Source organism: Zea mays, chromosome 8, assembly GCF_902167145.1.
Source record: "Zea mays cultivar B73 chromosome 8, Zm-B73-REFERENCE-NAM-5.0, whole genome shotgun sequence".
NCBI lineage: Eukaryota > Viridiplantae > Streptophyta > Magnoliopsida > Poales > Poaceae > Zea > Zea mays.
The window spans coordinates 90,417,771-90,489,580 of NC_050103.1; the positions used below are offsets into that span (position 1 = coordinate 90,417,771).

General features: G+C 47.6%; 3 protein-coding genes and 1 long non-coding RNA gene across 6 annotated transcripts; 1 reads left to right on the forward strand and 3 right to left on the reverse strand.

Moving 5' to 3' along the window:
* Positions 1-26,267: 26,267 nt before the first annotated feature.
* Positions 26,268-27,126, forward strand: LOC103635538 (endoplasmin homolog). 2 transcript variants are annotated; one of them, XM_008657968.1, is made up of 5 exons: positions 26,268-26,422; positions 26,503-26,583; positions 26,671-26,782; positions 26,853-26,891; positions 27,097-27,126. In XM_008657968.1, the coding sequence occupies exons 1-4, from the start codon at positions 26,348-26,350 to the stop codon at positions 26,885-26,887; spliced, it is 303 nt and encodes a 100-aa protein (XP_008656190.1). In that variant the 5' UTR covers positions 26,268-26,347; the 3' UTR covers positions 26,888-26,891; positions 27,097-27,126. The 2 variants fall into 2 exon arrangements, with proteins under 2 accessions (XP_008656190.1, XP_020398133.1); XM_020542544.1 differs by having other exon boundaries at positions 27,092-27,121.
* Positions 27,127-31,012: 3,886 nt separating this feature from the next.
* On the reverse strand, positions 31,013-32,113 carry LOC100286240 (plasma membrane associated protein). Its single transcript, NM_001159128.1, is given in 4 exon segments — positions 31,013-31,415; positions 31,562-31,827; positions 31,909-32,035; positions 32,038-32,113. Coding segments are annotated over 3 exon segments (510 nt in total). The 5' UTR covers positions 32,038-32,113; the 3' UTR covers positions 31,013-31,298.
* A 1,166-nt stretch (positions 32,114-33,279) lies between these two features.
* LOC103635539 (uncharacterized) lies at positions 33,280-37,919 on the reverse strand. Its single transcript, XR_557429.4, has 2 exons — positions 33,598-37,919; positions 33,280-33,517 (listed from the first exon to the last, which is right to left on the reverse strand). It is a non-coding gene; the product is annotated as an uncharacterized lncRNA (long non-coding RNA).
* Positions 37,920-46,324: 8,405 nt separating this feature from the next.
* On the reverse strand, positions 46,325-50,930 carry LOC103635540 (uncharacterized). Of its 2 annotated transcripts, none has more exons than XR_004851992.1 (3): positions 50,124-50,287; positions 49,424-49,914; positions 46,325-46,481 (listed from the first exon to the last, which is right to left on the reverse strand). XR_004851992.1 is itself a non-coding variant. In XM_008657969.3 (3 exons), exons 1-2 carry the CDS (start codon positions 50,300-50,302, stop codon positions 49,563-49,565), a joined length of 534 nt encoding a protein of 177 aa, XP_008656191.1. In that variant the 5' UTR covers positions 50,303-50,930; the 3' UTR covers positions 46,325-46,481; positions 49,424-49,562. The 2 variants fall into 2 exon arrangements, 1 of the variants encoding a protein (XP_008656191.1); XM_008657969.3 differs by having other exon boundaries at positions 49,424-49,917; positions 50,124-50,930.
* Between the last annotated feature and the right edge of the window lie 20,880 nt (positions 50,931-71,810).

Genomic DNA, 71,810 nt, shown 5'->3' on the forward strand with positions numbered 1-71,810 from the left:
ATGGTAACCGGAGAAGCAGTCGAGGAGTGACATGACTTCGCACCCGGCCACGCTATCGACTATTTTGTCGATCCGAGGCAGCGGGAAGTTGTCCTTTGGGCAGGCCTTGTTGAGACTGGTGAAGTCGATGCACATTCGCCACTTGCCGCTCTTTTTCTGCACCATCACAACGTTGGAGAGCCAAGTGGGGTAAGCCACTGGCTCGATAAATTTGGCTTCCAGGAGGCGATGTACCTCGGCCTTGGCGGCTTCTGTCTTCTCGTCGGACATTTTACGGAGCCGCTGTTTTTTCGGTCTCACCGAAGGGTCGATTCCCAAGCTGTGCTCAATTATGGATCGGCTGACCCCGACCAGGTTGAGGGCGGACCAGGCGAAGACGTCTTTGTTCTTGGACAAGCAGCAGAGGAGTTTCTCCTCGTCATGCGAAGTGAGGTCTTCGCTGATGGTGACTGTTTGCTTGGGCGTGGCCTGGTCGAGGGGAACAGTCTTGGTTCCGTCGTTGCTCTGCAGCTGTGCCTTGTCGTGCTCTTTATCGGTTGGGCTGGCGGATGCAGGGACCTCGCGCTGGGCCGTGAGGCAGTGCACATTTCTTTGCCCGGGGACGAAGTCCCGCTCTATGTTGCGCGCAGTCTGCTGATTGCCGTAGACCGTGATGGCGCCTAACGGACCTGGTATCTTCATGCACAGGTACAGTCCGTGAATGGCTGCCTCAAACTTGTTGATGGAGCCCCGACCCATGATGGCATTGTACGGATACACCATATCAACGATATCAAAGGTTATTTGCTCACTTCGGGCATTGGGTGCTACACCGAAGGAGAGAGGCAGTTCTATTTTGCCGACAGGAAAGGTGCCCTTGCCACCGAAACCATACAACGGGTTGTCCGAAAGCTTGAGCAGGCTATGGCTTATGCCCATGCGGTCGAAGGCATGGAGGAAAATGATGTCTGCTTGACTGCCATTGTCGACTAGGACTTTGTGCAGGTCCCAACCTGCCACGCTGCAGTTGATAACCATGGCGTCGATGTGGGGGGCGCTGCGCTGGTCGACGTCTCGGGCGTCGAAGGTTAGCGGTACGTGGGACCACTTCGTCTGCACGACTGGGCCGGCAATGGCGACGTGGTTGATGCTGCGGTAATGGTCCCGCTTCTGCCGCTTTGTGTCGAAGTCGGTGCTGGACCCCCCAGTGATCATATGAATGACTCCGCGATACGGCTGATCGACGAAGTCTTCTTGTTTTGGGGCGTGGGGGTGGGGGATGTTTTGTTGTTGCTGGTGTGGAGGTGGTGGTGGGGGAGGTACGATTTGTACTTCCTGGTGGTGTTGGTATGCGTGGTGCGGTGGATGCGGGGCGGGGGCGTGGATGTATGGTGGAGGGGGTTGCTGATAAGTGTGCGCGACAACTCTAGGGTTGTCGGCTGGCTGCGCCCGTTCCATCCTGTCTTTGGTGGCCTTCGTCTCTCGGCAGTCTCTGGTTTGGTGGGCGCAGTCTTCGCCGTGAAAAAGACAGTAGAATCGGCGCGGCGGCTGCGCACGTCCCCGACCCCTACCGCGAGTTCCATTTCCGTGGCCCTGGGGGGATATTCCTGACGGCGAGGGGCGTCACCAGCGGGGTGCTGGTTGGCGATGTTGTGCACCTGCTGCTGATTGCGGCCGTCTCGACCGGAGTCTGGCTGCGGAGTTCTCGTCCACGTGCGACTGGACTGTGGAGCATCTTTGGGTTTCTTCTGAGACTCTACCTTGCGCTGGTGGAGCTCTTCGGATTTGGTGTATTTTTCAAATAGCTGATATAATTCCTGGAGGTTCCTAGGCGGATCTCTGATGCAGTGGCTGTAAAGGACGCCGGCGCGAAGGCCACTGATGGCGTAGTGGATGGCGATCTGGTCATCGACTGAGGGCAGCTGTGACTTGAGTGTTAGAAACTTGCGGTAATACTCCCGCAGAGTCTCTTTTTCCAGCTGCTTGCAGAGTGAGAGTTCGGCCAAGGTGTCGGTGTCTGGGCGGTACCCTTGGAAGTTGAGCAGGAATTTGTCCCGGAGGCTTCTCCAGGAGTCAATGGACAGCGGGGGCAACCTGGTGAACCAGGTGAGAGCTGGGCCCTCGAGGGCGATGATGAAAGACTTGGCCATCGTGGCGTCGTCCCCTCCGGAAGATGCAACGGCGACCTGATAACTCATGATGTACTGTGCTGGGTCAGTGCTGCCATTGTACTTAGGATAGGTCCCTGCTCGGAAGTTGGCAGGCCAGGGTGTCACTTGCAGGTGTGGCGCCAGGGACTTCGCTCGTCGAGGTAGTTGACCCCTTGGAATGGCGCGACGTGTGGGAAGGCGTGGTCGCGCTGGGGGAAGTGTGGGTCTTCCATTTGCGCGCGTTGTTGCAGGGGTGGCCCGTGCTGCAGGCCGAGGTGGCCTTCGCGTATGTCCTCCAGTTGTGCACGCTGTTGCAGGGGTGGCCCGTGCTGTAGGCCGAGGTGGCCATCGCGCTGCATCAGCGCGATCTCCTGCTCGAGGTCCTGGGCCTTCTGCTCTTCGTCGCGTATCATTTGCCGCACCTTGGCTAGTGCAGACACACGTTGGTGCTTGGCCTCCAGTATCTCTTTTTGCCTCTGGAGATTGCGGTTCTTGATGCGCAAGGCGCGCAGCTGTAGATGTTCTTCCGCTGAGACGCCGAGGACTTCGCCGTCCTTGGTGAGGTCCGCGCCCTCCGGTGGGGCGAAGCCTGGGGGAGGTTGCGGTTGTCCTTCAGGGCCGCAGGTGCGGAGGGCGTCGTCTTCGCAGGTGCGGAGAACGTCGTCTTCAGTAGCCTCTTGGTGGGTGGAGTGGGTAAGGGCGAGTGCCTTGCCCTTTTTTGCGGCCAGCAGTGCTGCCTTCGCAGCCTCGTCAGCCTTCGAGCTAGCTTTCTTGGGTGCCATCGCGGGTGGTTGTTTCGTAGCACGAACGGTGGGCGCCAAATGTTGGAACTTGCTCTCGGGTGCAAGGTGATCCAACGGGGGTGTGAAGTGACGTAAACATGGTTTTCGCACGAGATGGCAATAGCTCTGTTAATCTAGCCTCTCAAGGGCACTTTGCGGGGGTATTTATAGGTATCCGGGTGCCCAGCGTCCCGTGTTAAGGACGCATGTGCCCTCAGACACCTAGGTTATCCCCGGAATATTCCCATAAAGCGGGGTTACAGACCGTAATTACAGGGAGGCCTTTACAAATTAGGCCCGTAACACGCAATGGCCACGCAGGGCCTGTTACAATGGGCCGGATCACACGCGGGCCTCCATTCTGGATGAGGTCGCAGGATGAGACGACCTCGTCGCGGGTCTTCGTCCGGCGGCGTATGAGACGAAGGGTAAGTCTGCCCGTTGTCTTGTCACCAAGGGTGCAGCGAGTACGGCGAAGGCCTCGAGCGAAGGGTAGCGTCTCCGCCTTCGCCCCAACATAGTCTCAAAGGTAAATTGAAAGGGAAAGGTGAACTTGGACCATGCAAAGACTTCCACTGCACTCCAGTATTAGTGTACTCGCCTCCAAGTTCATTCTTATGATCTTATTGCCTTTTTGACCTTAATTGACGATTTTGGTGAGGCAATGGGGTTAGTGGGCCAAAAATGATCCCGTTTTGGTGCTTAATGCCAAAGGGGGAGAAATTAAGGCCAAAGCAAATGGATCAGCTACCACTTGAGAATTTTGAAAAGATTAGAGTTAGAACTTTTGATTTGTCAAAATACTCTCATTGCAAAATTTGGTATCTTGTGGAGAGATTTTATGATTATGGGAAAAGGGGGGAGTTTTTGGTACCTCATCAAATTTTCCATAAGAATATCTCTCCTTGTGCCTAAACAAGTGTGTTTGACTTAGAGATAGGAAAATTAATTTGATTTTCAAAAACAAACCAAGTGGTGGCAAAGAATGATCAAAATATGCCAAATTTGAGTTAAAAACAATTTGGTCTTCAATTTGAATCGATGTTGCATGTTTTGCATTGCTTTTTGATGTGTTGGCATAAATCACCAAAAAGGGAGAGATTGAAAGGGAAATGTGCCCTTGGGCCATTTCTAGTATATTTTGGTGATTAAGTGTCCAACACATACTAAGTGAGTTGAGTATGTGCCATATGAAAAGAGAAGTGCAAATCATGTAACAAGGTACGTTTCTAGACTTAGTACATTGTTTTGAGTACTAACATGTTTTGTCTAAGTGTTAGAAACAGGAGAAAATAGATTGGAAAAGAGTTGGCTGTGTACAGCCAACTGCTGCTCGGTCTGGGTGCACCGGACAGTGTCCGGTGCGCAAGACGAGTCCAAGGTGAACCGGCCGCTCTCGGGACTCGACGGTGGCATACAACTATAATTCACCGGACTGTCCAGTGAGCCAATGGCCGCCAGCACAACGGTCGGCCGCGCAATCCGCGGGCGACGCGTGGCCAGCGCCAACGGTCGGCTGGGGGCACCAGACTGTCCGGTGTGCACCGGACAGTGTCCGGTGCGCCAACTAGCCCGAAGTTGCACCGGTCGGCTATGCCAAATTAGGAAGGAGATCCGCACCGGACATGCTACAGTGACTATACGGTGGTGCACCGGACTGTCTGGTGCACCACCCGACAGAAGGAAACTTTGGCCTTCCTTGTTGGCCTCTAACGGCTCCTAGCTGTCTTGGGGCTATAAAAGGGACCCCTAGGCACATGGATGAGCTACCCAAGCATTCACTAAGCAATCTAATACTCCCACACTCCGTCTCCGCGCACTTGATCGATCGTGTTAGTGATTTGAGCTCCGTTCTAGTTGTGAACTCTCTGCTCAAGTCTTGGCTTGTGTGTGTGCGTGTGCTGTGGATTTGTGTGTGTTGCTCCCCAACCTTACTCCGTGCTTTCTTTGTGATCAATCTTGTAAGGGCGAGAGGCTCCAACTTGTAGAGATTCATCGCAAACGGGAAAAGATATAAGGAAGAATACCGTGGTATTCAAGTTGATCATTGGATCACTTGAAAGGGGTTGACACTACTAGAGATATGCTTATTTAAGACGCACATTTTAAGACAGATATCAATGTATTTTGTAGAAGCGCCTTTTTATCATATGGTGATGAGTAAGATAAGACGATTTATTGGAGATCCGTCTTTAATAAAGAAGTGTCTTGAGACAGTTACATCGTAAGAAATGTGTAACACCCCAGGTGTTACCTTGGCTAGAGCCACTTTGGCACTAGAAGCTGTGTTCACAAGGGTGAAGACTTAGGGCACCACATAAGAACTTTGGAGCTCATGTGCTAATCAAGTTGCCAATGACATAAGAAGCATTACTCTAATCCTTGCACACTTACTACCTTGGATAATAGGGGAGAAGAACCCTAGACCTCTCCTAAACCCTATCTTCCAAAACCCTAGGTAAGAGGGGAAAGAGAGTGAACAAGGGTGCAAAGTGTGTGTAACTTTTGCCCAAACCCTAAGCAACATTATAACCATCAATTAAGGGAGGGAAATATTGCAAAAAGACCCCTGGAGAAACCCCAATTCAAATCTTAAAGTGGAGAGAGAGAGCTAGAGCTCTCTATTTCCCTCTAAGTCACATTTTAGCCCTAATCCAAAGACCAGCCGTGTTCACTTTGAAGATGGCGCCAAAACCACTTGGGTTCTATACCAAAAATGTGGTATACCACTTGAGGCACCCCCTGGAAAAATTGGAGGCCAAGACTCAGACGTTTGACAGCACTTGACATCATTTTTGTCGCTGAGTGGGCAGAGAGACAAGCCAGATTTGGCACCCGTCTATCTCCCGATCTAGGGCGTATCATCCCTTGGAACTCACACATGTGAGATAGCCCTAGGTGCCAGGAGGAGGTCTGCGCCGGATTCATGGCGAGATTCGCACGTTTGCGATCTCTGGAGACGTTTGAACACTGGAAGAAACTCACCTCCACGTGTTCGACGCCTTCTGCCCGCGCCAGAGCACGCCCGCGCGCGTCCCCGCATGCCCCGCGCCGCGCCTGAGCCAAACCCGCGCCGTGGCCCGCGCCCGAGCTTATAAAGCCCTCCCAGGCTTCGACTACACCCTTCCGCGCACCCTCCACACCTCATCGGAGTTAGCTCGTCGCCGTTTGCCCGTGTGCAGCGAGTCCACGGCCGCCCAACCCCTCTGCCACCATAGACCGTCCATTTGAGCCATTCCCAACCCCGTCCAGCCCTCGGAGAAGACTGTGCACACCTCCGTGAGGCTCCCCGAGCAAGGAATCGGAGAGTACTTCGCCGGAGAAGCCAGTCCACGCTCGCCGGAGCTCTCGCCCCCGCCGGAGTACGTGGACCGGGTAAACCACTCCACCATCCTTCGATTCCTTGTGCACACAGTCGCTGCGTGACCCCATGAAGCTCACCGTGCCCTCGGATTGAACCAGTTCGCCGTGGTTTGGCCGGTATACTCGCCGCCGACGAGGACACCCGCCTGCACGCGTGGATCGGGCGATTCCGGCCATCTCCGACGTCGAGCCGTACCTCGACGTGACCGCCAGAGTCTCCCCGAGCCAACCCCACCCTTCGCCGGACCTCCCTCGCCGCCGGTAAGCCGCGCCGCCCTTTTCTTTCCCGCGGTTACTATTTCAGTGAGGGGAAGGACTGCAGGTGAGAGGGAAAGAAGGTCAGGGGGTTTTGTGAAATGTCAGAGACACAGGGGAATAGTGGCGTGGGGGTAGATTTGTGAAGGTGGATTTAGTTTAAACCCAGGGACCTCGGTGTAAACTGTTTTTTCCAGGAAACTCTTTTTAAATTCTATTTTAAATTGAACAGAGGCTTTAAAAATTCATAACTTATGATTAGTTCATCCAAATTTGGTCAAACAAATTTTGTCAGACTCCAATTAATGTAACCTATTTAAGAAAAATATAAAACCCCTTGGTGCTGTAGAAAACTTAAAAGTTCTGATTTAATGTTAGTTTTGGCCAAAAGCTAAATAATAGTAAGAAAAATAGTTAGGCTATTTGACTAGGGGTAGGAAAATTTGAGGAAGTTTATATTTACCTGCTAACCTGTTTAAAAATATTGAACCTCTCTGTCCACCCCATTTAAGTTAGTTTTACCCCTTATTCTATAATATGCTTAAGGATAAGGAAAATAGAAAATGTAATTTAATTAATGAACCAGAGAGTACCTCTATTTTTGTTAGGTTACTTATTCAATATAGTTCACTGGAAAAATATATCATGCCCTGTTTTAGTGTAAAATAAGTAAGATCCCTTTTGTTTTAATAAAACAAGTGAAACTTAGAAAAACTCTACAAAAATAACCCCAAGGTAAAAACACCCCCCACCCTTGGGATAACTATTGTTTTATTAGAGAGAACTTAGGAAAAATATGAAATCTGCTGTTTGACATTTTTCAAATAATAATGTAGTAGAAAGTGCCTTTTGACATTAAACTTAAGAAAATCATAACTAAATAACCACCCCTTAGTTTTCTGTGATTTTTAGCACAAAGACCTATTATTACTATGGGATGTCAGCAAAAATAACCTTGAGGACAGAACCTACCCCTAACTAAGAGGTGTAGTGTAAAGGGGCCCATTTTGCATAACTCTTGTCATTTTTGTTTAAAGCCTAACTTTTATACTTTAAGCCTCAAATTCTTAAAACAAGCTAGAATAGCCAGTGACAACCCACTGTAATTTTTACAGAATTTTTAGAAACTATTAAAACCCTGTTGTAGTTCAAACCTACACTAAAAACCCTAAATGGAAATTAAGGAAAGAAAAATGAAAGATGTGAATTAATATTATCCTAAACCTTTGTAATCTGTCCACTAAAATGTATCAAGGCAATACCAATCCACTATGATATTCTAAAAGAAAACCTAAGCTTAAAAGGTAATAAGTCTATATCTATGTATACCACTAGAAGCCCCACAGAACCAGGAAACCCTAAGTTAATTCTTGACTTAGTTTCTTTTAGCTTAATGTTCTTAAATCTTGCATAATCATGACATACATGTTCATTGCATTTCGATAGACTGTAATCTTGCTGACGGAGAGTACATCCTCGTGCCGGAGCAAGGAGCTGCTCAGGAGGTAGCCCCAGATCCAGCACCCGAGCCTGCACCAGAGGACCTGCCTGCCACTGCTTTGGAAGGCAAGCCCCGGTTTTATGCATAACCTGTTATTTATGCTATTTTACTTCACTTAATGATTGTAGGATTGATTGTGCACTTAAGTGTAGGAATTGCTTGAAACCCTAGTTGCATGATCTCAGGAATCCTATTGAGATGAATACTAGTATGCTAAGTCGAGTAGCTGCTATATTAAGTAGGATCTCGGTAGAAGACGAGTGATTTTTCTAGCACTCGCGCGAGGTCAGGACATTGATTGTACCCACTTTCATATCGTACTGATGTTGGTTGTGGGCAACAATCCATGGGGATTAGTTGTCTACGAGATGAAATTTGAATAAGGATTAAGGTGTGGTACCATGAGTCAAGCGTTTGAACGTACTAAACACATACCGAGAAATATGGTAAATCGGTAAGCCTAGTACCTGAGTGAACCTGCCCGCAGATTGCCCTCCTCACGCGACCTGAGACGAGGTCTCCCATTCCGGTTATGGTGGGTACAAGTGCGGTCACTGCACGACGGCCAGTCGGGGTCAGTGAGGCATTGTATGCCAAGGCGGTGAGCCCCTTTCTGTTGCCAGGGAATCGATGGGGACGGTTGATGTGTGTGGGGACGGAGTGCCCCTACATGTCGTGTGTTTAGGTTTACCTTGCAAGGATAAAAACTCGATTCGAATCGTCTGCTTCTCGCAGCTAATGAGACTGCTTGATCCATGCTGCTACATTGAGTAACAAGTGGAATGATGCGGAGATGATATAAGATGTTGATTGCTAAAATGATTGCTACTTTGTATGAATAGATAGTACATTTTTAACCTTAAGATTGTCACACTTAACTTTGACTAAGTTAAAATCTTGATTTAGAAACTCAGCTAGTGCTTTTGGCAACCAAACCCCACAGCCAAACAGCTGCATGTCTAGAGGTAGAGGAGTAGACTCCTCACACCGGGTAAGTCTAGCTGAGTATTAGTATACTCAGCCTTGCTTGTGGCATAATTTACAGGTTCTCTGGAGGAGATGGTTGCTGGGATAACTTGGCCGTCCACCTTGCCACCGGGTTGGACTGTTGAGTGGGACCCTGCCTCGGCTGAGGAGGAGCATGAGGAGTGATGGGACAGGCTTCCCCATCTCTCTGTTTAATTACCGTTAGTTTTATTCCGCTGCACTTAGAACAGTGATGGTTACTTTTGCAAAAACTCCGATGATGATGATGGTGATGTAATAATTTAACATTGTGACATGTATGGTTTTATGCTTTATTGTATTTGCTCTGTGACTCACCTTCGAGTGAGATTGTGGTACTTGATCCTGTCAGTGGCCGTGTCGGACTAGATCCGAGGGATTGACGGGTTATTCCCATTTAAGTGTGGTCTAGCCTCTAAGGCGGGACTTGGGCACTTAAGTTGGAATAATTCGGGCAGTTCCGCCACAGCTGGTATCGGAGCTTGTACCACCACAGAGGAATCAATAAAATGTAAATACCATCAATTTTCTAAATAAAACTTGATAGAAACAAGGTTGGATAGATAGTAGGACGAGCAGGATAGACCTAGGACGTGAAGCCTTAGGATAATAGAAGGGTAGCTAGGTGGCTAAGAAACTAGGCCCTACAGGCCACTTTTACAGGATGGGAGTTCCTCCCTATTCCTTTTTATCTTGTTGTGAGGTCGTTCAGGACGAGCATGCATGCATTCATAATTAAGCAATGGATAACTGAGTAAAGGATTTAAAACAAGATAACAACCAACTAGGTCCCTAGTGCCTTTCTACTTAACTAGAGAAAGGCTGAGTTTTACTTTTCCTTGTTCTTTTTATAATTCTTTTTCTTTTTACTTACGCTTAACCGTACACAGATGACTTCCCACGGATCCTCCGATGACGGAAATGCACTGACCCACACTGACGGACTTGCACGAGAGGGCTTTCCCCGCATTTTGTGGGAGGTGCTTCAGGGGGCTGGATACACGACACCCCCTCAGTACGTGGTGCAGCAGTTCGAGAAGCACCGAGTGCCTCGCTGTCGGGTGAGGATGACCTTGGAGCCTCATCCCCTGCAGCCAGGATGGCGCTCCTTGGACTCCGAGTCTTTCGGGTACCGGGCAGAGGACACGATCGAGGCGATCGCTCTGCATGGATTGACTACCTTCTGCGGATTCCATCCCTTGGAGCTGGCTACCCACCCCATTGGCTTGTTCCCCGCTGAGAAGGAGGACGACCCAATGTGGAAGGATCGGGTGGAGCATGCCAAGGACATATGGGCCATCTACCTAGGGCAGACCGCGCACTTGACCGTACGGTGCATGAATGCCCTGTACCGTCTGTAGGTGATGCGCGGTGAGGCAATGTCCCATCTGATGGCACTGCTGGAGGCAACAAAGATCACGCTGGATAACAGAGAGGAGCTCGTGGTTGATTTATCTCAAGAAATGGTGGAGAAGGACTTGCAGGTGGAGCAGCTATCCACTGATATTCAGGAGTTGGAGGAGCTAGTGGGCACCAGGGAGAACACCATCGAGGTCCTGGAGGATCAGCTCATTAACACTCAGCAGCAGCTTGCTGAGGCTAACGAGCACCTGGACATGCATCACCAGGAGATCCAGGACCAGGAGGCCAACGAGGACGTCGACATTGAGGGAGGAGATGAGCCTGCCTCCAGTGTGGACACTGCTGGCTCGGGAAGACCACCTTCCCCCGAGTCGAGTGTTGCTTCATTCGCTCACTAGGTGTCCAGGGTAGGCTTAGAAGTTGGATAGTCGGACTCCTCGCAGCTAGCTTAGCTTTTGCACCCTTGGGGTACTAGGCTAGATAGAGTTGAGTCATTTTGGAACAATTTGATGTAATCGTGTTAAACTCTCTTGGGAGCTTGTTTGATGGATGCTATTATCAGTTTAATTTTGGAAGGAAGAATTTATGCCTCTTAAAAATCCCTTTTGTTGAAGTCGGAGTCTATCATGCTGTTTTAACTTTTTCCCCGTGATAAAATCTTGAAATTGGAACTGTGGTGTTAAGTAAGTATGTGGTTTTTCAGATGGCCGGGAGGCAGCGTCGTGGCCAGAACGAGCACGTTCCTCCACCGCCGCCACCACCTCCCACTCTGCAGGAGCTCATGGCTCAGCAGAATGAGATCCTGAGGCAGCTGGCTCAACGTCAGCCACCACCCCAGCATTATGGTGGTGGAGACCACCAGCGTCACCCCGCGGCGGCCACCTATCAGGAATTCCTCAGCACCCAGCCTCCATTGTTCACAAGGGCGGAGGACCCACTTGACGCAGATGTATGGCTGCGAGTGGTGGAATCCAAATTCCCACTACTCCATGGGGCTTGCTCAGAGGTCACCAAAGTCAGGTTCGCCACCCAGCAGCTTCGCGGACCCGCAAGGACTTGGTGGGATCATTTTCTTGCTATGTAGCCAGAGGACCGAGAGGTGGAGTGGAGGGAGTTCAAGGCAGCTTTTAGAGGACACCATATACCCGCCGGGATCATGGACAGGAAACTCAATGAGTTCTTGGCACTCACTCAGGGCAACAGGACAGTGTTGCAGTATGCCCAGGCCTTTAATGACTTGTGCCAGTACGCGGGATATCATGCGGATACAGATGAGAAGAAGAGGGACAGATTCAGAAGGGGGCTCAGCACTAAGCTCCGGGATCGTCTCAACACCGTCAGGGCCAACAGCTACAATGAGTTGGTAAATATGGCTATCTCCCAAGAGGACTGCATTACAGCTAGGCAGGCAGAGAAGAAGAGGAAGACCCCTATGGCAGGACCCTCAGCTCAGCCACAGCGCTTCAGGATTGTGTCCGACACCCAGGGCAGGGGGCCCCAGCAGCAGCAAGGGCGATGGGTAATCCGACCTCAGCAGCAGCAGCAGCAGGCACCCAACCGCAACCAGTTTCCAGCTCAGAGGAATAACCAGCAGCAGCAGTACCGCCAGGCAAATGACAACAGGTGCTTCACTTGTGGCAACACTGGGCATTATGCCAAGAATTGCCCCAGGAACCAGCAGAGGCAGGGGCAGAATGCAAATCAGAACCAAGGCAAGAGACAGAAGGTGCAAGTGAGGCAGGGCAGGCTGAACTTCACCACCATGGCTGATATTCCAGAGGGAGCACCCGTCATGACTGGTATCTTTACAGTTTTAAATTATCCTGCTATTGTTCTTTTTGATTCCGGTGCTTCGCATAGTTTTATCAGTGCCAAGTTTAGTGCCAAATGCCAGTTGCCCTTTCACCATACCGATGGGGGCATTACAATTTCAACACCAGGAGGCAGAGTTGCCACTTATCAAATCAACAGGCAAGTGCCTATAAAATTTGGTAGTCTGGTGATTAGAACCACCCTTCTCATCTTAGGATTGGATAGCGTGGATATTATTTTGGGAGCTGACTGGTTGACCAGGCATCAGGCAGTATTGGACATTGCAGTCAGAGCCATTGAAATCCATTCCCCTGCTTATGGCGAGACTGTTTTGTATTTACCCAACCAGGGTTGTACCCGATCTTGTGCCTTTATTATGTTAGAGTCCCCAGTGAAAGAGATCCCAGTAGTCTGTGACTACCCGGATGTGTTTCCGGAAGAATTACCAGGGATGCCACCTGACCGAGACATTGAGTTCGCAATTGAGTTGCAACCCGGGACTGCTCCTATCTCCAAGAGACCCTATAGGATGCCTCCCGCGGAATTGGCAGAATTGAAGAAACAATTGCAAGAATTGTTGGACAAGGGGTTTATTCGCCCAAGCACTTCACCATGGGGATGTCCAGCTTTATTTGTGAAGAAAAAAGATGAGAGTTTGAGGATGTGTGTTGACTACCGCCCTCTCAATGCGGTGACTATCAAGAACAAATACCCACTGCCCCGCATTGATATTCTGTTTGATCAGTTGGTAGGAGCCAAGGTATTCTCCAAGATAGACCTTCGCTCAGGATACCATCAAATAAAGATCCGTGCCAGCGATATTCCCAAGACGGCTTTCTCTACCAGATATGGACTGTATGAGTTTCTGGTGATGTCTTTTGGGCTGACCAATGCCCTGGCTTATTTCATGTACCTGATGAACTCAGTGTTTATGCCAGAATTGGATAAGTTCGTGGTCGTCTTCATTGATGATATACTGGTTTATTCCAAGAATGAAGCCGAGCACACCAAACACTTGCATACTGTACTTCAGAGACTGCGTGATCATCAGTTGTATGCTAAGCTGAGTAAGTGTGAGTTCTGGCTGAAGGAAATCAAATTCTTGGGTCACACAATTTCTCAGGATGGGATATCAGTTGATCCTGAGAAGGTGCAGGAGGTAATGGATTGGAAACCCCCGACTACAGTTAAGCAGATTCGGAGTTTTCTGGGATTGGCAGGGTATTATCGACGATTTATTCCAGATTTCTCCAGAATTGCCAAGCCAATGACTGAACTGTTAAAGAAGGGAGTCAAATTTGAGTGGAGCCGAAAGTGTGAGGATGCCTTTCATACCTTGAGGCAGCATCTAACAACAGCCCCAGTGCTGGCCCAACCTGACAACACCAAGCCATTTGAAGTTTATTGTGATGCTTCTGGTACTGGTTTGGGATGTGTCTTGATGCAAGAGAGCAGAGTGATTGCTTATGCTTCCCGGGCACTCAGGCCCCATGAGCAGAACTACCCTACACATGATCTAGAATTGGCAGCTGTAGTTCATGCTCTTAAGATATGGAGACACTACTTGATGGGAGCTCACTGTAACATCTATACTGATCACAAGAGTCTCAAATACATCTTCACTCAGGCAGATCTGAACATGAGGCAAAGGAGATGGTTAGAGTTGATCAAGGACTATGACCTGGAGGTGCATTACCACCCTGGTAAGGCCAATGTTGTGGCAGATGCCTTGAGCAGAAAGGCCCAGTGCAATTGTGTGAGCATGGATGTGGGAGTTACCACCCTGTGTGATGAGTTGTACAAGCTGAACCTGGAAGTTGTTTCTTCGGGTAACCTAAGCTATATCTCGGTGGAGCCCACATTGCAAGAGCAGATAGTCAGGGCACAGGTCGAGGATAAGGGTGTTCAGGTTATCAAAGATATGATCAAGCAAAAGGCAGAAAAATACAAGTGTTTCCGACAGGACAGCAAGGGAATTCTATGGTTTGGAGATCGATTGGTTGTTCCTAAGGACCCTGAGCTCAGAAAGAAGATACTGGATGAAGCTCACCTTTCCAAATTCTCCATGCACCCTGGTAGCAACAAGATGTACCATGATCTCAGATCTCTATATTGGTGGACTAGAATGAAAAGGGAAATTGCCAAGTACATATCCGAATGTGACACCTGCTAGAGAATTAAAGCTAGTCACTTGAAGACAGCGGGCCCTTTGCAACCCCTTCCCATACCATCTTGGAAATGGGAGGACATTTGTATGGACTTCATAGTGGGATTACCCAATACCTCCAGGCACCATGATTCAATTTGGGTTATCGTGGACAGGTTGACCAAGACTGCTCATTTCTTGCCAGTGCATACCACCCACAGGGCAGAGAAGTACGCTGAAATTTATGTTGATCAGATAGTAAGGTTGCATGGTATTCCCAAAACCATTATATCTGACAGAGGAGCACCATTTGTGGCACGATTTTGGGAGCAATTGCAAGAGTCACTTGGGACCCATGTCATCCGAAGCTCAGCATACCACCCCCAAACAGATGGCCAGACAGAAAGGGTGAATCAAATTTTGGAAGACATGTTGCGAGCATGTGCACTACATTATGGAAAGGATTGGGACAAGTGTCTGTCTTTGGCGGAGTTTTCTTACAATAACAGCTATCAGTCCAGTTTGAAGATGGCACCTTTTGAGGCATTGTATGGGAGAAGGTGTAGGACCCCACTAAATTGGTCTCAAGCAGGAGAAAGGGAAATTTTTGGGCCAGATTTAGTACTCGAGGCAGAAGCAAAGGTCAGGGTTATTACCAAGAACTTAGAAGCTGCTCAGGCCAGGCAAAGGAGCTATCATGATAAGAGGCGGAAGCCCCTACAATTTGAGGTGGGAGATCATGTCTATCTTAAGGTATCACCCACCAAGGGTGTCTAGAGATTCGGGATCAAGGGCAAGTTAGCTCCTCGCTACATTGGACCCTATAAGATCGAGGCAAGCTGTGGACCCGTAGCCTACCAATTGGAATTACCACCTCACATGTCAGCAGTTCATAATGTGTTCCATGTGTCTCAGCTGCGGAAATGCATTCGTCTACCCACTGAAGTGCTACCGGAACTAGACATTGAGATAGAACCAGACTTGTCCTACCAAGAGTACCCCGTCAAGGTATTAGATCAAAAGGAGAGATCAACTCGGGCAAGGTCGGTCAGAATGTACAAGGTTCAGTGGAGTCACCATTCAGCCGAAGAAGCTACATGGGAGACGGAGGAATTTCTACGCTCTCGCTTCCCCGACTTTCTGCCCAAAGGAGTCGGTATGTAACCCCCAAAAACCCCACCCCCACCTGCCCTTTGAATTCAATTATAAGAAAAACTTAGATAACGAGGATAGTCTAAGTTGTGGAATTAACTTAAGAAGGGCTTCCTTCTGAAGTTGCAAAGAGGATGACATTCGAAGAGCAGTTAACAAGAGAAACTTAAGTGTAAAAGGAAAAACAACACCGGCACCTTCAAGCATCCTCCAAGGGACTCTACCTAAATCTCGGGACGAGATTCCTTTAAGGGGGGAGGGTTGTAACACCCCAGGTGTTACCTTGGCTAGAGCCACTTTGGCACTAGAAGCTGTGTTCACAAGGGTGAAGACTTAGGGCACCACATAAGAACTTTGGAGCTCATGTGCTAATCAAGTTGCCAATGACATAAGAAGCATTACTCTAATCCTTGCACACTTACTACCTTGGATAATAGGGGAGAAGAACCCTAGACCTCTCCTAAACCCTATCTTCCAAAACCCTAGGTAAGAGGGGAAAGAGAGTGAACAAGGGTGCAAAGTGTGTGTAACTTTTGCCCAAACCCTAAGCAACATTATAACCATCAATTAAGGGAGGCAAATATTGCAAAAAGACCCCTGGAGAAACCCCAATTCAAATCTCCAAGTGGAGAGAGAGAGAGCTAGAGCTCTCTATTTCCCTCTAAGTCACATTTTAGCCCTAATCCAAAGACTAGCCGTGTTCACTTTGAAGATGGCGCCAAAACCACTTGGGTTCTATACCAAAAATGTGGTATACTACTTGAGGCACCCCCTGGAAAAATTGGAGGCCGAGACTCAGACGTTTGACAGCACTTGACATCATTTTTGTCGCTGAGTGGGCAGAGAGACAAGCCAGATTTGGCGCCCGTCTATCTCCCGATCTAGGGCGTATCATCCCTTGGAACTCACACATGTGAGATAGCCCTAGGTGCCAGGAGGAGGTCTGCGCCGGATTCATGGCGAGATTCGCACGTTTGCGATCTCTGGAGACGTTTGAACACTGGAAGAAACTCACCTCCACGTGTTCGACGCCTTCTGCCTGTGCCAGAGCACGCCCGCGCGCGTCCTCGCATGCCCCGCGCCGCGCCCGAGCCAAACCCGCGCCGTGGCCCGCGCCCGAGCTTATAAAGCCCTCCCAGGCTTCGACTACACCCTTCCGCGCACCCTCCACACCTCACCGGAGTTAGCTCGTCGCCGTTTGCCCGTGCGCAGCGAGTCCGCGGCCGCCCAACCCCTCTGCCACCATAGACCGGCCATTTGAGCCATTCCCAACCCCGTCCAGCCCTCGGAGAAGACTGTGCACACCTCCGTGAGGCTCCCCGAGCAAGGAATCGGAGAGTACTTCGCCGGAGAAGCCAGTCCACGCTCGCCGGAGCTCTCGCCCCCGCCGGAGTATGTGGACCGGATAAACCACTCCACCATCCTTCGATTCCTTGTGCACACAGTCGCTGCGTGACCCCGTGAAGCTCACCGTGCCCTCGGATTGAACCAGTTCGCCGTGGTTTGGCCGGTATACTCGCCGCCGACGAGGACACCCGCCTGCACGCGTGGACCGGGCGATTCCGGCCATCTCCGACGTCGAGCCGTACCTCGACGTGACCGCCAGAGTCTCCCCGAGCCAACCCCACCCTTCGCCGGACCTCCCTCGCCGCCGGTAAGCCGCGCCGCCCTTTTCTTTCCCGCGGTTACTGTTTCAGTGAGGGGAAGGACTGCGGGTGAGAGGGAAAGAAGGTCAGGGGGTTTTGTGAAATGTCAGAGACACAGGGGAATAGTGGCGTGGGGGTAGATTTGTGAAGGTGGATTTAGTTTAAACCCAGGGACCTCGGTGTAAACTGTTTTTTCCAGGAAACTCTTTTTAAAATCTATTTTAAATTGAACAGAGGCTTTAAAAATTCATAACTTATGATTAGTTCATCCAAATTTGGTCAAACGAATTTTGTCAGACTCCAATTAATGTAGCCTATTTAAGAAAAATATAAAACCCCTTGGTGCTGTAGAAAACTTAAAAGTTCTGATTTAATGTTAGTTTTGGCCAAAAGCTAAATAATAGTAAGAAAAATAGTTAGGCTATTTGACTAGGGGTAGGAAAATTTGAGGAAGTTTATATTTACCTGCTAACCTGTTTAAAAATGTTGAACCTCTCTGTCCACCCCATTTAAGTTAGTTTTACCCCTTATTCTATAATATGCTTAAGGATAAGGAAAATAGAAAATGTAATTTAATTAATGAACCAGAGAGTACCTCTATTTTTGTTAGGTTACTTATTCAATATAGTTCACTGGAAAAATATATCATGCCCTGTTTTAGTGTAAAATAAGTAAGATCCCTTTTGTTTTAATAAAACAAGTGAAACTTAGAAAAACTCTACAAAAATAACCCCAAGGTAAAAACACCCCCCACCCTTGGGATAACTATTGTTTTATTAGAGAGAACTTAGGAAAAATATAAAATCTGCTGTTTGACATTTTTCAAATAATAATGTAGTAGAAAGTGCCTTTTTGACATTAAACTTAAGAAAATCATAACTAAATAACCACCCCTTAGTTTTCTGTGATTTTTAGCACAAAGACCTATTATTACTATGGGATGTCAGCAAAAATAACCTTGAGGACAGAACCTACCCCTAACTAAGAGGTGTAGTGTAAAGGGGCCCATTTTGCATAACTCTTGTCATTTTTGTTTAAAGCCTAACTTTTATACTTTAAGCCTCAAATTCTTAAAACAAGCTAGAATAGCCAGTGACAACCCACTGTAATTTTTACAGAATTTTTAGAAACTATTAAAACCCTGTTGTAGTTCAAACCTACACTAAAAACCCTAAATGGAAATTAAGGAAAGAAAAATGAAAGATGTGAATTAATATTATCCTAAACCTTTGTAATCTGTCCACTAAAATGTATCAAGGCAATACCAATCCACTATGATATTCTAAAAGAAAACCTAAGCTTAAAAGGTAATAAGTCTATATCTATGTATACCACTAGAAGCCCCACAGAACCAGGAAACCCTAAGTTAATTCTTGACTTAGTTTCGTTTAGCTTAATGTTCTTAAATCTTGCATAATCATGACATACATGTTCATTGCATTTCGATAGACTGTAATCTTGCTGACGGAGAGTACATCCTCGTGCCGGAGCAAGGAGCTGCTCAGGAGGTAGCCCCAGATCCAGCACCCGAGCCTGCACCAGAGGACCTGCCTGCCACTGCTTTGGAAGGCAAGCCCCGGTTTTATGCATAACCTGTTATTTATGCTATTTTACTTCACTTAATGATTGTAGGATTGATTGTGCACTTAAGTGTAGGAATTGCTTGAAACCCTAGTTGCATGATCTCAGGAATCCTATTGAGATGAATACTAGTATGCTAAGTCGAGTAGCTGCTATATTAAGTAGGATCTCGGTAGAAGACGAGTGATTTTTCTAGCACTCGCGCGAGGTCAGGACATTGATTGTACCCACTTTCATATCGTACTGATGTTGGTTGTGGGCAACAATCCATGGGGATTAGTTGTCTACGAGATGAAATTTGAATAAGGATTAAGGTGTGGTACCATGAGTCAAGCGTTTGAACGTACTAAACACATACCGAGAAATATGGTAAATCGGTAAGCCTAGTACCTGAGTGAACCTGCCCGCAGATTGCCCTCCTCACGCGACCTGAGACGAGGTCTCCCATTCCGGTTATGGTGGGTACAAGTGCGGTCACTGCACGACGGCCAGTCGGGGTCAGTGAGGCATTGTATGCCAAGGCGGTGAGCCCCTTTCTGTTGCCAGGGAATCGATGGGGACGGTTGATGTGTGTGGGGACGGAGTGCCCCTACATGTCGTGTGTTTAGGTTTACCTTGCAAGGATAAAAACTCGATTCGAATCGTCTACTTCTCGCAGCTAATGAGACTGCTTGATCCATGCTGCTACATTGAGTAACAAGTGGAATGATGCGGAGATGATATAAGATGTTGATTGCTAAAATGATTGCTACTTTGTATGAATAGATAGTACATTTTTAACCTTAAGAGAGTCACACTTAACTTTGACTAAGTTAAAATCTTGATTTAGAAACTCAGCTAGTGCTTTTGGCAACCAAACCCCACAGCCAAACAGCTGCATGTCTAGAGGTAGAGGAGTAGACTCCTCACACCGGGTAAGTCTAGCTGAGTATTAGTATACTCAGCCTTGCTTGTGGCATAATTTACAGGTTCTCTGGAGGAGATGGTTGCTGGGATAACTTGGCCGTCCACCTTGCCACCGGGTTGGACTGTTGAGTGGGACCCTGCCTCGGCTGAGGAGGAGCATGAGGAGTGATGGGACAGGCTTCCCCATCTCTCTGTTTAATTACCGTTAGTTTTATTCCGCTGCACTTAGAACAGTGATGGTTACTTTTGCAAAAACTCCGATGATGATGATGGTGATGTAATAATTTAACATTGTGACATGTATGGTTTTATGCTTTATTGTATTTGCTCTGTGACTCACCTTCGAGTGAGATTGTGGTACTTGATCCTGTCAGTGGCCGTGTCGGACTAGATCCGAGGGATTGACGGGTTATTCCCATTTAAGTGTGGTCTAGCCTCTAAGGCGGGACTTGGGCACTTAAGTTGGAATAATTCGGGCAGTTCCGCCACAAAATGTCTCTTATTGATTTAAGATGGATTGTTATTGAAAACCGCCTCAAATGAATATACCTTTTGAGTCATTAAGATTGCAAGAATTGTCTTAGATTTTGGTTAGTATATTAGACACTTATGTATATGAAACCATCTCAAATAAAGATATTATTAGTCGTCTAGACTATATGGATTATTTTAAATGTTAGTGAGTATACTAGACACTTCTAAATATGAAACCATCCTCGTATCATATTTCAGAAAGACGTATTGTGAAAAATGTACTAAATAGTAAATTCAACTTAGTTTCATGATATATATAAAATGTAAAACTTATCTCTGTAACTTGATACAAATGGTAAAATAGACTCACATGCGATTCGATCATTAATGTCACACAACATATATTTTGCTTTAATTCCTATCATTCACGCATCAAGGGGTTTAGTAAGCTATAACTATCCTATGTTGAATATATCAGTACTTTTACATTTACATTGTCAGACTTTAAAAACTCGGTAACTTCAAACTGTCTCCCACAGGTAGTGTAAAATAGAGGACATGAGACTGTTGATAATATTGTTTGACACTGTTTCTAAAGTGAATTTGAAATAGATGATGAGATATGAGATCGGTTGGAGATAATCTCAGATATTTGGACTCAAAAAAGGAAACTCAACATCTAAATTGCAGTCATCACCTGAACCCTAACCAGATTCGGCCTCGCGGTCCCCCAACCCAAACCCTTGGAATATCGCCGCCTCTGCCTCCTTCTGTTCGCCACCGCTACCACAACGAGGATGGCGACAAGCACGGGCCCCTCCACCGCCTATGCCTCGCTGCGTGCGGCCTCTACGCCGCCCCAATGTCGTCCCCTCCATCCTCCCCCTCGCCCCCTGACGCGCCACCGTCGCGGCAGGCTCGGCCTCCTCTAGAAGCTCCCCTCCACCCGTACGTGCGCCGTCCTGCTCGACACCGATGAACACGGCCCCGCCTCTGGAGCCCCATCTCTCTCATGCCCCGTCACAATCGCCCCACCCTCACTGTCCAGGAGGCAGGTATGGCATGCATCTGCGTTGAGCTTCATCTAGGCGCCGCTCACCACCCTGCTCGAGTACTCTGACATCCTCTACCTCATTCTAGGTGGAGGAGCCCAACAGCCAGTGACCGGCGATGGGCTAAGCTAGGTGTCGATCCGTATTGTGGCGCTCAATGAGGTGGCGATGTCGTCTGAGAGGGCCGATGAGGTGATCTTCGAGGAGGAGGAAGATGATGGACAGGCAACGTGCCCTGAGGAGCCCTCACCTGTCGCTGGCGGCATGGAGGGCGGCAGGGAATCCTCATCGTTGTACTGACGGTACGACATACAACAGGTATGTACTGTCTTTGATTGTGCTTCTGTTTACAGGTAGTTTTGTCAGTTCACAGTACCCTGCTCCACTCTGATGAAAATTGTATTACTCTTCTTTAAAATATGGTGTTTGCTTTGCTCAAGACCATATCCTAGAAGTACACATTTGCTTATGCTTTAGAAAATCAATCAGTGCTTCATGTATTTGATTGTGCTAGTACTTGGCATAAAAGGATAGTGCTATTTGTAAGCTAATCTCAAAGGAGTATCAAAAAACAAGTGATTAAACAGCAAAAACAATATAGTAATATAAGCACAACCTGGCATTCCTCTTTCATAGAAGTTCTTATTTTCATGTGTAAGTTTTGTATCATTGTCGTGCGTTATAAACCATGCTTTTCCAAACTCAGTCCTATGGCTTTCTGAGAACTATCATGTCCTTGAATTGTTGATCAGAGAGGGTAGCTTGATAGTACCAATGTCTTATCACCGTTAAACTATTGTTATATAGAATACAAATAACAATTTTCTTCTACATTATGTACAACTAACTACTTTCTTTAGATACTACTAACACATATAGTTTGAATTATTTATTCCACTATTATGGTCTCTTTTTTTGTAGAAAACTGGTAGAGATGAGAAAGAAGTCCTTAAAGCTATTGAGTATGTGCATGAATTGCTAGACAAAGAAGTAGCCGCAGAAATGAGTCCGACAGACATATTGGTTTCTGGGATGAGCCAAGGAGGTAAATCACTGAGCTTAATTTGAGTTTAGTATTCAAGGTCATAAGATGATAACAATACAACTTGTGTCCCCATTTTTACAGGTGCTCTGGCGAAAGAGAGTGTTCTACTCTACCCAAAAACTTTAGGTAGTTGTGCTGTCTTTAGTGTTTCAGTTCCTCTAAGTAAATCATTCGCTCAAAAGGTGTCATCTGAAGCTAGAAAAGTGACAACCCAAAGATATATGTGCTTATGTTTAGAACTTGTTCTTCTTACTCTTATATAACCTAAGTATGAACTCTTATTTTAGACCGGTATTATGGTTTCATAATGGATTAATTCATTTCGAAATCATGCATATTGTGTCCTTAACAGTCTTACTGTTTTCATTCAAATGCAAAATAAAAAAGGAAAGAAAGAAAATATAACTTGACGAGTCTTCCTAGCTATATCGTTTGCTTCCACACCTTTAGTTTTCTGTTGACTAATAACAGTGAACTTTCTTGTAGGCAGTTGAGCTGAAGGCTTTCAGTAAGTGTGATAACACATCTGATGCTCTATCTAAAACAACCCTTATTGTTGATAGCAAACCTTTGATGGCTCGCGCTAGGTTCTATCTCTTCATCCATACAATTTTATATCATCGTATTTAATGCCTATAGTACTCTATAAAACCTCTATTGAGACTATCCTTGAAGCTGGGCAAACATCGAACTGTCAATAGTCAATCCAGTTTGTCTAGTCATTCTCACATGTTATAAAATACAAATATGGCCATCCACTCATCTTTCTCCAAATCAAAAGTAATTTGAGCTTTTCTAACACATACTATATATAGAACAATTTGAATTAGGTCGTGTTAGAGTCTGGAGTCCAAACAAATGCCTCAATTTGTCCATATACAAAATTTGGCTCGGCTTCCATCAATGTCCATAAATTAGATTTGCTCTATTTTTTATATTGACATGGAGAATTGCATAAAGCTGCTGTCAGTTAGGGACTTATGGTGTTTAATGTTTTAATCAGCAATAGAAAGTAGGTAAGGTTAGTCTTAGTCTGACTTGAGATCAACAAAATTGTGTATTGGTTTCATCCAACCTAAGTTTCCTCTACAAAACACAGTAGTTGAGCATCATTCTATTTTTACTGCTTCCTTCAGTATGTGGTTAAATTCAGCGAGATTATATTCCCTACCGATTTCATTGTTGGTGCTGCTGATCTAAGTTGGATCTTGAAATACTGGCGCATATTTAATACTACTAGGAGGTTACTCGTGTTTATAATGCTTATCATCATTTTTTGTGATTATTGCAAGTCATAGCGTTAGCCCAAGATATTTTGACAATTGCAAAGCAAACCGAGAGTGCCCAGAATGTTGTAGGTCTATCACCACTAGGTTATTCAGCTAGAGTCCAGTCTGAGGTAGCTTTATTCTTCGGTACTCGTTAGATGGGTTCTTTTCTTAGCTGGAATACTGAATAAGTGATAAATACATGGCAATTGTTCCATTGATAAAAGGGATCGTCCTGACTAATTACAATTTACATTGCTTATATTAAGACATAATGGCTTGCTTTCCTACTCTACTCTGACAGTCTTGTGGCAGGGAGTGGATGATCTTTCACATTCCCATAGGTTTGTCGTTGGTACTAGAGTTCAAGCTGGGTGGAGTGAAGATGGAGAATGTGTGAGCTTCTCTTTGATATACCTATCATTGTTTGTGTCTAGATAATCTTATCTTTAATATTTTTCACTTCATTTCATTACAACATGTTTGATTGGCTAAAATGCTAGGTATAAAGCAACAGTTGGAGCTATAGCACAAAATGGATACTATGTAGCCTATGATGGCTGGGGAAACAGGGAAGAGGTATGCTCCTTTTTTCTATGAGTAATAGTTTTTCTTTTAAAAGTAGAGTTGGTATATTCATACATGAGCATGGAGAAGACAATTACTTCAGGCGCGCACAATACAGAATTGTTTCTCATATCATGTGATGGACCTGCAAATTCAGTGTGCGGCAGTGCGTGGGTGCGCAGGCGAGCGAATGCATGGTGCTGCAGGAGTTGAAGTTGCAGTCCTTCATCAGATAGATTTCTTGCACAGTGAGAGATCTGCAGCATGCTGGTGGATTTCAGAGAGACCGGAGAAAGCTTCATGTCGCTTCTAGACGAATGATGGAATGAGCAGCGAAGGTACCTATCTTTTGCCTGCTCCATTTTATTTTTGGGCTCAAATAAATGCACATAGTATTTTGCTATTTTATTTATTTCCAGACATGATTGTGTGGCCTGCTGAACTTGACAGAATGAGCAGCAGATGTGTTAGAACTTGTAGGTTATATGTTCAGGGTTGGATGGTGAAACCATTAGGGCGATATAGCTCGACTTTGAAGTTGCAAGGTAGAGTGACGTGGCTGACCCTACCTTGGATTGGGAGTTTGGGACAGAAGGCCTTTGTCGTCGTTGGAGATGCAAAACACAAACATTTTGCAATGCACATATTTAAGTTTGGCACACTTCTATGGCTACTAAGATAGTGTTTGTTGATGTAGTTAGTTATACTTTTGTTTTTGTAAAATACAAATTAATTGTGAATAGCCAACCTTTCTTAAAACATGTAGTTGTTGCCATAGCTTTGTATGGCTGTGCCCCTTTCTTTTCTGTCATACATCCGGTGCTTTCGTTTAAAAGGTAGTTTTGTCAGTTCACATTACCCTGCAACTTGTTAATTACTATATCTGTTGAAAGGAGCTGTCTATTATCTGCAACTTCACACAGCAGGTCAATACAGACGAGACAAAAAAAACTAAACAAAGCATTGGCAATGGTGACCTACCACAAAAATATATTCTTAACAGACAATAAGATTATTTCAGGCTCTGTTCATCCTACTAACATTTTATTTAGACATATACCGCTACGCTTGTAATTACTACTAGTTTCCTTGTACTGATGGCAAGTTGCTGAAGTCTTATGCTATTATTATCTGTATCGATGTGTTACTGCAACACTATGAAATATGGTATGCATCGTTGAGCTAATCAAGTTGCCTGTGGAGGCGATCGTTTTAGTTGTCTCGAATGTTGTTCGTCTTGTTTTGAAATTGGTGACACAGGAGTCTTCAGTCTATTCCGTTTCAGTTTGTCGTGCTGATAGTGGAGTGCAATTGTAAATTGTGATAAGTAGGCTGAGCAAATTGTACTGCTAGTGTAGTTTGTTTTGTTTGATTTGTGTGGGCACACTTGAAATTGGCGTGAGTCTAGTAACATAAGTTGTGTCATTTTGCTCAGAAGCCTTACATATGAGTTCTTTCTGGTTCATCTGATGTCCACACTGAGTTTATCTGATGTCCACACTCTAAGTTTATCTGATGTCCACACACTGAGTTTTGGCAATTAATTTGCCTGTTTAGAAGCAGAGTTCTAGAACCTGAACTATCTGTCTGAAGCAGAGCTCTAGAACCTAAATTGTCTGTCCGATTGGTTGCTGCTTACTTTGTGCTGCACTGAAATTGGTAGTGGTGTCTGTCTAGCCCATTGGAAGTTTTCTTCTCATCTCTGTTTCGTTACTGCACAGGGGAACTTGGTACAACCATCCATGGTATCAGAATATGACCTGGGAGGAGAAGGGGACCTGTTCAAAGCTCCACCTACCTGGATCTTAGTAAATTCGAGGACTCACTGCACATGTCCCTATCATACTACTCTTGTTGAATTAAAAGGACCTTGTAGTCTAGTGGCAGCTCTGATTTCATTTCCATTTACTGTGCTGTACCTACACACCAAAACTCTACATATTACTGCAAGTTCAATCTTCTAATCCTTATGGAATTTCAATCTTGTTCTGACCCTGCCTATACTGCAGCTAATAAGCTACAAGTGAATGCCGAGGAGAGCAGCGATGACTTGGCTAACCCACCGAAGGTAGAGGAGAAGCTTGGTGCTGTCCCTCATGGCCTGTCCACCGACTCTGAGGTTGCCCAGAGGTGCGCATAGCCTTCTGCCAATCAGTGTTGGTTGTTACTGTCTTGTCATATTATCGATACTTTTATGAACAATATGATTTTGTTGCGTGCAGTGAAGCCGAGTCTATCTCTAGGAAGACTCTCAGGAGCTCAGCCGAGAAGTTTGAGTTCCAAGCTGAGGTTTCCAGACTCATGGACATCATCATCAACTCACTCTACAACAACAAGGATATCTTCCCGAGGGAGCTCATATCTAATGCCTCTGATGTATGTATTACATACTGACCCCTGTGTTTGTTCTACATTGTGGATGCTCGAAATTAACTGGGTGTTCTGCATGTCTGTAGGCGTTGGATAAGATTAGGTTCCTTTCCCTTACTGATAAGGAAGTTTTGGGTGAAAGGGACACTGCAAAGCTTGAGATTCAGGTAGATTTCAATGTTCAGAGCTGTTTTTTTTCTGTTGGGCAACGCTTTAGAATCAGACCTCAAGGCATCTGGTCTATGCTTATGCAGATTAAGTTGGACAAAGAGAAGAAAATCCTCTCCATTTGGGATAGGGGTATTGGTATGACCAAGGAAGATCTTATTAAGAACCTTGGAACGATTGCTAAATCTGGCACTTCAGGTACTTCAGGTACTGCCTTTTCATCTTTCTAGCTGATTACTACACTCATAATATTTGTTTATGAGTGCAGGAACAGGAGCTGCTCGAGTCTCTTGTCGAAGCTGATACGGTGAGTTCTCTGTGATGATTGGTCTCAGTATTGTACTGGGTTTCAGTGTGTCTGCTCAGAGTCTTAGCCCGTTGAATCCATAGTTTGTCTATTTTCCACCAGGGACTGTATAGGATGTTCTCTAACCAATGGTCAGGCCAATGCTCGTTGTGGTTTGAAACCTTCGTTCGATATATAGTCTGAACTCTGAATTGATGCAGAGAAGGCAGGAAAGAGCTAAAAAGATGGAAGAAAAGAAAGTGTATCTGCAACTGTACGAAGCAATGGAGGCGCTGGTCAAGATCGATCTGGAGACCAACAAGATCATGGACTTCATCAAGTTTGACGTCGGCAACATGGTCATGGTGACTGGCGGGAGGAACACCGGGCGTGTAGGAGTCATCAAGAACAGGGAGAAGCACAAGGGCAGCTTTGAGACCATCCACGTGCTGCTTGGAGCTTTTTGCTATGTCTAGTTTTCTCGTATTTGTTGTATAGGAAAACATAGAATAGAATTCAAATTTGGTGGTCGCAAAAGTGTGAATACTTTAATTCATATAAAGTTAGGCTTAACATTAGTGCAAACAGTTGTATTTTAGTTTAGATTTAGAGTACACTTATGTATGCGTTGTTTGACAATGTTTATTTATGATATATTGAATGGTACTTATTTATATTATATTAATTATAATATTGTTCAATATATGTGTATGTATATTTCTCTTTCAAATTATTATAACATGATATCTGAAAAAATGATTATAAATTGAAGAATGTACCGCCGTGTAAGTCATTTCATTTAAATCTTAATAAGACGGTTACCAAAATGTCTAATATCAGTCTCTTAAATAAGACGGTTTCTAAAACGTCCATTATTAGTCACCTAAATAAGATGGTTTTCATATTGTAATCGTCTATTATTGTAGGATATTCGAGACGGTTTGATAAATACTTTATGACTTTTAATGTTTGTATTCTCTACGATTCTTTAGAAGCAGTGTCTTAAAAAAACCTAATTCAAGACGGTTTATCGGACGAAATGACTTAAACAAATACCTTTTCAGACGGTTTATCCGACAAAATGACTTAAACAAATACCTTTTTCAGACGGTTATAAATTAAAAACTGTCTTATATAATATCTTTTAAGACGGTTTATAACCATCTTAAATGTGGGACATCTTTTGCGACTCCATCAAAATTGGACACTTCATAAGCGTCTTAATAACTGAAAATTAACCGTCTCATATAGCATGATCTGTAGTAGTGTGAGTGCAACCCTCGTCCATTGGGACGCCACAACGTGGAGGTAGGCAAGTGTTATACTTGGCCGAACCACGGGATAAACAACTGTGTCTCTTGTGTTGTCTTTATTTGTGATTATTGTGATTCGCAAGAGCTCACTCTATAGCCACTTGGTTCTATTGCACTAACATCTTTATAACCAAGTTTTGTGGCTATTAGTTGTTGATTTTTACAGGATCACCTATTCACCCCCCTCTAGGTGCTCTCAAAATACTTGTATGGATTTTGGTTACAACTACATAAAGATACTGGACTTGGGTGGAATGCAACTTTGGGAACATATTCTGCATCTGATGAGTATCGGAATAGGTTGACAAAGGTATGCACCATTTTCTTGCTTCTTTTCAAAGGTTTCTTGTTGAGTTTAGTTTAACTAACCATTCTTTTACATGCATGCAGGGCCATTCAAACTGGAAACAATAAAAAAAGGTCCACCAGAGCATTAAGTGTTGTTACATGAAATGTCTGGTGGCATTTTTGTGGATGGATCTAGTGCATGTGCACCCGTGAAGTGTTTGGAGGGAATGATGAAGAAGAGGTTGTTGTTGATGGATGTTATGGTGGAGATGACTGTGATACATTTGCATGACCTGCTACTAGTTCCTATGCTCCAAAAGGAAGCTTCCCCCGAAACTAAGCAACTACTAGTATTGCAAGTCAATTGAAGCCCAAGAACCAAATGGTCAAAGTGATGCAGAATATTCATGCCACTCTAAAGGAAAATTGTAAAATTGCAAACAAAGCCATGCTATGTGAGCATCTTGATGAAGTTATCAAGGAAGTTCAGTCTATGGCAGTTCAATGTGGGGCAAAGGAAGGATCAACTGAACACTTCATGGCAACCAACTTTTTAAGAAAGCTGAGAATCGATCCTCCTTTAAGGTATTTGAGACAGACGAAGGAACACTTCTTTGGTTGAAGCGATACTGTGCACGCGCAGGACTCATGTAGAAGAGCTTACTATGCTAGTTATAATTGTTGTGAACCATATTACGACCAGCTGAACATTAGCATGCTACTTCTTGCTTAATGAACTTCTTATTTGTTGCTTAAGAAGTCCTTTATGTTGAATTGAACCCTATTACACATAGTGTCATTTATGTTGTGCAATGGTTCCTTATAGATGGATATTTGTTCAAGTGATGATGAGGATGATATGTCGATGACTGTTGATCTCAACCGAGTTGAGACTTTGAGGAATTTTGAAGCAGTTGTTGTTGTTGGAATTGGTATGCTCTATACTGAAATTTACTTGAACAAAGCTGCTAGAAGATAACCTGTTGTGTGTGGCTTTGATTGGGTTATGAGAACACTAAGCGATCCAAACGAATGCTATGAGATGCTTAGGATGACACTACTACAGATCATGCTATATGAGACGGTTAATTTTCAGTTATTAAGACGCTTATGAAGTGTCCAATTTTGATGGAGTTGCAAAAGATGTCCCACATTTAAGATGGTTATAAACCGTCTTAAAAGATATTATATAAGCCAATTTTCAATTTATAACCGTCAGTAGACCATTATTTGTTAGATTACATGACTTGTTATTGTCATCTTATGGCTTGGCATCTAGTAGTAAAATGACATCTATTTAAGCCTTGGCAATGTTTCTATAGACTGTTGGCGCACCTCAATCATTTGTTCAAGTGAAGAATCAGTTTCAAAGGTCAAAAGAAACCATCAGTAGGAAAGTCAGTTAAGTGTTTGATTGTGTATACTGAATGGCCAAAGATATTGTGAAACCTATTGATCCAAACTTCACAACAAGGCATCAAAAGTTGCTAATTGATCGGTTTGTGCCTCATTTTAACAATTGTATAGGGGCGATAGACGACACTCACATTCCAGTTGTTGTACCCGCATCAAAACTTGTTCAACATGTGGGTCGTCATGGATACCCGACTCAAAATGTTTTAGCCATATGTGATTTCGATATTAGGTTCACCTTTATTGTTGCGAGATGGTCTCGATCGGTGCATGATATGAGAGTATTCAATGATGCTTTGCGCAAGTACGACACTATATCCCCTCATCCTCCACCCGGTACGATTATTTTAGCGCAACTTAATTTTTTTGTTGTCCGCACTTCAAAACTGTGTTTCTCATAATTTGTTTGGAAATTTGCAGGAAAATTTTACCTTGTGGACTTAGGGTATCCAAACCAAAAGGGCTATCTTGCTCCATACAAAGGAGTGAAGTACCATTTGCCGGAGTTCAGAGCAGGACCACGCGCAACTGGGAAAAAGGAGGTATTCAACCAATTGTACACTCATCTCTTCGTGATCACATTGATTGAGCGTTCTTTTGGTGTCTTGAAGATGAAGTGAAGAATTTCGTTGGACTTGCCAAGTTATCCGATGCTGAAGCAATCAAAATGAATACGTACATGTGTGGCTCTACGTAATTTTTATTCGAGACAGCAAAATGGCTGACGACGAGTTTGATCGTTGTGATCAAGACGAGAACTACATGCATGCCCGTTCCTTCGAGTCACCACGCGATGTTGAAGGCCAATTGGAAGATGACGGGGGAGACATGGATAACTTCCGAGACCAAAATTGCCAATATATGCACTATTTGCTAGAAGGATGTAGTTTTGTATTGAGTGTTTTGGTTTGGACAAAACGTGTATGAACAATTGTTGGACAAAACGTGTATGGAACAATGTGTGAACCTATTTGGACGAAACGCGTGTATAAACTGCTGCAATGCATTGAAGCTACGTACCAAACAGCAACAGACCACGGTGCAAGTTGTTATGGCATGCGCCCAGGGCCATCCTGCGTACTGAGTCGTCTAAATAATCTCAGGTTCCAAGCAGCAGCGGCCAGCTTATTTATTCTAGCTAGAGTAAATAATCAAGATTATTTAATACAAACATGCACTTAGTATATATATATAGTGGAACTGTGCAAAGCGCAATAATTTTGTCTTGCAGTAGTATGGGAAGAATCGCCGATAGTTCACCACCACTTATGAGTCCACGCCTTTTTTTTTACAAATGAATGAGGCTCACACGAATTTTAGGTACCCAGAAAGCACACACACGGCACCTGTAAAGCGACACAACACCGATCACTCTGCCAAGATGGCGCATGCTAGCTGTCATCGCGCACCTCAGCTAGACTCTGCCGCCGATAGGCGTCTCCAGGATGACCGCGTGCGCGCCGGCGTGGAGCGACACGGCGCAGAGCAGCTGCGTGGCGGTCAGGATGATGGTGAACGCCTCCAAGGTGCGCTGCAGCACGTGCGACGGAGAACACAGACAGTGTATGTGTTATTATAAGAGAGCGCACGCACGAGCGCGAATGCATGGAAAGACATGTCACGCAGGGAAAGGAAAAAATGCAGCAATATAATGGACCAATGCAATCCTTAGCTTACCAGGCTCCCGGGCCTCACGCTGAGGCTGATCTCCTTGCACGCTAGCCCCATGGCGAGGACGGTGAGGGTCCAGGTGACAAGGGCGGACGCGGCGGCGGACATCATGCTGGCCGGGTACCCCTGGCTGACCTCGTGCAGGCCGGCGAGCGAGGTGGAGATGCCGACGACGCCCGTGACGAGCGCGAAGATGACGAAGAACCCCGTCGCCAGGTTGCCGATGGGGAAGTAGATCGGGAACAGGCGCACCGGCGGCGTCGCGCCCTTCACTGCAGGAACGAAGAACACGACGAACACTTAATTTCCTGCTGCCTCTGCGCGCGACGTCGACGTACGTCCAGCACACTTACGCGAGTTCCTGCTCTCGTCGATGCTGTAGTTGATTGCCCAGCCAGCGATGACCGCGACGACGACGTACATGATGAGGTTGAGGGACAGGAGGGCAGACCCCATGGACCGGTGGGCGGCGGACGCCATATGCTGCGGCCGGCCTCTCTCGCTCGCGGGAACGGACGGATGGCACAGATCAGTCTCAGCTCTCAACCTTGTGGGTGCGTGAATGCATCAGCGCGTCCCGGCCGTATATATGCAGAGATGCCGCAGAAAGGATACGAGGCTACTAGCAGCATTTCTTGGGTTGAAAGGTAAGATCGGTGGCAAAGCAAGGCAGAGACGTACGTACGATTTCTTGCTTTGCGAGGAAGCCAGGTGCCATTCCTTGCTGCCGATTGGAGAGTACGTTGGAGGCTGGATGGGGTCCGTTGCTTTTGCTGTGTGCAAGGAACGGATCTCATCTCCCGGCTCCCGCTGCAGCAAGGGGGTGCATCCAATCCGCAGAAACAGGCCGGGGTTATGCACGCACAGCAGGTGAAAAGGTGAGGAGGTCTTATGTTTGACAACATATCTGGTACACATGGAACATTGGTGCACATGGTGCACATATTAAATCATCACCACTCATTTTAGATCTAACGTCTCTAGTTGTTTGGTACATTTTACTAAGGACACCCTTCAACGTGGTGGTGTGTAGTGGTGGAAGGTGTTATTTGTAAATTGAATAATCAACTAGAGACGTTAGATCTAAAATGAGTGATGGTGATTTAATATGTGCATCATGTGCACCAGTCTTCTATGTGCACCAGATATGTCCCCCTTATGTTTCGCCCTATCTTGTTCTCTCGTACAGCCGTATGATAAGGTAGCAGCCTAGCTAGCCCAATGCCTCCATGGCTCCAGTTCATGAGACCATGACACATGCTCTCTCGGGGCAGTGGGGCATCATCAATGCTTAGCCGCTTAATTTATTGTTGTACATCACAAGTGTCAAGTGGCTGTGCAGTCCGGTCACTACGAGAGCTACCGTGATTTTCGGCGGCCAGGAACCGCCGAAAATAAGGCTTTTGCCGCAAAAAATAAGCTATTTTCGGCGGCCTTAAGCTTATTTTCGGCGGTTCCTGACCGCCAGAAAAAATTAGCCGAAAACAAGACCATATTTTCGGCGGTCAGGGTCTAGCCACCGAAAATAGGTTATTTTCGGCGGCCACCAGCCAGCCGCCAAAAATTAACTGTTATTTTCGGCGGCCCTTTGGCAGTCGCTGAAAATTAGCAGATGCCGAAAATAGTATTTACTATTTGCGGCCAGGGAGGCCGCCGAAAATTAACAATTTCAGAGCAAATTTTTTTTGAAAAAAATGCAAAAATAACAGAAAATTCATACAATATCCACAATACAGAAACATTAAATACACAATTCACAAATAGTCCACAACATAAAATTGGCGTCCATACAAACATAAAGTCCACAAATAGTCCATACAAACATAAAGTCCACTATTAGTCCATTACAACGCACAATTCGGCACAAAGCTAACTCCATCATATATCAGGATCGTTGGAGTTGTGTCCACTACCTCCAGAAGCGAAAAACTCGTTGATGAAGTTGTGTAACATGTTTGAATTCTAAAGAAAAAAGAAGACATTAATAACGGCATTTGTTACATGTATGACCACTATTCAAACAAATTGTTTCTCAAACTAACCTCTCCTGGAGTAGCTCCCTCCCCTGCATAAGCTCCTCCTGGTGCTGGTATGACCGGTGGTGGCGTGTTGTGGCCCATGACCCCAGATCCCTACAAAATCAAGTTTAGTAAAGATTTGAAATTAGGTTGATACAAACGACAAGTCTTAACTAAATTGAAACTGAGGGAAAACAAATGGTTGCTGTTGTGCCTGCTGTGGAAACCAAGACTGTTGCAAATATAATATATTAGTTATAGAACCAATATCGAGCGTGTTGAGAATAAATAAGACACTCACTGTCGGGGACCATAATTAGGGGTACCACCAAGACTCCTAATCTCAGCTGGTAACCCCCATCAGCACAAAGCTGCAAAGGCCTGATGGGCGCGATTCCGGTCAAGGCTCCGTCCACACGAGGGACACGATCTCGTCTCGCCCGAGCCCAGCCTCGGGCAGGAACAGTAGACCAAGGCAGATTCACGCCTCGCCCGAGGGTCTCCTCAAGCAACGGACGCACCTTCGACTCGCCCGAAGCCCAGCTCGGGCAGGCTTCGCGGAGAAGCAACCTTGGCCGGATCGCTACGCCAACCGACCGTATCGCAGGAGCATTCAATGCGAGGATCGCCTGACACCTTATCCTAACGTGCGCTCTTCAGTCGACAGAGCCGAAGTGACCGCAGTCACTTCGCCGCTCCACTGGCCGACCTGACAGGAAAACAGCGCCGCCTGCGCTGCTCCGACTGCTGTGCCACTCGTCAGGGTGAGGCTGACAGCCGCCAAGATCGTCCTCAGGCGCCATAGGAAGCTCCACCTCGCCCGACCCCAGGGCTCGGACTCAGCCTCGACCTCGGAAGACGGACTCCGCCTCGCCCGACCCCAGGGCTCGGACTCAGCCTCGACCTCGGAAGACGGACTCCGCCTCGCCCGACCCCCGGGGCTCGGACTCTACCTCGACCTCGGACGACGGTCTCCGCCTCGCCCGACCCCCGGGGCTCGGACTCAACCTTGACCTCGGACGACAGTCTCCGCCTCGCCCGACCCCTGGGGCTCGGACTCAACCTCGACCTCGGACGACAGTCTCCGCCTCGCCCGACCCCTGGGGCTCGGACTCAACCTCGACCTCGGAGGAGCCTCCGCCTCGCCCGACCTCGGGCTCGGACCGACCACGTCACAAGGGGCGCCATCATTACCCTACCCCTAGCTAGCTCAGGCTACGGGGAACAAGACCGGCGTCCCATCTGGCTCGCCCCGGTAAACAAGTGATGATGGCACCCCGCGTGCTCCATGACGACGGCGGCTCTCAGCCCCTTACGGAAGCAAGGAGACGTCAGCAAGGATCCGACAGCCCCGATAGCTGTACTTCCACAGGGCTCAAGCGCTCCTCCGGCGGCCACGACACCACATGAACAGGGCACCAAAACCTCTCCGACAGCCACGACGGCATGTACATAGGGCTCTGGCTCGCCTTTGCTAGACACGTTAGCACATTGCTACACCCCCCGTTGTACACCTGGGCCCTCTCCTTACATATATAAAAGGAAGGTCCAGGGCTCTCGTATGAGAAGGTGGTCGCGCGGGAGAACGGGCTGGCGCACAAGGCCCTCGCTCTCTCTCTCTCTCCCACGCGAACGCTTGTAACCCCCTACTGCTAGCGCATCCGCCCTGGGCGCAGGACAACACGAAGGCCGCGGTTTCCCCTTACTGTTTTCCCCCCTTGTGTTCCGTCTCGCGCCGACCCATCTGGGCTGGGACACGCAACGACAATTTACTCGTCGGTCCAGGGACCCCCCGGGGTCGAAACGCCGACAGTTGGCGCGCCAGGTAGGGGCCTGCTGCGTGTTGACGAACATCTTCCCGTCAAGCTCCAGATGGGTAGTCTCCAACAACCTCTCCAACCCGGGACGGTGCTCCATTTCGGGAGTCTTGAGTTCATGTCCCTCGACGGCAGCTACGACATGATACTCCTTCATCCGCCGCGCGACAACGACAATGGCGGCCGTCAGCCCGCCCGTCGGCGGCGGAATCAACGACGTCTTCCCCACGTGGCGGAAGAGCGACATCCGGGTCTGTCCCGTCACCTTCCCCGCTGACGGAGGAGGAGGCAGGGCAACCATGGCCATGCAGGAGGTGGCACCTCGTCGGCTGTCGAGCGAGTCGACGGCGCCGACGCCCCAACGGGGGACACGTCGGGCGTTGACCTCGCGTCTGAGACGAAGACGAGCGTCGTTTCCCCGCAACACGCCAACCCCAAGCAGACGGATGGCGCCAGCACGCTCGCGAAGGACTTGCTGGGCGTTAGTCTCGTACCCGAGATAACGGTGCAGTCCGTCCCCGACGCGACTTCGTCACCATCCGTCGATCAAGAGGTACCGTCCGTTTCCCGTCCTATGCCTTTTAGATTCAGCCTCGACCCACCAAGCGACCCCGCTTTGGTGGATGCTTTCATAAAGGCATATCCAAACCCTCCGGGGTATCATATGCGGTCAACCTGGGACCGACTGACGACTGTCTCAACCTACGGGCCCCCGGGTTCCAAGGAAGATGACGAGCCCGACTCTGGTTGGGATTTCTCCGGGCTCGATAACCCCAGTGCCATGCGGGACTTCATGACCGCATGTGACTACTGCCTCTCTGATTGCTCCGATAGTAGCCACAGCCTCGGCGACGAGGACTGTGGCCCAAGTCGCGAATGTTTCCACGTCGATCTAGGGGGTCTCGACGAAGGCAACCATCTTGGTATGCCGGAGGACGGCGATCCCCTAGGCCTGCGCCTCGCGTTGACATCCTTCGGGAGCTAGCTGTGGTCCCAGTCCCTGCGGGGGGTCAGGACGCACAGCTCGAGCAAATCCGCGAGATGCAGGCCAGGCTCGACGAGGAAGCAGGACAACTTGTGCAGCTTCGGCAAAATATCGGGCAGGAGTGGGCAGGCCGAGCACCGGCCGGAGAAGCGTGTCATCTGGCCCAAGACGTCTAGCACCGCATCGCCGACGATGCCAGGGCAAGACTGCCCCCAGCTTCCAGTGGGGTCAGCCAGAACCTGGCTGCAGCAGCAATACTACTCCGAGCGATGCCGGAACCATCCACCACCGAGGGGCGGCGAATCCAGGGAGAGCTCAAGAATCTCCTGGAGGATGCCGCGGTCCGACGGGCCGAAAGCTCTGCCTCCCGAAGGCAAGGGTACCCCCCGGAGCGTCCCACCACGACTTCCCGATTCATGCGGGAAGCCTCGGTCCACACCGGGCGCACGCGGGACACAGCGCCTGTGGCCCCGGGACGCCTCGGCAACGAGCACCACCGCCACGACCGTCGAGCCCACCTCAACAAAAAGGTGCGCCGAGGCTACCACCCCAGGCGTGGGGGACGCTACGACAGCGGGGAGGATCGGAGCCCCTCGCCCAAACCACCGGTCCGCAAGCTTTCAGCCGGGCCATACGACGGGCGCCGTTCCCGACCCGGTTCTGAACCCCGACTACCATTACCAAGTACTCGGGGGAGACAAGGCTGGAACTGTGGCTCGCGGACTACCGGCTGGCCTGCCAGCTGGGTGGAATGGACGATGACAACCTCATCATTCGCAACCTCCCTCTATTCCTCTCCGACGCCGCCTGAGCCTGGCTGGAGCATCTGCCTCCTGTGCAGATCTCGAACTGGGACGACCTGGTCAAAGCTTTCGCCGGCAACTTCCAGGGCACATACGTACACCCTGGGAACTCCTGGGATCTCCGAAGCTGCCGCCAGCAGCCGGGAGAATCCCTCCGGGACTACATCCGGCGATTTTCGAAGCAGCGCACCGAGCTGCCCAACATCACCGACTCAGATGTCATCGGCGTGTTCCTCGCCGGCACCACTTGCCGTGACCTGGTGAGCAAGCTGGGTTGCAAGACTCCCACCAGGGCGAGCGAGCTGATGGACATCGCCACCAAGTTCGCCTCTTGCCAGGAGGCGGTCGAGGCCATCTTCCGGAAGGGCAAGCAGCCTCAGGGGCGCCAACCGGAAGAAGTCCCCGAGGCGTCCGCTCAGCACGGCACCAAGAAGAAGGGCAAGAAGAAGTCGCAAGCGAAACGTGACGCCGCCGACGCAGATCTTGTCGCCCCCGCCGAGCACAGGAACCCTCAGAAGCCCTCTGGAGGCGCCAACCTGTTCGACAAGATGCTCAAGGAGTCGTGCCCCTATCATCAGGGTCCCATCAAGCACACCCTTGAGGAGTGCGTCATGCTTCGGCGCTACTTCCACAAGGCCGGGCCACTGGCGGAAGAAGGCAGAGCCCCCAACAACGACAAGAAGGAGGGCCACAAGGCAGAGGAGTTCCCCGAGGTCCATGACTACTTCATGATCTACGGTGGGCAAGTGGCGAACGCCTCGGCTCGACACCGCAAGCAAGAGCGCTGGGAGGTCTGCTCGGTGAAGGTGGCGGCGCCAGTCTACCTAGACTGGTCCGACAAGCCCATCACTTTCGACCAAGGCGACCATCTCGACCGCGTGCCGAGCCTGGGAAAGTACCCGCTCGTTGTCGATCCCGTCATCGGCAACGTCAGGCTTACCAAGGTCCTCATGGACGGAGGCAGCAGCCTCAACATCATCTATGCCAAGACCCTCGGGCTCCTGCAGATCGATATGTCCTCGATCCGGGTCGGCGCGGCGCCTTTCCACGGGATCATCCCCGGGAAACGCGTCCAACCCCTTGGGCAACTCGATCTCCCCATCTGCTTCGGGACTCCCTCCAACTTCCGAAAGGAAACCCTCACATTCGAGGTGGTCGGGTTCCGAGGAACCTATCACGCAGTGCTGGGGAGACCATGCTATGCCAAGTTCATGGCTGTCCCCAACTACACCTACCTAAAGCTCAAGATGCCGGGCCCCAACAGGGTCATCACCGTCGGCTCCACGTACCGACACGCGTACGAATGCGACGTGGAGTGCGTGGAGTACGTCGATGCCCTCGCCGAATCTGAGGCCCTCATCGCCGACCTGGAAAGCCTCTCCATGGAGGCACCGGATGCGAAGCGCCACGCCGGCAACTTCGAGCCAGCAGAGGCGGTTAAGTCCGTCCCTCTCGACCCCAGCAACGACACCTCCAAGCAAGTCCGGATCGGCTCCGAGCTCGATCCCAAATAGGAAGCAGTGCTCGTCGACTTTCTCCGCGCGAACGCCGAGGTTTTTGCGTGGAGTCCCTCGGACATGCCTGGCATACCGAGGGATGTCGCCGAGCACTCGCTGGATATCCGAGCTGGAGCCCGACCCATGAAGCAGCCTCTGCACTGATTCGACGAAGAAAAGCGCAGAGCCATAGGCGAGGAGATCCACAAGCTGATGGCTGCAGGGTTCATCAAAGAGGTATTCCATCCCGAATGGCTAGCCAACCCTGTGCTTGTGAGAAAGAAAGGCAGGAAATGGCGGATGTGTGTAGACTACACTGGTCTAAACAAAGCTTGTCCGAAGGTTCCCTACCCGCTGCCTCGCATCGATCAAATCGTGGATTCCACTGCTGGGTGCGAAACCCTATCGTTCCTCGATGCCTACTCAGGGTATCACCAAATCAGGATGAAAGAGTCCGACCAGCTCGCGACTTCTTTCATCACACCCTTTGGCATGTACTGCTACGTTACTATGCCATTCGGTTTGAGGAATGCGGGTGCGACATACCAAAGGTGCATGAACCACGTGTTCGGAGAGCATATTGGTCGAACGGTCGAGGCTTACGTCGATGACATCATAGTCAAGACAAGGAAAGCCTCCGACCTCCTCTCCGACCTTGAAACGACATTCAAGTGTCTCAAGGCGAAAGGCGTAAAACTCAATCCCGAGAAGTGTGTCTTCGGAGTCCCCCGAGGCATGCTCCTGGGGTTCATCGTCTCCGAGCGGGGCATCGAGGCCAATCCGGAGAAAATCGCGGCCATCACCAACATGGGGCCTATCAAGGACTTGAAAGGCATACAGAGGGTCATGGGATGCCTTGCGGCTCTAAGCCGTTTCATCTCGCGCCTCGGCGAAAGAGGCCTACCTCTGTACCGCCTCTTAAGGAAGACCGAGCACTTCACTTGGACCCCCGAGGCCGAGGAAGCCCACGGGAACCTAAAGGCGCTCCTTACAAGCGCGCCCATCTTGGTGCCCCCCGCTGCCGGAGAAGCCCTCTTGATCTACGTCGCCGCTACCACTCAGGTGGTCAGCGCCGCGATCGTGGTCGAGAGACGAGAAGAAGGGCACGCATTGCCCGTCTAGAGGCCGGTCTACTTCATCAGTGAGGTACTGTCCGAGACCAAAATCCGCTACCTGCAAATTCAGAAGCTACTGTGCGCAGTAATTCTGACGTGGCGAAGGTTGCGACACTACTTCGGGTCTCATCCGGTGACTGTGGTGTCATCCTTCCCCCTGGGGGAGATCATCCAGTGCCGAGAGGCCTCGGGTAGGATTGCAAAGTGGGCGGTGGAGATCATGGGCGAGACAATCTCGTTCGCCCCTCGGAAGGCGATCAAGTCCCAAGTCCTTGCAGACTTTGTGGCTGAATGGGTCGACACCCAGCTTCCAGCAGCTCCGATCCAACCGGAACTCTGGACCATGTTTTTCGACGGGTCGTTGATGAAAACAGGAGCGGGCGCGGGCCTGCTCTTCATCTCACCCCTCGGGAAGCACCTCCGCTATGTGCTGCGCCTTCATTTCCCGGCGTCCAACAACGTGGCCGAGTATGAGGCTCTGGTTAACGGGTTGCGCATCGCCATCGAGCTAGGGGTCCGACGCCTCGACGCTCGTGGCGACTCGCAGCTTGTCATCGACCAAGTCATGAAGAACTCCCATTGCCGCGACCCAAAGATGGAAGCCTACTGCGATGAGGTTCGGCGCCTGGAGGACAAGTTCTATGGGCTCGAGCTCAACCACATCGCCCGACAATACAACGAGACTGCGGACGAGCTGACTAAGATAGCCTCGGGGCGAACAACGGTTCCCGCGGACGTCTTCTCCCGAGACCTACATCAACCCTCAGTCAAGACCGACGACACGCCCGAGCACGAGAAGGCCTCAGCTCAGCCCGAGGCGCCCTCGGCTCGGCCTGAGGCACCCTCGGCCCCCGAGGGTGAGGCACTGCGCGTCGAGGAAGAGCGGAATGGGGTCACGCCTAATCGAAACTGGCAGACCCCGTACCTGCAATATCTCCACCGAGGAGAGCTACCCCTCGACAGAACCGAAGCTCGGCGACTGGCGCGGCGCGCCAAGTCGTTCGTCTTGCTGGGTGACGGAAAGGAGCTCTACCACCGCAGCACCTCAGGCATCCTCCAGCGATGCATATCCATCGCCGAAGGTCAGGAACTATTGCAAGAAATACACTCAGGGCTTGCGGTCATCACGCAGCACCTCGGGCCCTCGTTGGAAACGCCTTCCGACAGGGTTTCTACTGGCCAACCGCGGTGGCCGACGCCACTAGGATTGTACGCACCTTCCAAGGGTGTCAATTCTACGCAAAGCAGACTCACCTGCCCGCTCAGGCTCTACAAACAATACCCATCACCTGGCCGTTTGCTGTATGGGGTCTGGACCTCGTCGGTCCCTTGCAGAAAGCACCCGGGGGCTACACGCACCTGCTGGTCGCCATCGACAAGTTCTCCAAGTGGATTGAGGTCCGACCCCTAAACAGCATCAGGTCCGATCAGGCGGTGGCGTTCTTCACCAACATCATCCATCGCTTCGGGGTCCCGAACTCCATCATCACCGACAACGGCACCCAGTTCACTGGCAGAAAGTTCCTGGACTTCTGTGAGGACCACCACATCCGGGTGGACTGGGCCGCCGTAGCTCACCCCATGACGAATGGGCAGGTAGAGCGTGCCAACGACATGATTCTGCAAGGACTCAAGCCACGGATCTACAACGACCTCAACAAATTCGGCAGGCAATGGATGAAGGAACTCCCCACGGTGGTCTGGAGTCTAAGAACGACGCCAAGCCGAGCCACGGGTTTCACGCCGTTTTTTCTAGTCTATGGGGTCGAGGCTATCTTGCCCACTGACTTATAACACGGATCCCCGAGGACGAGGGCGTACAACGACCGAGGCAACTGGACCAACCGAGAAGACTCACTGGACCAGCTGAAGAGGCTCGGGACATGGCCTTACTACACTCGGCAAGGTATCAGCAGTCCCTACGACGCTACCACGCCCGAGGGGTTCGGTCCCGAGACCTCCAAGTGGGGGACTTGGTGCTTCGGCTATGACAAGACGCCCGAGGACGCCACAAGCTCACGCCTCCCTAGGAAGGGCCATTCATCATTGCCAAGATTTTGAAGCCCGGAACATATAAGCTGGCCAACAGTCAAGGCGAGGTCTACGACAACACTTGGAACATCCGACAGCTACGTCGCTTCTACCCTTAAGATGTTTTCAAGTCGTTCATATACCTCGTTTATATACGCAAATAAAGTCTAACCATCAAGGAAGGGTCAGCCTTGACTCAGCAAAGCCCGACCCTCCCTCGGGGGCTAGAAGGGGGGAACCCCCTCCGCGTCAAAATTTTCCTCGGAAAAAGTCTTTCTGCCATAACATCTTTCGTGCTTTTTCGACTGCTTCGATAGTGGGATCCTGAAAACGACAGAGTACACGTAAGCGGCAAGGCCGACCGAGCCGAGGGACTCCTACGCCTCCGGGATACGGATACCTCACTCATCACCTTCTGCGATAAGTAACTCACGCTCGGATAAGCGATTCCGCTGGCCGAACAAGTCTTAACGCTCGAAAGCTTTTCTGCCGAAACGATTTTTCGTGCCTTCTCGACTATATCGATAACAGAATCTAACGAACGAGTAAGAGTACACGTAAGCGGCAAGGCCGACCGAGCCGAGGAACTCCCACGCCTCCGGGATACGGATACCTCACTCATCACCTTCCGTGAAAAGTAACTCTCGCTCGGACAAACGATTCTGTTACCGACAAATAAGTCCTGATACTCGAAACAAAGGGAAAAGAAACACAGCTTTACAACACGACGACGGTATGTTTGGGCCTCGACGGCCGCAAAAAACATACGCACACTACAGATAAGCTGTTCCTGCAGGTTCATACATCGGTAGGGGGAGCAGCAGCACCCTCGACGTCGACTCCACCTTCGGCGGAATCCGACCCAGCCTCGGATGGCAACACGGTCGAAGGATCTCCGCCTCGAAGGAAGACGTCGGCACCGCGCCTAGGCCATCGCCGCTAGGGCCTCCTCCAGGAACCCAGCCCGAGCAGATGGCCGGATCAGCCGCTCCGTAGCCTCAGCCAGCTGTCCCCCGAGGACATCAGCCCGGCTCATGGCCTCGGCAACCCGACTCCAGCGTTGGTCTCGCCAGTGGACGGCCCGGCCAGGCTCCGGTCGACGAAGCTTCTTTTCGAGCCAACTCCGCCTTCGTCCATGCTGATACCACTGCCTCCGGCTCTGGCTCATCGCAGAGCGGCCGAGGGTTCCTTTAACTAAGTAAGAGAAGCCTCGGGCGGCAAGGCCGACCGAGCCGAGGGACTCCTATGCCTCCGGGATACGGATACCTCACTCGTCACCTTCCGCACAGGGCAACTCACACTTGGTTAAGCGATTCAGCTAGCCGACATGCGAGTCCTAGTGCTCGAAATGAGGAAAAACACGGCTTTACGCCAAGATACATTGATGTTCAGGCCCCGACAGCCACAATGAACAAACACCGGCACTCAAGGTGCCATTACAGATGGAACTCCGGTTCCACCCCCGCAGGTACGAACAACCCCCCACATTGGAGGGCCTGCGGGACGACAAAATCCCAGGTGGCTCGCCGCCGCCCACTCCGGCTCAGCTCGCCCTCCGCCCCAGCAAGGATGATGAAGATCCTTGAAGCTGTGGGCGGGGCAGAGGCCGCAGCTCGGCTTGCTTCTCCCCACTATCAAACTGGTGGTCACCGTCTTGGGTGACCACATGTAAGGGGATGCAGCCAGGCTGCCTGATGAAAATCCTTGAAGCCGAGCGATGGCTGAAAGGTACCAACTTCCGCGAAGTTGTGTTCCTCCAACGACAGCAAGACGAAAACGACGTGGGCGCTCCCCATCTGGGGGCTCGGAAGGTGGAAGGACGCGATGCATGAGGGGAGTGCGAAGGCATGGCTGCCATCCAAGGGGGTCGCCCTCTTTTTAAAGGCGACTCTCCCCGCTAGCGTCCTCAGGCATCGCGGACTGAGCCTTCACCAACACGCTCCAAGGTCTTCCCCCTACGACACGGGGGCTGGGTCCCACGTGTCATGCAAACTGGCCCAGGACAGAAGAGGCCAAACTGCCGCGCCCGGTGCGCGTAACTGCCCAGCGGTTACAAGCACTCCTCCACTTTCGCCCAGACCAGCGGTGAAAGGGCGGATCGCCATGCAGGCGGCATGCAACTGCACCAAGGGGGCGCACACTTTCGACTCCGACACGTCCAGCATGGAGGCCCAGGCCCACACGTCATGTAACCGGCGCGCCGGTTACTACGTGCGAGAAACTGCACCGCCACTTGCGCCAGTACCACGCCTTCTCGACTGTGGAACCGGTGCCGCGACTCGAGGCAACCCTGCGCATGGCGCAACAGTGCCAACCGAGCACATCGGTCACGGGTCAGTCAGCCGCGAGAGAAGGCGTGACGGTCGATATGGCCAAAAGTGGACCGGCAGTAATGGCGGCGGCAGGCGGACGGAAGCAGCAGTCAAATCGTCTGCAAGCTCACGTCCCCTCCTGGAGCAGCAGGAGAGCCCTCTCCCACGGCGTGAAGACGACGCGCTCGTGTTCCGTTCCTCGAACGGCCCGCGCACGCACAACGGCTGCCCCGTGAACCACTCGTCCCGTCGCATTAACTCTGCAGCAGGGCAGGCGACACCTTTGGCAGGTAAAGAGGGCGACGCTTCACATCCGCCATAATGACCGCGTCAAAAAAGGTGCGCCACGTCGTTCAATTTCGTATCCTTTTCCTCTTCCCCTTTCTCTCTCTTGCTACAGGGACTAGGAAAGGGGATACTCCGAAAGGGATCCTTCTCCGTGAAGGAAGCGGGCCCCTCGGAAGGGTTCGACAGCCGCCTCAGAGCACTCGGGCTCCGCTCCCACTACTGGTCAGAGGTTTGAAGGCTGGCCCCTCAGAAGGGTTCGACAGCCGCCTCAGGCCACTCGGGCTCCGCGCCCACTACTGATCAGGGGTTCGTAGGCTGGCCCCCAAAGGGTTCGATAGCCGCCTCAGAGCACACAGAGCGAGGGATGACTCTGGTACGTCCGATACATGGCCGAGGCTCGGGCTACGCTCCCGGGGTACCCTAGGACATTTCCGAGACCAGCAGGAGCGATTCTGTAACGGAATCCCACCAGAGGGAGGCATCGAGCCCTCGGACCCTATCAAACGGGACCGGTGTGGCGGAACCGCCCGAATTATTCTAGCTTAAGTGCCCAAGTCGCACTCTTAAGGGCAGCGACACACTTAAACAGGAATAACCCGTCAGTCCCTCGGATCTAGTCCGATAAAGCCACTTACCAGGATCGAATACCACTAGCTCACACGAAGGTGAGGCACAGAGAAATACAATAAAACATAATACCACAAATTTAATAAGTATCATTAGTGATTACATTATCGGAGTTTCAGAAATAATAAACATAAATTTTAATGCAGCGGAAATAACTAACGAAGAAGAACCGAGTAACATGGCGAAGCCTGGCCACACTACTCCTCCTGGTCCTCTCCCGCGGAAGCAAAACCCACTCGACCATCTATCCCGGTGGCAGGGATGAAGGCTAAGTCACACCAGCAACCAATCATCCTAAGGAGTACCTGCAAAAAATTGTGCCACAAGCAAGGCTGAGTATACTAATACTCAGCTAGACTTACCCGGTGTGAGGAGTCTACTCCTCTACCTCTAGACATGCAGCTGTTTGGCTGTGGGGTTTGGTTGCCAAAAGCACTAGCCGAGTCTAAAAATCAAGTTTTAGCTTTTCAAGTTTTAGTATGATCCTTTTAACTAGATGTGTACCTAGCTAGTCATACATGGTATCAAACATTTTATCAATCCACATCTTTTGCCAGTCACCTCATTTCCACTTATTACTCAATGCAGTACAATGGATCAAGCAGTCTCATTAGCTGCGAGAAGCAGACGATTCGAATCGAGTTTTTATCCTTGCAAGGTAAACCTAAACACACGATATGTAGGGGCACTCCGTCCCCACACACATCAACCGTCCCCATCGATTCCCTAGCAACAGATCAGGGCTCACCGCCTTGGCGTACAATGCCCCACTGACCCCGACTGGCCGTCGTGCAGTGGCCGCACTTGTACCCACCATAACCGGAATGGGAGACCTCGTCTCAGGTCGCGTGAGGGGCAAAGTCTGCGGGCAGGTTCACTCAGGTACTAGGCTTACCGATTTACCATATTTCTCGGTATGTGTTTAGTACATTCAAACGCTTGACACAGGTATCCGCACGTTAATCCTTATTCCTTTTTCCATCTTGTAAACAACCAATCCCCATGGATTGTTGTCCACCAACTAGTAATCCTGACAATGTGAAAGTGGGTACAATCAATTCCCTGATCTCGCGCGAGTGCTAGAAAAATCACTCGTCTTCTACCGAGACCCTACTTGAGCAAAGCAACTACTCGACCTGTCATACTAGTATTCATTTCAAAGGAATCCTGAGTTCATGCAACTAGGGTTTCAGCCAACTCCTACACTTAAGTGCACAGTACAAGCCTACAAACATTAAGTGCAGTAAAATAGCATATATAACGGTTATGCATAAAACCAGGGCTTGCCTTTAATTTAACACTTGGACAGTGTTTGCTGGGGGGGATACTCGCTTGGCGAGCATCCACTGGTTATGTCCATCCTTCCTTGGGTCGTCCACCAACTGCATCTTGTGGTTGGCACCACATCAATGGCTCGATCATCATCTCTCGGTCCTATATGAGGTGCAAGATGCATATGTATGAATATAAGGAAATAGCACAAGATATCTTAAGTACACGCTAGCGAATTAAACCCCAAGTAGTGAGACATCCCAAGCAACCACACACACTAGCGTTAGCTAACTACCTATCATCGAGCGCACAATGTTAACACCACTAAAAGACGACAAACATTTCGTATACTTACGCAACACAAATATGACCCCATAAGTACAAGCGTTTATTTAATTTGCTACGGCTTTTCATTAGTTCTTCTATTTATCACACAAAAGCATCCCACACAAGTTTAACCGATGACATAGGCATCAATGGCTATGGAAATTCTATATCACAATCAACTAAAGAAGAAACATATAAAACAAGACACACATGTCATCTCTAGCTTAAACATGGCAAGTCTACATTACTTAAGAGCAAACCAAACATTTTTAGCGACAAGGGTGAACTAAACAATCAAAAGCGCGCTAGCAGAATTCTTGGACAGCAATACAGCAGTTGCTAGTTTTAATCATAACTCTTCAAATATTAATCCAAAAATAGCCAACTAAGACTTTCTGGAAAGCTTAAAAAGTGAACTACAACTTTGGTATTTTTACCTCCACAGGATTCAGCTGTTAGCAGGGTCAAAAAGTGCAATTACAGCAGCACTGTCCAGATTTGGACAGATTCTGACTTGCAACTTCAAAAATTCACAACTGAAGATTCAGGCATCCAAACAAGGTGATCCTAGACTTTCTGGAAAGGTAATAAAATTGTCTACAAATTATTTATAAACATCCCTGGCTGGTTTAGCGTGTATCAAGGGTAAAATATACTATGAAGGCTGTGCTTGTCCAAAACTGGACAGATTTAGTCTTCACACTTCAAACACATGTAACTTAATCTTCAGACCACCAAAAAGAGTGATCTAAGACTTTTTGAAAAGCTTAGCAAAAGTACTACACAACTTTTATAATCACCAAGAAGTGATTCCAGGTTTAACTAAATCAAATATCACAGTTTTCGAAATCTGTCCTGTCAGTGGACAGAACACAACAAACAGTCTGTAAAATTCATAACTCCTAAACTATCAGGCCTGTGGTTATGAAATTTTAACACAAGCAAGATCAGAAAGGCATCTACAACTTTCTTATAATCGACAAGGACTGATTCTAACATTACATTAGGCAAACAATGCAGTTTCTGAAATCTGTACAGAATTTGGACAGATTCAGTCACTGAATTTATAAAAATCATAACTCCTAAACGATCAGACTTATGCCTATCAAATTTTAACACCAGCAAGATAATCAAGTTATCTACCACTTTTCTATAGCACATATCTACAGAAAACACAATTTAGTTCATCAAACATACAGCACACCGAAAACAGTGCGTGCAGCCCAAAACAACAATCAATACATTTCAGCTTCTATACAATTCAAGAATTGCCATGTTTTAGAGACTTGAATTATTCTATCACTTTACCATTTGTTACAGTTAAATTAATCCAATGAGGACTAACAAGTAGACTTACAAATTTTTATCCAACTCATTTAGTGCACTAAAACTACTATAACCAATCAACGACGCATTCTCCCCGATAATCACCCCAACCATTTGCGTTTTAAATTAGACATCATATAAGCACTAATACTTTTCATCCGCGACCGTAACCATACGCATTTAGAATACAACAAGCAATTTATCGTGACTACAAGCTTAACTAAAGTCATCTAAGAAGTCGGCTAGCCAGAGTAACAATCTAGGCCGCTGTACATCCTACACGTCGGCTTGCATATTATTATCGCAATCCGAGACAACACATATATAACAATCACTTAACGAATTTGACTCCTACTTAACATTAGTTGGCAAATCACAGCATAAGACTTAGCAACCCATTTAGACATTGCAACTTAAAACATGGGTGGGAGCAGGTTAATTAACGTTTCTTAACCTTTTCTTCAACTTAAACAAGACGACACACAAGTCACTTAGAACACCATATTTTAGGAGGTCTAACATAGAGGCATTAACGTCTGGCATAAAACTTCATAAGACTTACTTGCTACTAAAGGACCTAAAACACTGCTGTGCATATCTTAGCGGGTTGTTCTTCAATTTTAACAAGGACCGACTTATGAACGCTACTCGCTTCCAATAATTATTGGGCTGCGATAACGCTCATATAAGACCTATAATCGATTATCAAGACATTTATTTATCCAACGGACATGGAATGCAATGATTGACAAAACAAAGTATCAATCCACCATACAACAGAAATCATGACGGTACCGATGGATGCTATCAACTACCTGTTTAAACATATTAAACTTACTTCTCGCTTCGCCACTACACCACCCTCTAGTCACATGACCATCGTGAGCATCCTTCACACGATTATACAATAGCAACCTACACGTCGGGTTACACAATACATACCTCTTTTCTTCATCGCGAGTATAACCACATTACGGCATATACCCGCACACCTCAATCAATTATCTTACGCCACCACTACTACATTACACCACAGCACACCCGTACATACATGTCCCCACTGCCTTCTCATGCCCGATTTTAGTACAATTATTTATGACAACGTTTATCGACTAGACAAGTGAAACACTAACCGATCATTCGCACATCTCGCCTTTAAAACATGAATCACATGTCACATAATTTATATTTTCAACCCACACTATCCTACGCCGCGATGAGTGCATAAAATATATTTAACATAGGCTAACATCTTAGCCGACTGCAGAAATTATCAAGCATGTTTTACGCTTTATTAAATTTACCACAGTTAACACACTACTTTACGACGAAGTGCTTTAGCAAATAATTAATACATCCGCGAACCAAACTCTACGATGCACAAAAGAACTATCGCAGCCACACATATCTATATATATCCAATCCAACAACAAAATAACACATCGGCTCACCATATCAAACCCAAACGACGGTGATTCCGATTTGTGCATTGCTCCGCACATCGACGAGCGTTGAACGATTGGCCTTCTTCTCGCAAAACACGGGGTTCCTCTCCTCCACCAAATAAAATAAAACAGCACACATACACAATTAATCGTATGAAAATAATGTCGATGCCGAATCGAACACGGAGCGTCGCGGTCTCACCGGGGTGAACGACGACGACGTTCGGGGCTGCGCAAAACAGCGAACACACGGCGGCATCACGGCGTGCTGTCCATTGGCTCCACCAAACAGCGAGCCGGCAGCGCACGAAGACGACGGGGTTGCTGCACATTTCGTCGAGCACCTAGCAAGCACCATGGGCACTGCGCAGCAGCACGCAAGCAGGGAGGACACCGAGTCGCAAGCCATGGCGGGGCTGGAGGAGCGGCTGCTGCTGCAATTTCTGGGCGCCGGCAAGGGGAAGCTGCAGGGGGTGGCGCCCATGGGAAGAGGCTCTCTGCTGAAAAAAAATTCTGGGCGTCACGGCTGGGAGCAGGGGGCCGAGCAGCGGCGTCGTGCCATGAGGAGGGAATAGCAGAGCCGCTGCTGGGGGAAATGCCTGTGTGCTATGGAGGCCGGCTGGTTTCCAGGGGAGATGTAGGGCGCAGGGAAACAGGGGCGTCGGCATGGAGCTTGGGGACGTGCTGGAGGTTGGAGGGTGCGTACGTGAGAGAAGCAACAAGCAGCCAAGGCCATGGGCGAGCTCCTGCCATGAAGAAGAAAGGGGCGCTGGGCGGCCTGGAAGCTCCTGCTCCCTGCTGCAGCCGCTCGCCAGGAGGAGCAGGGAGGGCGCCGCTGACCTCTGCTGGTCGTGGAGCAAGGAGCAGGGAACCGGCGGCCACCATGGCTGGGATGTGGAGCAGAGGACGCGCGCGCGTGCTGGAGTCGGCCCAAGGAAGGGGGAGGAGACGCCATGGATGGACAGGGAGGGAGCTCCCTGCGTGCTTCGTGGGGAAGAAAAAGTGGCTGGCGGCTGTGGGAAGTGTAGGGTTGGGAATGCAAAAATGGCTAAGGGCAAGGGAGAGGGCTCCTATTTATAGGCATATGGTAGGGTTAGGGTTTTTCTTAGTGGGCCTATTGGGCTGAAATGGGCTTGGCCCAAAATCCAAATCGGGTCGCGCTAAATTTATTTTTCGGAATAAAAATGTTTCTGCGGGTTTCGTCTGTACGCAAAACAGCGTGAACTAGATTTCGGATGAACGGACGGTTGCGCGATTAACTCGGCCGAGAGTTGGATTTGATTTCGCTCGGAAATAATTCATCGCGCACTATTTTAGAAATAAATGTTTCTCTCAGATTTCTGATCGGCTTTGAATTTTAGTCGGAGAAAGCGAATCGTGACATTTTAAAATCGCTGTCGGAGGGAGTTTTGAATTCGGTTTAGATACAAAGATACTGGGCTGAGTCGAGTAAGAATTAATTAGAGGGCGACATACTGAGTATTCCGTTTAAGAGTACGGACTCGGATAAAATAGTCGGACATCGATCGAAGTTCGAGGAATTTAGATGCGGGCTCAGATCAGATAACAGTCGTCGAGAGTTTGATTAAATGAGCTTCAGATGAGATTTATAATTCGAGAATGATCTTCGAGTCTGCATTAGTTCCGAGAATTAAAAGTTTTAACACGCTCCAAAATTGGCTGTTTCTCGCGATCGATTAACTCTGAATTCGGTGAACTTCCAAGAGAAAGCCTGATAAACAGAGATAGGCACGATCGAGAAATAGAAATTTTTACTGAGCATCCGAGATTGGGATAAATCTCTCGTCATAACACGAAATAGACACCTGGGGTATCACAGCCTTCCCCCCTTAAAAAGAATCTCGTCCCGAGATTCGAATGAGGATATTTAAGGGTGGAGAAGCATGTAACTCCCAGGCTGGAGATAGATGCAATTTCATGAGATGGGATCTGACAAGATACTGAAGATAGATTTGGGTAGAATATCGCGGCATGCTGAGACAAAATGCAGCGATCACTCTGAGAGAATGTTCACAAGATACAGCGCATCAGTATAGTCTCGTAATGGATCACGACTATTAACCACGATACCAGCGCGTGCCGAGTAGCTCAACCATGTGTGCACCATAGTAGGCTCTCGGTTTCGTCGCGGCACCATCAGTCGTTAGTCATGACACCATTACCAAACGTAACCAATGAAAAATTCACTTGGCATAATTAGATGGAGCCCATGAGAGTATGGCTCAGAAAATGTGACTAAAGTTGAAGCAAGGATTGTTGGCAAAAGAGTATCACATGAGAATTTTCTTTAACTCAGAGAACTATTTTAGGATCAACATGGAGATTATCAGATCAGATATTAGCACGAGATTTGATATGAGGATGAACCGACCATGAGATCAAAATATATTGTTGAGCTTTTAGAGACATGAGAGAACCAAGGACAACAGCGAAATCCATTAATCCACATGGATATGCCATTTAAAGATAAGGTTGGCAAAAACAACGTCATGATGCCTAGAGAAAGAGCATCGGAAAGACTAGAAATAAGAGATTAGATTGATCGACATCCGATACTTGAGAATGGGTCATAGCGGATAACCAGATAATAGGGCAGAATCATAGGGGATCCCGAGATTCGGATGATAAGGCCAACACGATTCACAAGAAAAAGGATTACCAGATCCAGGCAAAAGGAGAGGTAGGCAAATAGGATCAGCTAGGATGATTAACAAAAGTGCTATGAAGTTTTAGGGGCAAGGATTTAGGGAAAGAAACATGGCCTTGATAGGGTTTGCGCAACTAGACATCAACAACAATTTTTTTGACACATAAGTGCACAAGGAGACTTGGGTTGATCTAGCGGTCAAGCTATGGGTGTCTATAAGTTGTGCAGGTGCAATTTCAAGTGTAAAACACACAAGGGCTAGAAACACCAAAACAAGCATGTGATTTGATTTTTTTTAGAGTTTCACTCGAGAACCACTAGATTATTTGGGGAAAAGGGGGGGGGGTCTTCTTTTATGAACAGAACAAGCAACAAATGTTTTTTTTTGCAAAAAGGGTTGAACATTTACAATACCACCTAGATAGCAAGGCAAGAGAAACACATAACACGACCTAACAAGACTTACCAATCTAACACGAGGTAAGGCATTTCTAACATAGCAGTACATCACATTACTCACAAGTTCTTTTCATTGGAATAAAGGTGAGAGAAGCATGTTGATGCACAAAAGACAATTATAATGCGACAATCATGATGCATGCTCATTCTAGTCGTCTCCTCAGACCTAACTAATTTTTTGGGTGCTTATACAGCATCCTTATTAATAGTAGTAGTAGCCTTTATGGCCTAAATAACTAGCCACCTAGCTACCCATCTATTTCCTAAGGCTTCACGTACTAGGTCTATCCTTATCGTCCTGACGATCTATCCAACATTGGTTTCTAGCAAGTTTTACTTTTAGAAAAGGTTGGTAATCATGACTTATTGACTTCTCTGTGATGGTATTCACTCCGATACCAGCTGTGGCGGAACCGCCCGAATTATTCCAGCTTAAGTGCCCAAGTCGCACTCTTAAGGGCAGCGACACACTTAAACAGGAATAACCCGTCAGTCCCTCGGATCTAGTCCGATAAAGCCACTTACCAGGATCGAATACCACTAGCTCACACGAAGGTGAGGCACAGAGAAATACAATAAAACATAATACCACAAATTTAATAAGTATCATTAGTGATTACATTATCGGAGTTTCAGAAATAATAAACATAAATTTTAATGCAGCGGAAATAACTAACGAAGAAGAACCGAGTAACATGGCGAAGCCTGACCACACTACTCCTCCTGGTCCTCTCCCGCGGAAGCAAAACCCACTCGACCATCTATCCCGGTGGCAGGGATGAAGGCTAAGTCACACCAGCAACCAATCATCCTAAGGAGTACCTGCAAAAAATTGTGCCACAAGCAAGGCTGAGTATACTAATACTCAGCTAGACTTACCCGGTGTGAGGAGTCTACTCCTCTACCTCTAGACATGCAGCTGTTTGGCTGTGGGGTTTGGTTGCCAAAAGCACTAGCTGAGTCTAAAAATCAAGTTTTAGCTTTTCAAGTTTTAGTATGATCCTTTTAACTAGATGTGTACCTAGCTAGTCATACATGGTATCAAACATTTTATCAATCCACATCTTTTGCCAGTCACCTCATTTCCACTTATTACTCAATGCAGTACAATGGATCAAGCAGTCTCATTAGCTGCGAGAAGCAGACGATTCGAATCGAGTTTTTATCCTTGCAAGGTAAACCTAAACACACGATATGTAGGGGCACTCCGTCCCCACACACATCAACCGTCCCCATCGATTCCCTAGCAACAGATCAGGGCTCACCGCCTTGGCGTACAATGCCCCACTGACCCCGACTGGCCGTCGTGCAGTGGCCGCACTTGTACCCACCATAACCGGAATGGGAGACCTCGTCTCAGGTCGCGTGAGGGGCAAAGTCTGCGGGCAGGTTCACTCAGGTACTAGGCTTACCGATTTACCATATTTCTCGGTATGTGTTTAGTACATTCAAACGCTTGACACAGGTATCCGCACGTTAATCCTTATTCCTTTTTCCATCTTGTAAACAACCAATCCCCATGGATTGTTGTCCACCAACTAGTAATCCTGACAATGTGAAAGTGGGTACAATCAATTCCCTGATCTCGCGCGAGTGCTAGAAAAATCACTCGTCTTCTACCGAGACCCTACTTGAGCAAAGCAACTACTCGACCTGTCATACTAGTATTCATTTGAAAGGAATCCTGAGTTCATGCAACTAGGGTTTCAGCCAACTCCTACACTTAAGTGCACAGTACAAGCCTACAAACATTAAGTGCAGTAAAATAGCATATATAACGGTTATGCATAAAACCGGGGCTTGCCTTTAATTTAACACTTGGACAGTGTTTGCTGGGGGGGATACTCGCTTGGCGAGCATCCACTGGTTATGTCCATCCTTCCTTGGGTCGTCCACCAACTGCATCTTGTGGTTGGCACCACATCAATGGCTCGATCATCATCTCTCGGTCCTATATGAGGTGCAAGATGCATATGTATGAATATAAGGAAATAGCACAAGATATCTTAAGTACACGCTAGCGAATTAAACCCCAAGTAGTGAGACATCCCAAGCAACCACACACACTAGCGTTAGCTAACTACCTATCATCGAGCGCACAATGTTAACACCACTAAAAGACGACAAACATTTCGTATACTTACGCAACACAAATATGACCCCATAAGTACAAGCATTTATTTAATTTGCTACGGCTTTTTATTAGTTCTTCTATTTATCACACAAAAGCATCCAACACAAGTTTAACCGATGACATAGGCATCAATGGCTATGGAAATTCTATATCACAATCAACTAAAGAAGAAACATATAAAACAAGACACACATGTCATCTCTAGCTTAAACATGGCAAGTCTACATTACTTAAGAGCAAACCAAACATTTTTAGCGACAAGGGTGAACTAAACAATCAAAAGCGCACTAGCAGAATTCTTGGACAGCAATACAGCAGTTGCTAGTTTTAATCATAACTCTTCAAATATTAATCCAAAAATAGCCAACTAAGACTTTCTGGAAAGCTTAAAAAGTGAACTACAACTTTGGTATTTTTACCTCCACAGGATTCAGCTGTTAGCAGGGTCAAAAAGTGCAATTACAGCAGCACTGTCCAGATTTGGACAGATTCTGACTTGCAACTTCAAAAATTCACAACTGAAGATTCAGGCATCCAAACAAGGTGATCCTAGACTTTCTGGAAAGGTAATAAAATTGTCTACAAATTATTTATAAACATCCCTGGCTGGTTTAGCGTGTATCAAGGGTAAAATATACTATGAAGGCTGTGCTTGTCCAAAACTGGACAGATTCAGTCTTCACACTTCAAACACATGTAACTTAATCTTCAGACCACCAAAAAGAGTGATCTAAGACTTTTTAAAAAGCTTAGCAAAAGTACTACACAACTTTTATAATCACCAAGAAGTGATTCCAGGTTTAACTAAATCAAATATCACAGTTTTCGAAATCTGTCCTGTCAGTGGACAGAACACAACAAACAGTCTGTAAAATTCATAACTCCTAAACTATCAGGCCTGTGGTTATGAAATTTTAACACAAGCAAGATCAGAAAGGCATCTACAACTTTCTTATAATCGACAAGGACTGACTCTAACATTACATTAGGCAAACAATGCAGTTTCTGAAATCTGTACAGAATTTGGACAGATTCAGTCACTGAATTTATAAAAATCATAACTCCTAAACGATCAGACTTATGCCTATCAAATTTTAACACCAGCAAGATAATCAAGTTATCTACCACTTTTCTATAGCACATATCTACAGAAAACACAATTTAGTTCATCAAACATACAGCACACCGAAAACAGTGCGTGCAGCCCAAAACAACAATCAATACATTTCAGCTTCTATACAATTCAAGAATTGCCATGTTTTAGAGACTTGAATTATTCTATCACTTTACCATTTGTTACAGTTAAATTAATCCAATGAGGACTAACAAGTAGACTTACAAATTTTTATCCAACTCATTTAGTGCACTAAAACTACTATAACCAATCAACGACGCATTCTCCCCGATAATCACCCCAACCATTTGCGTTTTAAATTAGACATCATATGAGCACTAATACTTTTCATCCGCGACCGTAACCATACGCATTTAGAATACAACAAGCAATTTATCGTGACTACAAGCTTAACTAAAGTCATCTAAGAAGTCGGCTAGCCAGAGTAACAATCTAGGCCGCTGTACATCCTACACGTCGGCTTGCATATTATTATCGCAATCCGAGACAACACATATATAACAATCACTTAACGAATTTGACTCCTACTTAACATTAGTTGGCAAATCACAGCATAAGACTTAGCAACCCATTTAGACATTGCAACTTAAAACATGGGTGGGAGCAGGTTAATTAACGTTTCTTAACCTTTTCTTCAACTTAAACAAGACGACACACAAGTCACTTAGAACACCATATTTTAGGAGGTCTAACATAGAGGCATTAACGTCTGGCATAAAACTTCATAAGACTTACTTGCTACTAAAGGACCTAAAACACTGCTGTGCATATCTTAGCGGGTTGTTCTTCAATTTTAACAAGGACCGACTTATGAACGCTACTCGCTTCCAATAATTATTGGGCTGCGATAACGCTCATATAAGACCTATAATCGATTATCAAGACATTTATTTATCCAACGGACATGGAATGCAATGATTGACAAAACAAAGTATCAATCCACCATACAACAGAAATCATGACGGTACCGATGGATGCTATCAACTACCTGTTTAAACATATTAAACTTACTTCTCGCTTCGCCACTACACCACCCTCTAGTCACATGACCATCGGGAGCATCCTTCACACGATTATACAATAGCAACCTACACGTCGGGTTACACAATACATACCTCTTTTCTTCGTCGCGAGTATAACCACATTACGGCATATACCCGCACACCTCAATCAATTATCTTACGCCACCACTACTACATTACACCACAGCACACCCGTACATACATGTCCCCACTGCCTTCTCATGCCCGATTTTAGTACAATTATTTATGACAACGTTTATCGACTAGACAAGTGAAACACTAACCGATCATTCGCACATCTCGCCTTTAAAACATGAATCACATGTCACATAATTTATATTTTCAACCCACACTATCCTACGCCGCGATGAGTGCATAAAATATATTTAACATAGGCTAACATCTTAGCCGACTGCGGAAATTATCAAGCATGTTTTACGCTTTATTAAATTTACCACAGTTAACACACTACTTTACGACGAAGTGCTTTAGCAAATAATTAATACATCCGCGAACCAAACTCTATGATGCACAAAAGAACTATCGCAGCCACACATATCTATATATATCCAATCCAACAACAAAATAACACATCGGCTCACCATATCAAACCCAAACGACGGTGATTCCGATTTGTGCATTGCTCCGCACATCGACGAGCGTTGAACGATTGGCCTTCTTCTCGCAAAACACGGGGTTCCTCTCCTCCACCAAATAAAATAAAACAGCACACATACACAATTAATCGTATGAAAATAATGTCGATGCCGAATCGAACACGGAGCGTCGCGGTCTCACCGGGGTGAACGACGACGACGTTCGGGGCTGCGCAAAACAGCGAACACACGGCGGCATCACGGCGTGCTGTCCATTGGCTCCACCAAACAGCGAGCCGGCAGCGCACGAAGACGACGGGGTTGCTGCACATTTCGTCGAGCACCTAGCAAGCACCATGGGCACTGCGCAGCAGCACGCAAGCAGGGAGGACACCGAGTCGCAAGCCATGGCGGGGCTGGAGGAGCGGCTGCTGCTGCAATTTCTGGGCGCCGGCAAGGGGAAGCTGCAGGGGGTGGCGCCCATGGGAAGAGGCTCTCTGCTGAAAAAAATTCTGGGCGTCACGGCTGGGAGCAGGGGGCCGAGCAGCGGCGTCGTGCCATGAGGAGGGAATAGCAGAGCCGCTGCTGGGGGAAATGCCTGTGTGCTATGGAGGCCGGCTGGTTTCCAGGGGAGATGTAGGGCGCAGGGAAACAGGGGCGTCGGCATGGAGCTTGGGGACGTGCTGGAGGTTGGAGGGTGCGTACGTGAGAGAAGCAACAAGCAGCCAAGGCCATGGGCGAGCTCCTGCCATGAAGAAGAAAGGGGCGCTGGGCGGCCTGGAAGCTCCTGCTCCCTGCTGCAGCCGCTCGCCAGGAGGAGCAGGGAGGGCGCCGCTGACCTCTGCTGGTCGTGGAGCAAGGAGCAGGGAACCGGCGGCCACCACGGCTGGGATGTGGAGCAGAGGACGCGCGCGCGTGCTGGAGTCGGCCCAAGGAAGGGGGAGGAGACGCCATGGATGGACAGGGAGGGAGCTCCCTGCGTGCTTCGTGGGGAAGAAAAAGTGGCTGGCGGCTGTGGGAAGTGTAGGGGTGGGAATGCAAAAATGGCTAAGGGCAAGGGAGAGGTCTCCTATTTATAGGCATATGGTAGGGTTAGGGTTTTTCTTAGTGGGCCTATTGGGCTGAAATGGGCTTGGCCCAAAATCCAAATCGGGTCGCGCTAAATTTATTTTTCGGAATAAAAATGTTTCTGCGGGTTTCGTCTGTACGCAAAACAGCGTGAACTAGATTTCGGATGAACGGACGGTTGCGCGATTAACTCGGCCGAGAGTTGGATTTGATTTCGCTCGGAAATAATTCATCGCGCACTATTTTAGAAATAAATGTTTCTCTCAGATTTCTGATCGGCTTTGAATTTTAGTCGGAGAAAGCGAATCGCGACATTTTAAAATCGCTGTCGGAGGGAGTTTTGAATTCGGTTTAGATACAAAGATACTGGGCTGAGTCGAGTAAGAATTAATTAGAGGGCGACATACTGAGTATTCCGTTTAAGAGTACGGACTCGGATAAAATAGTCGGACATCGATCGAAGTTCGAGGAATTTAGATGCGGGCTCAGATCAGATAACAGTCGTCGAGAGTTTGATTAAATGAGCTTCAGATGAGATTTATAATTCGAGAATGATCTTCGAGTCTGCATTAGTTCCGAGAATTAAAAGTTTTAACACGCTCCAAAATTGGCTGTTTCTCGCGATCGATTAACTCTGAATTCGGTGAACTTCCAAGAGAAAGCCTGATAAACAGAGATAGGCACGATCGAGAAATAGAAATTTTTACTGAGCATCCGAGATTGGGATAAATCTCTCGTCATAACACGAAATAGACACCTGGGGTATCACAACCGGGTCCGGCAAATCACCTGCAGGTACTTTTGGAGCGCGCCTCTGGGCCACTAGCTGACCCTTATCGAACGGGGCACGGGTGTCCACTCGGATCACCAGTTAGCAATTCACTGGAGACACCATGTTCGGCGCCCTCCGAGGGCAACATGGCGCTTTCCCCCCTCCTCCTTGCGGAAAGGCGACACAGGGGCATATGAAAAAAGCCGAGTCAGTCCTTGACCATCCTCTCGCTCTGTGCGGAGGCTCGGGGGCTGCTCTCGCAAACCCGGCTCCGGCCAAACCGTTGACAGCGTCAACATACCAGCCCGAGAACTTGGAACCTGGCTATGCACTCGGGCTACGACCAGTTCGCATGAGGGAACAACTAGACCGGCCGAGGCATCACGAAAGGCATTAAGACCTCGAAGGAGTAAAACCACTCCTCCGAGGCCTCGGGGGCTACACCCGGCGGGTGCGCTCGCGCGCACCCACCGGAACGAAATGCAACCGAGAGAGGCCGGTCCCCTTGCAAAAAAGTGCGACAAAGCCTCCAAGCGAGTACTAACACTCCCTTTGAGGCTCGGGGGCTACTGTCGGGGACCATAATTAGGGGTACCCCCAAGACTCCTAATCTCAGCTGGTAACCCCCATCAGCACAAAGCTGCAAAGGCCTGATGGGCGCGATTCCGGTCAAGGCTCCGTCCACACGAGGGACATGATCTCGTCTCGCCCAAGCCCAGCCTCGGGCAGGAACAGTAGACCAAGGCAGATTCACGCCTCGCCCGAGGGTCTCCTCAAGCAACGGACGCACCTTCGACTCGCCCGAAGCCCAGCTCGGGCAGGCTTCGCGGAGAAGCAACCTTGGCCGGATCGCTACGCCAACCGACCGTATCGCAGGAGCATTCAATGCAAGGATCGCCTGACACCTTATCCTGACGCGCGCTCTTCAGTCGACAGAGCCGAAGTGACCGCAGTCACTTCGCCGCTCCACTGGCCGACCTGACAGGAAAACATCGCCGCCTGCGCTGCTCCGACTGCTGTGCCACCCGTTAGGGTGAGGCTGACAGCCGCCAAGATCGGCCTCAGGCGCCATAGGAAGCTCCGCCTCGCCCGACCCTAGGGCTCGGACTCAGCCTCAACCTCGGAAGACGGACTCCGACTCGCCCGACCCCTGAACTCGGACTCAACCTCGACCTCGGACGACAGTCTCCGCCTTGCCCGACCCCGGGGCTCGGACTCTACCTCGACCTCGGACGATGGTCTCCGCCTCGCCCGACCCCCGGGGCTTGGACTCAACCTCGACCTCGGACGACAGTCTCCGCCTCGCCCGACCCCTGGGGCTCGGACTCAACCTTGACCTCGGACGACAGTCTCCGCCTCGCCCGACCCCTAGGGCTCGGACTCAACCTCGACCTCGGAGGAGCCTCTGCCTCGCCCGACCTCGGGCTCGGACCGACCACGTCACAAGGGGCGCCATCATTACCCTACCCCTAGCTAGCTCAGGCTACGGGGAACAAGACCGGCGTCCCATCTGGCTCGCCCCGGTAAACAAGTGATGATGGCACCCCGCGTGCTCCATGACGACGGCGGCTCTCAGCCCCTTACGGAAGCAAGGAGACGTCAGCAAGGATCCGACAGCCCCGACAGCTGTACTTCCACAAGGCTCAAGCGCTCCTCCGACGACCACGACACCACATGAACAGGGCGCCAAAACCTCTCCGACAGCCACGACGGCATGTACATAGGGCTCTGGCTCCCCTTTGCTAGACACGTTAGCACATTGCTACACCCCCCGTTGTACACCTGGGCCCTCTCCTTACATCTATAAAAGGAAGGTCCAGGGCTCTCGTACGAGAAGGTGGCCGCGCGGGAGAACGGGCTGGCGCACAAGGCCCTCGCTCTCTCTCTCTCTCCCACGCGAACGCTTGTAACCCCTTACTGCAAGCGCATCCACCCTGGGCGCAGAACAACACGAAGGCCGCAGTTTCCCCTTACTATTTTCCCCCCTTGTGTTCCGTCTTGCGCCGACCCATCTGGGCTAGGACACGCAGCGACAATTTACTCGTCGGTCCAGGGACCCCCCGGGGTCGAAACGCCGACACTCACGTTCATTGCTTGTTGCGCCTGTGCGTTGTAAGCAGCCATGTACTCTGATTGCTGTTGGAGGAATACCATTTGTTATTGCCGCAGCTCTTCACGAAACTTTTCTTACTGTTCCCTCATAGCGTCCTCCATGCTAGATATAGAGCGCCGACTATGGCTGCTACTACCACAGCCCGCCTACGACGAAGAGCCGCCACGAGAACGCAACTCCGTTGAATCGATCACACCGGTAAACATAGAATATCTTGAAAACAAGAAAATTAGCTATTTGGTCATAGTTCCAATATTATTGAAAAAATTCACAAGTTAATACCGTCTATGCGCCTTTTCTCCAATAGAATGCACAACTTCAGCGTCGATGGTAGGCGCTCCTCGCCAATCGTAGTCTTCTCCATACTTCCTAACCATCTCCTGCCTGTATGTCTCCTGCAATACAATATGAAGGTTCACCACACATGTAATTTATAGCTATATGGCAAGAAAACATTAAACCTAACAACAACTAACCATACGCTCAACGACCGCTTGACTACACAGCTCATCGGAGATTTCACTCTTTTTCGCTCTATGCCCTCTCCTATAAACATCAATTGGGCTCGGAACAACTCCAGTTTGAGCCTCCTGCAAATATATGAGTTTAATCCGGTTTCATTTCTGAGAAAAACAGAATACTACATACTCACCATTCGCTTTGCCAACCGAATATGTCCATCAACCACATAGGTATGGTTGACTACGACCTCATCATCGTCCTCATACTGCTGATGGCGCTGCCTATGTCAATTCGTGTTAGACTTCTCAATCCACTCGGGCGAAGCCCATATCTCACACAAAGCCTTGTAAGCCTACGGCCGGTGTTCCATCCATGGAAGAGTTACCTGCATATAAAGCATTAGCTCAAAATTACATTCACATCTGAATGAGCTGCTAAATTAGATTTTTACCTCCATGTACTGGTCTATAGTCAAGTAGACATCCGAATATTGTCGAAAGTTGTTGATAGAATGACCTCGGCGCTTCATGTACGCGTTCACAACCTGTAGACGAGCATTGGAAAATGCATCCCTGCACACCTTCTTCGCATTTTTCTCTAATACTCGGTCTGCATGCTCTTGAGCCTCAGGTTCCACACGATAGCGTCTCTGTCCAATATCGAAAATAAAATTAGTTTGAAAACAACTAATAAATGTTAGTTTGAAACATTACTCTTACCCAAAAGTCGTGCTTGACGGCGCCTTGAGCTGTTCCATATGTAGCATGTGGAGCTAGTGCGAAGTGCGACCAGCTAGTGCAAGGAACCACCACACCTTTCGGGTCAGTGACAATTCCTGGATTATGTAGACGACAGAGGTTACCTAAGACTTGATTAACCTGTCTATGGTGACCTCGACCGTCGAATGACGTGTCATCCCATTGGCTGCATGACAAAACAACAAGGAAGTCATGTCATATATATAGTGTACAATAAACAAATAAGTAAGAACGAAGTGGCCAAATGTGAGTACCTATCACCAACCGGGATGATCAGTACCCGAGCTTCAGATTGTGTAGGCGCTGACGGAGGTAGGACAAAGTGGCCCTTTCGAGCGCCCCTTCGTCGAACAACAGGAGCCTCGGTGGTATCGTCATCCGCCTCAGCATCTATGCCCACCTCCTCCTCCTCCTCATGGGCCTGCACATCCTCCTCCTCATGGGCATGCTCGTCCTCCTCCTCATGGTGTTGCACCTCCTCCTCGTCGTCCTCCTCTTCCTATGGACATGAAATAGAGACATGCAAGACACACACATATATATATATATATATAAGTGACTGACAAATAAGATCAATTACATAAACATTTACATCGGTACTCCGTTGTAGAGCGATAGGTGTATCACGTAGTTCTGGCCGTGCGTGTCTCAGCAACGCCTCCTGTCTGCTCTGGCTAGAAGAACTCCCTTGAAAAAGGGAACGTCCACCAGGGAGTATCCTGCTAGCCGCATTAAGAAACCCCCTAGTAGTGCGCTTTGTTTTCCTACCACTCATCATGTTAATAGAAAAACATTAAAGGTATTAGCTCCATAAAATTAAGTGAATTAATAAAAAATCAAATAATACATCACATAAAATGAAATTATGCATTACACATCAAAATTCATCGGAATCATGATCAAGGATTCTTCTTCGATCCAAAGCTCGCAATGTGCCTTTTTTGTTCCTTGGATTTCGTTTTCGTTTCGGTGCAACACACTCATCAGCAGTGACATCGTTACGGTCTCCGACTAGTGAGTTTAGTGCAACACCCTCATTGATAGTAAAAGTGGTTGGCAATTCTTCTTCTTGATAAACATCATCGGCATGTTCGTCTTCGAATTGATAACCAGCAGTGCAAGGAGTATGTAAAAGTTCCCTAGGGTTCACCTTATGAACTACCCACCATGCTTTAAACTTCGGATTTGGGTACAACATATAGTAGACCTGCTCGCACTGGTGTGCAAGGATAAAATTATCATGGCCTCGAAGTCGTTCCTTGTGCTTTACTTCAGTTATGCCATATTGACTTTGTCTAATCCCATTAGTGCTGTCAAACCAATCACATAGAAAGAATACTAATTTCTAAGTTTTGTTCCCTGCAAAATTAAACTCTAGGATGTTTTGAATGATGCCATAATAATTAGTTTCTCTGCCGAGTGCATCGAGTGCCCTAGTCAGAACTCCAGTGTTACGTGTGGCTGCACGAGGACGAGACTTTTCAAATTGGTCTAAACGAAAACAAAAGCCATTCACATCGTATCGACCAAAGGTTCTGCAAGTCACTGTCCCATAAGATAGCTGTCTCAAGTCCTCGTGTATGTTAGGAGTCTTTGTGCACTGCAAATAATATACAGTTAAAATGACTACCTCGCGTAAAAGGCTAAATGACATGAAAGTAAGGAATATAAAGAGTTTACATGCTCGCGAAACCAGTCAACAAAATTAGGTCTTCCTTGCCTCCCATGTTGTCGCATCGTATCTAGTTGTTTGCTTGTAGGTTGATGGGAATAAGTCCAATTTTCCTCGTCGAACTTACTGTACGACAAATAAGTAATTAAATATGGCTCCTTTGGTAAAGAAATTAAGGGGTAAAATAAAGACTTACATGAAATATGGCTCCATCTCTTCCATATTAGAGTACATGTATAGCAATGCGGACATTCTTTCATCCATGCTAAGGTGGTAGAACGTGCCCTTACTAGTACTTGTGCCTCTCCATTGGAAAATGTTGAGATCACTGACAGGAGGTTCCTCATCGACATTGTATCGCATGGTAGCAGCATAGACATTATGTTCCTCTGCGAAATACACACTCGTGAAGTATGAAACCTCCTTTAGCAAAAAAATTTCAGCGATGCATCCTTCTACTCTAGCCTTATTTCGAACCATGTCTCACAGGTTTTTGAGTGCACGTTCAATGTGATACATCCACCTATATTGTACAGGTCCACCAACCTTTGCCTCATATGGAATGTGAATAAGTAGATGCTCCATCGGATTGAAGAATCCAGGTGGGAATATTTTTTCTAGCTTGCATAACAACACTGGTATTTCTTTCTCCAACTTCTCCATCATATTTTTACTTATTTCTTTGGCACAGATCTGCCTGTAGAAATAACTTAGCTCAGCTATTGCTTGCCACATGGCGTCGGGCATATAACCATGAAACATGACAGGGATAATCCTCTCCATTAATATATGGAAGTCATGGCTCTTTAACCCAGTTAGTTTTCCCGTTTTCAAATTCACATCTCTTTTCAAGCCCGCAGCATAACCATCGGAAATTTAATTTTTTTCATCCATCTCATTACCTCGATCTTGTCTTTAGAGGTAAGACAGAACAAGGCACGTGGTGGCTTACCGTTGTCATTGAGCACTTGGGTTGGTCGGTCACAAAGCATTGCTAGATCTCTTCGAGCTTTCAGATTGTCCTTTGTTTTTTCAAAATGCATGCAGTTGTGTATGAGGGCTTCAGCAACATTACTTTCTTGGTGCATGACATCAATGTTGTGCACAAGAATCAATGACGACATATAAGGGAGCTCCCAGAGACCACATATATGTGCCCAGTTGTTATCCACTCTGAATCCTTCGTACTTGTCCCCCTTTTCATTTAGGACAAGGTTGTTCAGCTGAGCATATATTTCTGCTGCGTTAAGACGTTTAGGCGGTCCTTTGGTGACCATAGTGTTCTTTATAAAGTTTTTCTTATCGCTCCTAAAGGGGTGTTTCCTGGGCAACCAGCGTCGATGACAATCGAAGTAAGTGATCTTTCCACCATGAGCAAGACGGAAGCAATCTGTATCTGAACCGCAATATGGACATGTCAATCTACCATGTGTACTCCAACCGGTAAAAATAGCATACGCCATGAAGTCATGCACCGACCACAAATACGCAACTCGAAGTTTGAATATCTGTTTTGTAAAAACATCGTATGCTTCAACACCTTTCCAAAGCTCCTTCAACTCTTCAATCAAGGGTTTTAACATGACATTGAGGTTCTTTCCAGGATAGTCTGGGCCAGGAATGATTAAGCAAAGAAATTGTTGGGGACTTGTTCTCAAATGCTTCGAATTAAGAACAAGGCAACACGGAAAATGTTAAGTATTAAGGTCCTTCGTCCTTCATAACGATATATCCCTTCGGGATATATAGCATCTCGGACGAAGGTTACAAAGAACATACCTTCGTAAGCATAACAACAAAGAATAAAGCATTCACATAAATCATGAAATAAACATGTAAATATTATCATAGAATTATCTCTACTTGTATTAATGAATATAAATGACTTTGAAGTACAAATGTACCTTCGGTCTTGCGGAAGGCAAAAAGTACGAATGTGATGCGAAGGCAAAAAGCAGGTTCGCGTGAACAGTACAGAGGTACTGTTCATCTATTTATAGACACAGGTCGCAGCCTGTGACAAATTACAATTATGCCCCTTGCGGAAGTTTACAACATTGACTCGGACATACATGTATAAAAAGGTCATTCTGCCTCTATGTCGGTTTAAAACGCCGAAGCTCCATGAAAAGGGACCTTCGGCCATCTCTTAGAAACGACTTTGGCCGAAGCTGCTTCTTCGTGTGAGACCTTCGGCGTACCGAAGCACGACCCCAACAGTAGCCCCTTTCGCGGTGCTAGATCATTCTTCGTAACGAGCTTGGCCCGTGAAAAAAAAACCTCTTCAGCTTCGGGAAGCCGAAGGTCCAAAAAACACCTTCCCTGAGCTCGTTGCGGAGAAACGATCCGACTTCCGAGCGCGTGCCAAGCCCACTTTGTAGAGTTACTGTTTGGTCTTTGCGGTCCACTGCACAGCGGGTATGAGTTACTGCGCGCCTGGTGTAACAGTTCCACCGCTTCGCCTTCCTACCTGCAGCACTATATAAACAAACAGGTGGGTGTGAAGTTACCACAGCATTCATTGCTATTTGCACTGTTTCGCTGCCAAAATTTTTCACCATAGCCGAAGCTTAAGTCTCAGAATCGAACGAAGGTGCTTCTCAACGTCCGCTTCGTCAGAAAGAAGAGCTTCGGAGAAAAGAAAAAAGGAAAAAGTTTTTGACTTCCCAAACTTAGAATCAAATGGCGAGAATACGATCTACTGCCAAAGTTGTACGTGAGGGAGACGAAGCCGAAGGTTCAGACACTGTGCCCATTTCCGAAGCAATGCAGCGTTCCGGTCTACTGACTACAGAAGAAATGCCTGCTGCTGAAGCAGGCCCAACAACTGCCGAAGGAAAAGAAAACATTGAAGGGACTGACTCCGAAGATGACTATCACCTTGCTATGCCCAGCAAGCCCAGTCACCTGGATTTTGGGAAATCAACTGTTTCAAAAGCTGACCTTTCGAAGATGGTGAAAGCAGGTTATTTCAATGAGGACCAGAAGAAGCTACTCCGCTTCGGGGAAGAAGAAACCACCCCGAAGCCAAGGAAGGATGAGATTGTTATTTTCAAGAGTTTTTTAAAAGCTGGGCTTAGATTCCCTCTCCACGATATTGTTGCGGAGATACTAAGGAGGTTTGGTATCTACTTTCATCAATTGACTCCTAACGCCATCGTTAGGCTCAATGTTTATATCTGGGCCCTCCGAAGCCAAGCTGTGGAACCATTTGCTGACAGCTTCTGCCGAGCTCACGAATTACATTACCAAACAAAAGCCAGAAAAGATGGGCTACATGATAATTTCGGTTGCTACAATTTTGCCTACCGGAAGACAACAAAGTGTCCTGTCATCAGCTACCGAAGCAAATGGCCAGCAGGTTGGAAATCTGAGTGGTTTTATGTAAAAGTCGATGAAGACAAAGAAAAATTGGTACAAAGCCCTCTGGAGTTAATCTTCGGAGAGACAAGGCCACAATGCCGCATTGGCGACCTAAAAGGTCCCACCTGGGCTGCTCTGGGTGAATTTGAAATTATCTCAGAACATATTGGCACCAGGGATCTAGTTCAAGAGTTCTTGGCATTCAGAGTTTTCCCTACTCTAAAAGAGTGGGAGATGCCGAAGCTGGAGGGAGAGAAGAAGAAGGGGGAGCTTGTCCGGCTTCCCTATTACTTCAAGTTCAAGAAGTTCTTTAAAAAACCCTGCAAAGAATGGTTAGACACTGTTGAGGTGATGTGCAACGAAATCCTAGGGAATTACTCCAAAAAAGAGGATCAACTAATGACAGCAGCCTTCGGTGCCCGACCGAAACGAAGGCTGAACCGAGTGCTTGACGCCCTAGGCTTCGAATACCCAGACTACGAACAATTGAACAAGGGCGCCGAGGGCCTCAAAAGAAAAAGAGTAGCCGAAGCTCTGATCAGGGATGAAGAAATACCAGCAAAGGAGAAGAAAGTTCTCAAGAAAAGAAAAATATCTGCTCCGAAGCGCAAATCACCCGAAGAAGAGGAGACCCCCACACCGCCTTCTACCAGCGACGTGGAGGAAATTTTAAAGGTAATGACTGAACCCATGCCTACGAAGCTAAGTCCACTAGGGCTCCAACTGACGAAGCTTTTTGAAAAGGTGGACGAGCCGGATCAACCGAAGATAAACAAACCCAAACGGCAAAGAATTATTGCGGTAACTGAGGTTATCGACAAAACTCCACCTAGGTTGTCAATTCAGAAAACGGCAGCTGCTGAAGGTAGAGCTTCGGAAGTCGCGGCTACCGAAGCTGCCACACCCGAAGATGTAAATTTAGAAACTACTCTTGAAAATATTGACAAAATTTTGACGGAAAACATTGAAGAAGCTGCCACCGTTACTGAAGAAATCCTGGCCACAGTGCCAGGGAAAGGGAAAGAAATAGTCGAAGAAACTCCGGACGACGAAGCCTATTCTTTCCAGAATCTAATTGGGCAGAAACTGACGAAGGACGAAATAGAAGAACTGAAAGACTATGCCAAATCTTGCGGCTACAAGCCAGGAGCCCTTCTATTTGGGGGTGTAGATGATGAAAAACTAGGCTGTATTCGAGACCAGACTCGAGCTAAGGTAATCTGTACTCTATCGAAGAGTATCGGTTTTCCGAAGTTAGAGACAGACATCAGCCGCTACCGACGACAACATATCGTCGGCAGCTTGTTTTATTCTAACTTCAAGGTAAACAACCTTTTTCTCTGGTTTTTATTGCCGTTAACAATGAAAATATTACTTAACATAAGTTGTTTCTGTTCAGAGCATGCTACTGAGCAAAGCTCTGAAGATGCAACAAGACTTGGAGGACAAAAATCACGAAGCTATAATTGAAAACTTGGAAAGCAAAATAAAAGAGCAATCTGCCATCATTGAAAAGAAAGACTTCGAGCTCCAATCGACCGAAGGCTTGCTGGCTGAAACTGAGGCTAAAATATTAGAGTTAAATTCGAAGCTTATCAATCAATCAAAACAATTTGATCAGGAGAAGCTAGAACTGAATTCGAAGCTTAAAGCCGAAGTCCAGACCAGCTCAGAATTGAAGAAAGCATTAACAAGCCTTCAAGACAAATGCTTGAACTTTGGCAATAATTGTATTGGACGATTAAAAAAGATATTTTACTCTGTTGGAGCCAGCAGTGGGAAATTTAACCCTTCGGCGGAAAATTTACCCCAGGCCTTCGATCATATTGAAGCTGAAATCGAAGAGCTTGACGAAGTTATAGCCGGGCACGACGACTTCTGTGCCTGGGTAGCTTCTCGGGGTACCGCTGCTGCATTTCTGAAGGCCGGCTGCGAACATGGAAAGGTTGTCAACAGGCCCAACTTCACCTTATCTTCATCAATCCTGGATGATATGCCCGACCTCGCCCGAAGTATCTCCAATAGATTTATAAAAATGGTGTGGACAAAGGGCGGGCGAGAGAAAGCTGGAGACGAAGCCTGAAGTCATCTTGAACCAGTAAGAAATGACATTTCGTGCTTACCTTTTCCTTTGGGCTTGATTCTTATGATTCCTTGACTCATGTAGGATGACGAAGGTGAAGATGATGCCTAGGATATGTCGCCGAAGTTGTCGTCGAAGCTGAAGCTTAATGAAGACTAGCAGAAGTGTGCTTTAGAAAAACTCAGGATAATTTTGTAACAACTCTTGTAAATAGAATTAAACTGTTCTTCAAGGAACTTTGTACATACCTTGTAATATATTCTTACCCTTCGATTGAGGTGCTTTGATGTGGACGAAATCAGTTTTTTGAGCCGAAGGCGAAAAAACACCTTCCCTTCTTTTCGTACACAACGAAGCATAAAAGGCCGCTTCCTCTTTTTGCCGAAGCCTTTCCTTACATAACAAAACATAAAAGACTGCTACTCTTATCTGCCGAAGCTTTTATTTACATAACAAAACATAAAAGACTGCTACTCTTATACACAACGATTCATAAAAAACCACTTCTTCGAAACCTTTCTTTTACATAACGAACCATAACAAACCATTTATCCGAAACTTTTCTCTGTGCCGAAGCAACCATTTAGGAACACAAATGCTATGAATGAATGCTTATGCATGCAAATGCCATGATGTAATGTGCAAATGAATGTCCGAAGCGTATGTCCGAAGCCACACTCATCCATCATTTTCTTAGGAGCAAACACACGTCAGCTCTGCATTCCCTTAGGAACGACTTTGGAGCATCTTTGCCTTTTACTTAGGCAGTATCAGCGTTGACTTTTCGCTGTAAGCTCTGCATCCCCCTAGGGACGTCTTTGGAGCTTCTTCGTCTTTTACTTAGACGGTATAAGCTCTGCATTCCCTTAGGAACGACTTTGGAGCTTCTTCGCCTTTTACTTTCGGCGGAATCAGCGTTGACTTTTCGCTGTGAGCTCTGCATCCCCTTAGGGACGTCTTTGGAGCTTCTTCTCTTTTTTAGTTTCGGCACTCGATGGTGCGCTCTCAGCTTTTACATTTACATTCTTTGGGGGATTTTGCTCTTATAAAACTAAAAAGGAAATTACATATGATGGCCCCATTAAAAACCTTTCTCCCCCTTTAGAAAGGAAAAGGGTGCCATGAAAAAGAAAAGAAAAGTCAAAATTACATCGAGTTATACATAAAACCGCCGAAGCTCATCCGCATTCCAAGATCTTGGAATTTCATTGCCATCCATGTCCTTCAGTCTGTACGAACCAGGCCTTGACGAAGATGCTACTAAGAAAGGCCCTTCCCATTTCAGTTGCAATTTGCCCACTGTATCCGGATTGGCCACTCTCCGAAGCACCAAGTGTCCTGGCTCAATATTTTTTAGCCGGACCTTTCTATCTCGCCATTTAACTGTTTCAGCCTGGTACTTATTGATATTCTCCACGGCCTGAAGCCTGATCCCTTCTAAGGCATCTTTTTCCACGAGACAAGTATCTTCGGGACCTGATTCTGCCGAAGCTACCACTCTTATTGATCCAGCTTTGGCTTCTTCCGGGGTTATTGCTTCGTCACCAAATAACAACTTAAATGGGGTAAAGCCTGTAGATCTTGATGTTGTTGTGTTATGGCTCCATACCACTTTGGTAAGCTGATCTGGCCACTTTCCCCTTGGTTGATTAAAGATTAGCTTCATTATTCCTGTCATTATGATGCCGTTGGCCCTTTCAACAAGCCCATTCGACTCCGGGTGCCTGACTGACGCAAAGTGGATCTTCGTGCCAATTAGATCACAAAAATTTCTGAATTCTTCGGAGTCAAATTGTGTTCCATTATCTACAGTTATAGCCTTCGGCACTCCGAAGCGACAGACAATATTCTGCCAGAAAAATTTTTGGACAGTGGCCGAAGTTATTGTAGCTAATGGCTTCGCCTCAATCCACTTGGAAAAATATTCCACAGCAACTACAACATATTTCAGATTGCCTTGAGCCGGTGGTAATGGGCCCAGCAAATCGAGGCCCCACCTTTGCAATGGCCAGATGGGTTGTATTAGCTGTGTCAAAGACGAAGGTTGTTTTTGATCTCTTGCACATTTCTGACAACCTTCGCACTTTT

Coding starts and splice junctions, on each gene's coding strand:
- LOC103635538 (XM_008657968.1), top strand. CDS start 26,348: ATGGACATCATCATCAACTCACTCTACAACAACAAGGATATCTTCCCG. Junction 26,584..26,670: donor CTGCAAAGCTTGAGATTCAG/GTAGATTTCAAT, acceptor ATGCTTATGCAG/ATTAAGTTGGACAAAGAGAA. Junction 26,783..26,852: donor TGCTAAATCTGGCACTTCAG/GTACTTCAGGTA, acceptor TTATGAGTGCAG/GAACAGGAGCTGCTCGAGTC.
- LOC103635540 (XM_008657969.3), bottom strand. CDS start 50,302: ATGGTGGCCGCCGGTTCCCTGCTCCTTGCTCCACGACCAGCAGAGGTC. Junction 49,918..50,123: donor CTGCTTGTTGCTTCTCTCAC/GTACGCACCCTC, acceptor ATTTTTTTTCAG/CAGAGAGCCTCTTCCCATGG.